A 71,805-nucleotide genomic window follows, 5' to 3' on the forward strand; every position below is an offset into this window, starting at 1 on the left:
GAAGAACATCAGAGGGAGACACACATACACTTTGCTATAAGCAAACACTTCTGTTGCTTTGAGCACAAAAAGTGTCTGGTTTATAGTGTTTTGAGTGAACCATTTTAGAAATACCATGGTGGATTTACAAGATGAGTTGACAGTGTTATTGTTAATCTTACTCATCAATGTAAGTGTTTTCCCAGGGATTTCCCCATTGGGAACCAAGTCCAAGAGGCCCTTGAATCAGAAGATTTTCTTATTTGATGATTTCTTTATAGACCTAGTCCTGCTTCCACTTCTGCAACAGGCCAGGTTAGCTAAAGGCACTGCAGGCATGTGCTCTAAAGAGAAATCTTGAAAACAGTTTGTAACTAGAGGAAACAGTGGATTGATGCTCTTAGTATTTTGTCTCCATTTATTCACCTCTCATGACTATGGCTATACATTGGAAGTATCCTCTTTTAATCAGAGAATTAAATATTGTTCAAGCACACTTCAAAGGTTAAGTATGTGTAAGTGCTTTCTCTCCAGAGAAACCTCTCTTTCCATGAATACAGAAAGGCAACTGGCTCAGCCTGGGTACCTGCATAGACGGCTAGAGCTGGCTGCTCTAAGATCCTTCTTGGTGGATAAAGCTGTAAAAGAAGGGTGGACAGTGTCACAGATGTCAAACTCCATCAGCCAGTGTCTTCCTCTCCAGATCTGTCTTATGGCAGATAAACTTCATTCAAACAAGCACTACACTCTCTTGGGGGAATTCTGGTGCTCGTGCTCTGAAAGTTATAGCACGCTTCTTCAGGGGTTGTCTTCTGCTTACAGGTTTGTCTGATCCTCCCATTTACTTTCTTATCACTAAATGTTAATCCTTAATGTTTAGGAGAAAAGCATTTGTGGATGTACTTCCTGCCTGCTTAGAAACTTTTCCTACATTTTCCTACATTTTTCCTGTTTTATTTGGGCACAGGGTGATGATGTAGAAAGGGGTGGGAGGATTTCTCTGGTGTGGGGTTTTTTATGTGGATGGGAGGTCTATTTCCAGTCCTACTCTCTCCACACTCCATGTCTTCACCTTTGTGAAATTTTTATGGTTCTTCCTGGGGAAGGTTACTCCTTAGAGTGACTAGTAGCATCTCAAAGGGATTTTGTTTTGAATCAGGAAATCTGAAATAACTTGATTTAGGAATAGCAATTATGAGCAGACTGCATACGCAGTCTGGCTTAGTAACTAGACATTAGCCCTTTGGTAGGCAAGAAATCAAACCGACTGGCAAACAAATGTGGAATAATTGAGGTCAAGCCCCTTGCTCCTCCCAGTTCCTCCATTCCCATCCAACCTGTACCGTGACTGTCAGAGCATGGGGTGTGCTTTGGAGGGAGCTCATAGAGCAGCTCATGCTTAGTTGCTGTATGGAATGCACATCACAAAAGAATAGTGGTTGGAATTTTCTGCTCTCACCATCATGAAGTCAAGAGCTATTGAAGGAATGCTACTCATGCAGCCTTGGCAAAGAGGCAGAGATCAGGCAAAACCCAAAGAGATTGATATCTACTGTGCTATTTTGACAACTTCATAAGAAAAGGAGAGGGTAGTACCAGAATTATATAATATTAGTAACTATACATTATCTTTTTTCAGGTTTTAGTTAGAAGCACCTTTGCACATGATATAGAATAGTTCCAGATACAGAGAGCACATACAACATAAAATATTACATGCACTTTTATTAATGATATTGCTTTTTTATTTTGATGTTGACCTCAGTTTCAGGTCATCTTTATAAGTTTCTCTGTTGGGTCCCAGATTTACCCTGCTTGTATATTGTCCAGACTGGGAGGATTTCTTGGCATTCTTTGCTTCCTATTCCTAAACACTGCTAATTCACTAAGCACTTCTACAGTACAACGAGGTTGAGAAACCCTTACCGTACATCAGAAATCGGGTCTGAGATGATGAAAGAACCTTTCTTGTGGTGGGTAAGAAAGACTGATGCTTTTTTAAATGGAAAAGAAACTAGATTTTGAAATACAAACACATATGTATAAAGATTTTTTTTCCTCAACTATGCATGATACAGCTGTATAACTTAATGTTAACAGGTGCTTAGTTTGAGAAGTTTATATTAAATGGCAGGTAGCATATACCTGCTTCATTCTCTTGCCTGATTCTCCTTTCATATATCAGATGTGCAGTGGTATGGTGTTAGTTCAATTGATTCCTCATGATTTGGACCTATGTAGGCAAGAGTGGGATCTCTTTATGCTGAACTGACAAATATTTTGTTAAACTGCTCAGGAAAATATTTTGATGAGAGAAAATGCCTATAATACAGCGTGCAGGATGGTCAGTTGGCGATGCTGTCATTTAAAACAGTGGGCTGAGTTTTGACAACATGAATGTCTCGTATCTTATCCCAGGAAAGTAAAAATCTTTCTTGATTTCAGAAAGAATCTGGCCTATCAAGAAAGTATTGTCATTCCCAGAGGGTTTATGCCATTTTCAGATTTATGGGGTTAAGTCTCTTACAGTTTGATTTAAAATATTGTTATAATGGACCATGTGAAGGTTTCAAATGATTCCTTATTAGAGTAATACTACTTTTTGCAGTAAAATCACCAACTGTTACTTCCATTCCTCCTTCATAAGAGTTATTAGCACCTTCCTGGAATTTGGAAAACAGTGATGATTCACTCTACTTTAAAAGCAGCTTTAAAGCATAATGGGAAAATGTTGTGTGCCACATCTCCTTTCAGCAAAATTGCCGTTGCTGCCTTTTAACATTTAGAGAGAAACTTGCAATTATAGTCTTTCTTCTCACAGAGAAGCATAATCAATGGTCTTAAGAGGGAATAAGACTTAAAAGTCTGGGAAAAATATTATCTTATCATGTTGGTGTTTATGTGTTTAGGATGATAGGAAAATTTTTCTGCTTTGAGACCCGTAGCAGATGGAGCAATGCCATTCTCCTTTTTACATATGATTTCTCTCCTGTAAGAACTGAAGTGTGACAAAAGAAATCAGTAAAGGATTCTTTTTTGTTTGTAATTGTTCTACTTGCATTTAATGCTGAATCCCAAATTCCTGACTGAATGCTGAGCTACATCTTTGCTCAAGAACAAAACAGTTGTGTCAGTGTAGAAGGCTGCAAGCATTGCCTGGGATAAGATGTTTAGGACTTGGTGCATTGTTTTTAAAAGAGAAAAAGACACAGACACTTTTAGATGACAGACCATGGTAATATTTCTGGGGTAAAATCTTTGGGATGAATTTTTTGGTGGCAGCTGGGTGATAGAAGATGTCCCAGCACAGCTGTTTATCCTTACAGTCCCAGCAGCTCCATGCTGTTTGTATCTGACAACAGAGAGGCTCCTATAAAGCCATTCCTTTTTTATAGTCAACAGAGATGGACCACATTAAGTTAATTGGATTAAAGAGGCGACTTTTGCTAACCTGAGCCATTTTGTGAGAAACATATCGGGGAACAATCCTATAAGAAGCTGAGTGGAAAGGACAGAAACCGGTGGAGTTTCCGTGTGGGGATGCGTGCAAGGAACAGAGGAGATTGGAAGCCCTAAAATCCAAGCTGCTATGACACTAACAAACTATGTCATTCAGCAGGTCTTATTAGCCTGGGCACGGTGCCATGCAGCTGAGGGGACAATGTACAGTCAGCAGTGGCTCTGGGATCTCTGTAGAATACCCTGCTGTGCAGTGTAGACATCTACTTTGTGTTTTCTTGAGACAATTCATGCTACAGCTGCTTTTAAAAGGCCAAAAAAGCTTCAGACTTGATGCACAGAGTTAAAGTCCAAAATGAAATTATTAGCTCATCTAATATGGACTCCCATATATATATATCAGGATATTAAATTTCAGCTATTTAATTTTTTGGAGGCTGGAAGTGATCCAAAGTCTACTGCAGCCTCTGGACTTACTCCAGAAAATTCAGTGAGTTGTGATTCAGGCTTTGAATCAAGCCTCAACTTTATACATTTTTGATTATTGAAAGGATTCTAATCCCCTTGTGCCTCCATGTGTGCTGATACAGAGACCTTATTTTAATGCTGGAATTTGTCACTCTGCAGGAAACATGCAACATTTTCACTGAATGCAGTCAACCAGTGTATTTTTCTGACAGATTTTGTGGATATGTTAGTGGAGCCATGTGGCACAGACTCAGGATGCAGTTGACAAATTATTTCTAAAACTCAATGAGCTGTGAACATAGAAACAGAAGTATTGTCCTTCAGCTTCAAAATACAGACCTCTGCCCTCTGAGTTACAGGTGATGTCCCCAGAGGTAAAGGGTGAGCCACATCCATAGAGGTGTACCAGCATCCCTATTCAAACAAGTATTTCTGAAGCTTTGTGAGAAAGATATCTGGCTGATTGCTAGAGTAATGAAAAGCAGGCACATGCCTTACACCACTCACAAAAATAGCAAGTGGAATGCAGAAAGTTTGCTTCAAGAAAAAATACTGTTGTTTCTGGAAGCAGAAAAGAAGAAGGGGAGATGGAGAGATGACAAGAAAACTCAAAAAGTAAGGGTGGCATTTGCCCTATGAGCCTGAACTAGCATAAGGCAGTATTTCTCTCCACCTTGGCGAAATCTTCGTTCTGTGTCTTTGAGCAACTAAGAAGCAACAAGTATATGAAAACGAGAAGAGGCTGGCACAGCATCAGGCCCTAAATGCCATTATTTGAATAAACTTAGATTTGAATCCTGAAGAGAGAGAAACCTCTAAGACCAAGCAATGATGGCTGCTGAGCACAGAATTACTTAGGAAATACCCACAAACTTCATTCCCTTTATCATTTTGAAAAGAAAATAGAACAGAGTGTTGAAAGAAGAGTGCAAGGGTTAATAGTTTTACAGACACAAATAACATGAGGTCCATATCACTCTGCAAATACAGCTTCCAGCTATGCCTGACTTAATAGTGTTCCTTTACTCATGGTGGTGTAATAAGACAATCCAGCACACCGCCAAGGTATTTAGTGATATGCTGTCTTCCCTAGCCAACTTCTGAAGGGCTGTGTGGTGAGAAGGCAGCCTTCACAAACTGGTGCACTAACAACATGCTGAGCTGCTCTCAGAGGAGTGTGCCAGGTCCAAGTGAAGTTAACAGGTTGCAGCTTTGGTTCCATTCCTGGTCTTTTTTCTGCCTCCTACCCCAGCATTTTAATTCAATACTGGAGAGTAACCATAGCTAGCAGCTAGTTACTGCAAGCTTCAGAAAAGTGTAATCTGTCTGATGACCTGCCCAGTAACCTGTTCAGGAAATCCTGAGCAACCACTGAGCTTCTAACAAGCCAAGTAATAACTACCCTTTTATTTAGAACATTTAAAAATAATAATAAAGAGATTTATTCCTTTCTGCACTGCAGTAGTTTGTAGAGTGTCATAATTCAGCACTAATTCTCAGTATGGACAAAGCTCAGCCCCTTCTATGTATCTAAAAGCTCTGGAAAATCAGACTAGAGTTACTGCAGCCACCAACAAGGGATGAATTGGTATGTGTATAGTGGAGGTTACTATAGTAGTGGAGGTGAAGGAGATACCTCCTTCCCGTAATAGGAGGCACTGCTTCATAGCTTGGTTCCCCAACCTGGGGATGGAACAGTTTTGATGCCCACTTGCCTTTGCTGTCCCATCCTTCTGGCAAAACAAATGGTCTTCAGGATTATATAGAGCCTGGCCCTCTGAGACTGGAGCCATGGGGGGTCTTTCACCTCTTAGACTGCTGCAGTGCTCTTGATGACCAGCCCATCATTTTAGAGGACTGTCTCTAAACTCATCACTCTGGTGCTTGGAAACATTTTGTCATCATTGTAAACATGTTCATGATCAACATTTACTTCTTTACTGATACATTATTTACCATTACCTTTTAGCATATTTGTTCTTTTGCTTTTTCTTAAATGAATATTCTCTCTTCTGGTATTTACTCTGCTGATACATTTTGAAGACACTTACTCTTTTTCAGTTTTCAGTTTGACAGACTGACATAGCCAGGCTCCCTATGTGTCCTCTTACCTTACCCTTTTCAAGGCAGCCCTTCTCCTGAACCTAGGATTTCCTTGTCCTGGATATGCTTGAATACAGCTAAACAGGGTAATACCTAGTGCCTTGTAGAATGGCATTTATTCTCTGATGTCTTTGATGTCAGTTCCTATCCTGATACTTTCTGTTATCTGTTTTTCTTTTTCTTTTTCTTTTTCTTTTTTTTTTTTTAATATATTTTATTTTGATCATTAAATGTCTGGGAGCTCAACATTATCCCATCTGTCTACTAGTCTTTCTTATATTCACAGCAAAAACTGTTCATAACTTTTTGGTACATGAACTTGCACTTTCTCACACCAGGTTTCATCTCACTTCTCTCACTTTGGTCCTTAACTTCTTTCTTGACTGCTGTCCTCTTGTTTGCCAGGGATGCTTCCCATCTTGATTCCAATAGACTTTATCGGCAGAACCTTCCTTGCTGTGCTGCTCTGGAGAGGCTTTTGGAGGGCAGCTGCAGCCTTTGCTAGGGACAAGGACTGTCACACTTGCTCTGTCACACTCATGTCACTGCAGACTCTGGGCCTTACATGTATTTATATATATCCATTTATAGCTACATATGTGTATAAAAAGCACCGAACATGGCAGAGTTCTGATCCTAACTGATTACTTTCTGCAAAAAAAAAAAATCAAGTAAATGACTGTTGAAAACAAACCCAAGTGTGAAGGGGAAATGTAGATGAATTAAGAAAACTGCCAGGTAGAAGTATGCTGGCATATATAAGTACATAGAAAAGTATGATAAAAAAGTGCATCTGTATGTAGTTTATTCATACGTTTCCCTATGTTTTATTTTTTCCATTAATTTATTCTAGACAGTAATCAATATGGTTTTGACAGTTCCTGGATTAGTTAGAGGATGAAATAATAGATTATAGTAATCATTTTCTGGAAGAGGTGACTTTTGAAGTTAACTACATTGCTCCAGAAATGGTGCAATGTCATTCTTTTCTGAAAATAACAAATCTGTGCTAAGAGATGAAAACACGGAAGAAGCATTGCACAACTTTGCTGGTTTATGGGACTCTGTCAGATCATGTTAATAAAACAGCATTCTTGAAATCAAAGTTTAAGGTGGCACTGCCAACTTGAAATTATGCCCATGTCTGCAAATTAGGTAACTATCAAAGTGGCAAGCAATATGTAATATACTAAACAAACTTGACGTCTCTTTTTCTCTCATGAGGGAGCTATTCAGTTTGTTTTTTTTTTAATAAAAAGACCCTTGTGAAAATATAAAACTCAAAGATTAGGAAAACAAACTACTAAGAACAAATAATGTGACAAAAATATTTCAAAGGCATTTCAAAAGAAATACTAGAGATAGCATTTCAAAACTGTGCTAGTGGGACTTGATTTTTTTTTAGTTTTTCTCCAGTAAGAATCATAACAACCTGATAGTGATCAAAGTTTGTAATGAAGATAATTTAATGCCATGATATAACTTTTTGATCTGTGTCACCACACTCTTTAGAAAAATGAGTGACCTTTGCACTTCAAAATCCTTATGAGTATAGGAAACAAAAAATCTTTCTAAAATGCTGTTTTCCTCTCAAAGCAGTTGTCAAATAAAGTAAAAATTAGCCTAAATATTGTGTGCAGTCACATTCTTCTAGGTTTTTCTTTCATGAATATTATCTGCATTACTGCAAATGCAACGTATCTCATTTTCTTGAGGCAGCACACCAAACATTTTTAATATTTTCATGAAATTATGCATTTCTTCAAAATTTCCTGTCTTTTGATGTACCATAGGAACACTTAGGACTGCAGCCACACTGTCTGTTCAGCCTGTAGCAGTCACATCAACTATAACAAGATGATGCTGGAGGCAGAAGGAGCTGGAAAGGAACTGTGCGTATTTCTTTGATCCTGTCCCTGTTTTTCACCACTTCCTGTTCTCAGAATTATTTAGAGAAGTCTTGCATCTCCAGATTGACCAAATCCATCACAATTTCCTTCCCTCTCAGGTATCTTCTGACTGAGTCCATAACTGCAGCAAGCATCCACTTTACTTGTGCCACCAGCACAGTTTAGAGTCTTGCCACTGGTTTTGCCACAAAGGGGCAAACAACCTGTCTTTTTCTTGTCCCAGTTTCTGTCTGTCCCCAGTTCAGCAAATGGGAATGTGCTACAATCTGAAGACAGACAGATGGAGGAAGAGTCTCAGTATGTGACTGTTGCAATAGCTTGAAAATGAGCCAGCACAACTTCATCAATGTGCAAAGGAGTAAACAAGCCCAACCGGAGTATGAAGTTGAGATAACCCGAGTGTTCCCTGTCAGCTTTCAAGCTGGGGAGGGTCACCATGCAGCAGAGATCTTTCCCATTCTCCTCTTATTTTTTTTCTATATGCTTAAGGAAAAAAAAAAAAGAAAAAGGAAAAATGAAACTCATAAAGATGTGGAAGATGAGAACTTGACAGTGTTTTGAATAGTTTTTGTTCTAGGATACAATTTGAGACTTCTTAATTTTGTCAAAAAAGAAGAGATTTCTCAAAGAAAAATTAAAAAATTTCCACAAGAGTCTGTTAAAAATTTCCAGAAAAGTAGTGGTCTGTTTTGGCTTGTTGAAGCTTTTTGCTTTGTGTTAATGACTGCCAGAAGCCCATTTGGATCAGTGATTTGCCATAGAGGGATTTGAGATGGAAGACGTCCTACTGAGCTACATTCAATGTTTTGAGTTTCTTCCTTAGTGATGCTGAAAGAGAACCTTTGACATGAGGAGATATACATATGGGTATAGCTTGTTGAAGTTTATTAATCATTTCATAGTGAGTTTTAGGAACACTGATCTCAACCCAGGCCTCAGGTAGTATGACCAAACGCTTATGGAGTCCCTTATTAATTCTTATGTAGTTATTATAAAGATAATTTTTTTTATGTTTGGGAAAGAGCAATGCTTGACAAAATATTCTATTGTGTCTAATTACTTATTTTTTGAGATGAAAAGCAACTGTACTACCACTGAGTAATGTTGCTCGCTACTTAAATCCCTCAGCAACCTCAGAAAATACTTAGCAAAATATTTAGTATGCTACAGCTTTTTTTTTGTGACTTTTTTTTTAATTAACTTACACCAGTGTAAGGAGATAGAGGAAATCAGGAGAAAACCCACTTCAGCATACTTAACTATTTATTCTGCTGCACCAGTACTGTGCTTCTGGGATACCACTGTCAGCAGAATTGGTGAGAGGAGGGGGAAGTGGGAGGGTGGTGTTTTACCAGCCTACAGCAGGCATAGGCATCCCAACAAATATAAGATTTTTATTGACACAGTTGTCCTTCAGGATCAGGACCTCTAAATTTTAGTAGCTGCCTGGTGATTGCAAAAGCCTCTTTATCTGCATCCTTCCTCTACATGATAGCAGCAAATCCAGTGACTCCATCAGACACAGTGCACAACTTCCTTGAAGAGTGTCAGATGTTGCTAGCACAATGCACTCCTCACTCAGAACATCAGGCCAGTTGCTCTGTAGGGAGTGAGGGACTCGCTCGGTAATATCTGCCAGTTCAGAATCCAGGACCAGAGGATTTCGTCACATTTTTGGAAGTGTGTGCGCAAGACAAGTAGGATGCTTGCTGCCTGCGCACAGCAAGTACAATAATGGGAGACGCTATAGAGAGGAAGGAAAGAAGAAAAATCTGAAAGTAGTCCCTACAGGGCTATGGAAGGATTTCATGAAGCTCTGAATATACATTATGAAATCTACTCCCCTGCAGGATCATGGGCTGGTGTTTTAGCCTGGCTTCAGGTAGGAAAGGATCTTGTGGCCCCATCACTCCATGAATTGCTATCAAGGGGCCTCTAGGCAGCCTGCGCGACCTATCAGCTCTGTCCCAGTAGCTCTGCACACACTGGAATCCATAGTGTTTCTTCCAGAGGTGCCTCTAAATCTCTAGGGGCAGGAGTCAGTTTTGGACTGACTCATGCAAGAGCACTTGAAATGCCTATGTAGAGCTTGCTGCTCTGCTGTGAGAGGTTGAGGAATCTAAGCGAACGGTCAGCTTCTTGAGATTTAGGAAACAGTGTGGTATTTAGGCTAGAGTAAAAACAAATGTTGCCTGTAAGAGCAGATGAGGATGCTGCGTCTCACTTCCTGGAATTTAGGGCTGGCAGAGGCAGAATCCTTTTAATTCATATCATATCAAGGTCTTCTGCACATTCCTTCTGAATGGGAGATGCTGGAAGTGGAAAGCTGGCTCTGGTTTTCATATGTTTCCAAAACAAAATCCTTTTGGTGATATTCTTAACAAAAACACTAGAAACTTTTCTTAGAACCCCACCTTTAGGATACTGATTTTTCTGAGATACATCTAACAGACCTGTACCCTGTAGGTACAGCTTGTTACATATAGTGTTGTCCTTACAGATTTTCTGATTCACCGTTTTGGTTTTCCAAAAGCGAAAAACATCATGAATGATCACTGTAACATTGCTCACTGTAACTTCTCTCACTGTAACTTCATGGATTTCAACAGTTATCCCTGATTCACACTGGTGAAGTTGCTGTAACTATGAAGTGACCTGTAAAACTAGTGCTAAATGCAAGCTGATCCATTTAATTTACTTGGTCAAACCCAGTCTTCTAGACTGTAACTCCAAAGGGAGAGTTACATGTGTTGGTACATGTGGACCTAAAGTTTTCCAAGCTAATATGAACAGAAATGATAAGCAATCTAAACTTTCACCTTTGTAACCGTATAGCTGCTTCAGTGAATGCTAAGTGAATAATTAATTTAAATCCCAGCAAGAGGACACAAGCCTGTGCCTATGCTTTCTCCACAGGCTTAGCCGTCCTGTCTACCCTAGGTTTTTCTAGCCCCAGATAAACTCATGTGGTCCTAATCACCGTGTTGGCACTAATCATCAGCAAAAACACTTCCTATCTGAATGGAGGATTTAAAGGCTGGCATCAATGCATTTCAATATGCCTGGACACCTGTCATCACCACTTTAAAGACTAGGACTTACTCTGCCTGTACCCTCTGCATGTAGCATTTCTTACACTGTGGTCCTGTTCTGCTTCCAGGTCTCAGCATAATTCCTGGACTCAGTAGCCCACAGACTGTGTCCAGATCTTTCCCAATAGAAAGCCTGTCATCCAGCATGTTACTCTCCTGTCCCTCTGGCTTCCTCTGCAGGCTCATTGTGTGGTGGGACTGATGCTTGGGTCTCTCCAGCAAATGGTAGAGACACTAGTCCACATGGGTTAGTCATTGCATTGCCATACCAATGTACATTCAAAAATATGGCATCATATTTTTCAGCACTGACTTCTTACTAAAGAAAGCCACAGTGCTGAGGTATTTTGGATTCACCACCTGCTCTCAGAATAATTTTTTGACCCAAACAGGTTCAAATCTGCTGCTCCTGGCACATTTTAACCTCTGTAGAGATCTGAAAGATTTTCTCCCTGAAAGACACCTCACCGCAGACTACTCTGTTTTTTAGTTTTGTGGTGTCTCCTCTCTGTTGTGGCTTCTGTAGATGCTGTAGGAGTTGCAGAGCTGGCAGAGCTGTGGAGCTGGGTGGGGGGAGCCTGTGGTGCCTGTGTTTACAGCCAACGCTTGTTTTATTTTTGCTTCTGGGTGGGAAGCCAGCAGTTGGTTTTAATCCCAATTTGAATGTGTCTCTCTCAGAGTCTGGCTCTCTTCTTGTATAACACTGTGACTCTGAGATATTCTGGGACACTTTTACTAACCATGGCAGAAATGCATTCCTGGAGACTGGAGCTGGGGTGTTTTTTAGTGCAGGGCCACATGTTTGAATGATTCCAGCTGGGAAAGCCACTCTCTCTGGTGGTCTGATGGAGCCGAGGTTTATTGACCTTCATAAAACCGTGCAACCCACTGCAGTAAGACTGCCTACTCCCCCGTCGCACACATCCCTCTTCACACTGCATACCCCTGTGACCTGGGACTTCACCCTGGCTTCTCATGGGTTTCAGGAGGCAGAGCAGTTTAGAGGCAATGATGGCAGCAAGGAGAAAGAAGGAAATAAAGCTACCCAAGAATGACAGCAGGTTTCACTCAGGCTCCAATGGACTCTTTGAGAGATCCAACATGGTTTTTTGAGAGTCAATTTGTTACACCCTTAATTCCAAATAATCCCCACTGCTGAAATGGGATGCAAACATCCTCCACTGTGATCTGCTTCTCTCCTACTCTTCAATGTAATTGAGAAGCGATATTTACACAAGGTGACAGCCCATCCTAGCTCCTCTTGTCCCCTTTATCTTCATTCAGATGCTAATGATGGTTTAAACCAATATTTGTGATTCACAGGCCTAAAGCAAAGCTAGGCAGAAGGTCTGTGGACAGTACTGAAGCCTGCTATTTTTAACTCTCCTTCTTTCCTAAACCAATATTGGGATAGGCAGCAATGAAAAAGGCCAACATACGGAGAAGGAATTTGAAGCCCAGAGAGCTTCAGAAGCTGTCAGAACAAGCAGCTCTACAGGGCAAAGGGCAGTAGAGAGGCACTGGCAGGTGCTAAGTGGGCTACGGGACCATTTGTCTCCCAGCAAGAAAAAAAAGCACTAGGTTCCTCAGATATTTGCAACGGCTTCTGTCCACTTGAACTGTCTAACTACCTATATATTTTAACCTCCCCTAAGCAGAGCTGTGTGCCTCCAACATCCCTGTTAGCAGCAGAGGCTACAGTTTTACTTCTGAGCACTGTTTTGATCTGCCCCCAGCTCTTCAGCTGCTGATGTTTCTGGAGTAAAGCATTTCCTCAAGGCCTTCATCTTGTCAAGTTGACTAAATCCTACAATGTTTTGGAAAAGGATAATTGGAGCAGCCTTCATAAATTGATTCAGACCATCAGAGACTCTTCTTGCAGCTTGCTTAGCAATAAATTCCCAACAAAGTTTCATAGAGGCATAGATTTCAATAATACCTTCTTCTTATAGTAGTATAAAGCACATTGGGATAAAAATAACTAAAAATAGAAAAATGTAAGTTTGCAAGGAATTGCAAGAATTTATTTGGATTTACTTTGGCTTTACAAATGTTTTCTTCCATCACAAAGAGAGATGGAAAGGAAATTCTGTACTTTCTTGAGAATAAGGAGAGCACACTTCTATTCCCTTTGACTATAAAATAAAAAATAGGAATGAAGTGAGCTGTTCTTATTCTTTCTTTGTGGTGTCCTTGACTGATCAAAAAAAAAAGCATTGTTCTGAATTGGGCAATTTTTTTGCACACTTACTGCTATTCCTTCAGCATTCAGCCTGTTAATGTGGGACAAAGGAAGCAAAACATGGATAGAAATAGGGACCAGGAAGGTGAAGGATTACTCCACAATTCTCTTTCTTTGAAAAAAACACTAAAATGTGTAAAATCAGAATCATCCCCAACCTGGCTCTTGTAGCACAGGTTCTTTCAGAGATGCGAGACGCAGTCTGGGCTCTCCTCCCACATTTACTACCTGCTTTCCTCTGAGGCACCCATGCAGGGTGAGGAAGGATGGTGGATAATCTCATTGCAGCAGGACTTTGGGTATGATGTGTGTCTGACTGCTCCCTAATTCTACAAACCTACGCAATAAAGAGATTAAAAGATTGCTCTGTGAAAGAGTCATCTTTGATGTCTTTTTTCACTGATTCAGCAAGGATCCTCTACCAAAAAAGAAGGCTGACAAGGCTTGTTATTCCTGTATTTTGAAATAACAAACAAGATTTGACTCCTTTCACATGCCAACCCCATTTAAAAACAGCAAAACATGTTTTCTAAATCGATATTCTTCATATATCACAAAGAATCAAAGATAAATGATTCTTTCCCCTTCCCCCCTCCTTTTTCTACATACCCTAAAGAAAGATCTGATTAACCCATGGTGAAAATCTGGGACCACTCAAGAGAATGACAGATGTCCTTGTGATTTCACTGGGGATAAAAGCCAGACCTGGCAAGAATTGGCCAGCATCTTCTCACCAATTGCAATCAAATTATGGTGAAATATTTTCTGTTAGGGGCATGGGCCTAACAAATAAAGTGATATTGGACACAGAAACTGTTAGATGACATCTTGTTGTCTTATAGAAAAACGTGTAGTAATGTACAGTTTTTCAGTGTTCCTTTAGGAACTCCTTTCAGTTTACTTCCCAGGGATAAAAAAGCAACAACCGTTTGACAATTACTCCTCAGTCTGTTGAGTTTAGCAGTCAGATAACAAGATTTGCACCATGTAAAAAAACATGTTGACAAATAAGGTATAAACTCAGATTGATTTCAATGCCAATGTTGTGGCTAGGACAGGGAAATTCATGACTTCACCAGCAAGTGGAAGCTTGCTACTGCCACAGCAGTAATCATATCATTTTAATGGAGTTTGTTTGTTATTTGAACAATGTCCTGCAAAATTATAGGTTTCTGTACATAACGTATTTTAAACATAGTTGGTTGTCAAGGGTTAACTTGGTTAGTGGAACCAAAGTGAAAGTTTTAAAATACTGCTGTCATGGAGAACAAATGCACTCTAAGAGCCTATAGCATATGTTATTTGAAAGAGCACAAAGTCCTGGTTTTAATTATTTTTCTTCTCAGTACTTCTCTAACTTTAGTGCCAAAGAAAAGTCTTCCAGAGCCAAATTATAGTCTTAATTATACCAGATTCAATCTGGAATATTTCCCTTGAAGTTAGATTTACACCAGCTTTACACAAAGCAGAATCTGTCCCAGCTTCCACACTAGTCTCTTTCTCAAAAGGTAGTTCAAATTAAAAAACAGAATATCTGACTAGAAGAGCAAGCAATCTAAGAACCAAAATGTAACTACATGCTGCTGTACATCCCCTGTTCTCAAGCCACATTAGAGCTTACATGACTAAGCTAAGTCTGAACTGTAGCTTTACATCCGTGGCTACAGGGACCTATAGCTGCATTTTCCTCTCATCTCACTTTGTCATTTCTCTCTCTGCAACCACCTTGCTCAAGAGGAGTGTATATAACTGAGTACTCTCCAGGATTGTCAGCAACAGACAGGCAAACAATCATGTAACTGAGGCAGAAGATGCTCTCTGCAGAATTAGATAGGATACAGACTGAAAATTACAATTTAGAAACCTTGGCCATAGCTCCAGATATTCTACAGCAAGTCATGCCAAAGGCATGTGTTAATCACTAAGCATCAGAAGAAAACCTACTGTGGCATGAAACAGAAAAATTATATCCCATGTTCGGAGCATGAGCAATTCAGGGTGGTCAGTAAACAGACGTGTTGTGTCTCTCCTGAGTTTGGCACTTGGTAATGCTCACCCTATTTTGTTTCTTCTGTGCACGTGAGGGGAACGTGGCGGAGTGGTCAGCCCAGGGGACTGATATCGACACAGAGTTGGCCCATGCCCACCGTGTCAAGGATGACCATGACCACGACGCCCGGGGAGGCCTCCACACCAGCCAGTTCCAACATGCAGAGCTCAGGGCTGGGTTCCCAAGCACAGTAGCCCAAGGGGGCAAAGCTGGTACTAATAGTAAACAGTTGCAGAACGAAAGCAGCCTTGTCTGACTGTGGTTTTGTACTGCTGTAATACATTAATTGCGACAGCTAGAAAGAACAAAGGCAGAGATAATGGTCTCGGGAGTTATGAACCGAAGTGAAACCTGGGCTGACATCAGCAGAAGAGATGCTTTGATTTCAGAGAGAAAATCTTTCATTTGTGTCACGGGAGGAAGTTATCTCTCTGCTTTGCTTACAACATGCCACATACTCCCAGCTGCTGAGCCCGGTTCGGGGCCGGGCTGGACCTGCGGGGCTGGACCTACAGGGCTGGAGCCCTTGGACTGCCGGGAGTGACAGAACGGCCTCCCTTCAACGTTCTCTCCAAAGCCGGTCGATCGCTCAATGAACCGCAGAGGCAACAGCGGCCGGCGGGGTGCAGTGCCCCTGCCAGGCCCGGCTGGGCTGGCTGCTCCCGCGGGCTCCGGTGCCCTCTAGTGTCGCGGGCGGTGGCACCGACCCCTTCGACCGGCTGCGAACGCACCCCGCAGGCGCCCGCAGCCTCGACTCTGCCTCGGCTCTGCCTTCCCGCCCGTCGGAGCAGCGCCGGCGCTTGGGGCTCCCCACCTGGGGGTTGGTTGGGGGACCGGAGTGGAGAGGAGCGTGGAACCAGGCGCCGGCGAAAGGCTAAGAGGGGTAACGCCTTGCTTTACCTCACCCCTAAACTTGGTTCAGGCTGCTTCTGGACCAAAGCGGGCTATCTATTCTGCCGCAGTGAAAAAAAGTCAGGGCGGGAGCAAAAGGAAAAACAAAGCCTGCTTTTCAAAGAATAAGGCTTCCACGGCTGTTCTGGCATCTTTTAACGTCAAGAGCCAAATGCAACAATAAGAGGAAAACAGCTCGACGTTGTTGCAGCAGCGGCCTCAGTGGGAAAACGACGGGCACGGGGAACTGCCATAACCAACCATGTGGGGAATAAAAATAAAGGCTAGAGAGGGCAGGCTGGGCAAAGTTATTTCTTTTGTCTGGCTCCCTGTCTTCCCGGTGACACGGGACCCCCGCTATTCAGAGCCAGATTCTGTTGAACAAACAAAATGAGGGAATCCGTATTTGTGGAAATACGAAAAGAAACAAAAACCTGGTAGGACTGCAAATGTACACAGGGCCCTCCCGCCAGCAGAGCACATCTCTCGGAGGGGCTCGGGGCCTTGGCGGTCGCCTGACTAGGTCCCCGTCTCCTTCAGGAAGCCCTCGCCGCTGAGTTCGCCTGCCCCTGCGACAGATGTGAGCACAGATTTATAGCGACAAGCTATGATAGGTCGCTCTGTTTTCTCTCTGTCTCAGGGGTTTGAGGGCTCTCTGCTCCACGCTGTAGCTGCTCTTCACCAGCTCTTCACCAGCTGCTCTGAAAGGTAAAAAGGGTGACTCCTGTTCCGTGCGTCGCTGAACGTGGGTAACGATAATCAAACCCAGACATGTTTTCCCATCCAGTCAAAAGGCTGCGGCCCCACGGCGGGCCTTCCCGCGGGGCCCTCTCGCCTGCACCATCCCGCCGGTGGCCGCTCGGACCCCACATGAGCCACCCATTGCATTGTCCAATAGGCTCAGCCAGCCAACCGCTTCATGGTTCACCCTTGGGAGAGAGCCGCAGGAAAGAGTTTATTACTTGCAACAAATTGGGATTTCCCCAGGGGGGAGAATGCTGAGCACCGCGGCTCGAAAGTTACCAGCCCTTCTGGAAGCCTCCGAGAGCCGAGTGAGCCGCCCTGCAACAACCCGCCCCGTCAGTGCCCCCGATGCCCGGCTTCTGCCGGCGCCGCGGGCCCGGGAGCGGGACATACACCCATCCATCCAGGCCAGGGGGTAGGCTGGGAGCATAAACAGGCGAGAGCGGCTCTAGCTCGGGCACCGCAGTTTTGTTAAAGACGTGTGCAGCTTCCATCTGTTGCCACATAAACATAGGTTAGCGGGATACTTTATGCTCCAGCCCTTCAGGAAAGGGGAGGGCAGGAGGAGAGGGGAGAGGAGAGAGGGCCGCAATGGTAAAAAGTTCCCCCACCCCCAGCTTGTCCTCTCGCTAACCCCACGTCCCCCGCGCCTCTCTGGACGGGACCCCCCTGCACCACACAGGGCGGGGGGCAGAGCTCAGCAGACGTCCCGGAGGGTTTATTTTAACTACCACCTCCTCTGCGCGGAACCAATCCATGGACACCACCGATACTGAGGAGGGGGATCGGCCCAACGACGAGAATCGGCAGAGCCCACCTCCCTCGGGCTCAGTCCTTCTCGGGGCGGTGGGCTTGGGGACGGCGCAGCCGGGCTCTTAGCGTAGGGAAGGGAAAAGTATCACCGCTCCCCAGAAGGGGATCTGGGAGACGGGACATCGTCGTCCCTGTCCCCGCAAAGCCGTCGGGCCCCCGCCTGCAGCGTCAGCCTGGCCTGGCAGGCAGCTTTGCCAGTCCCTCAGTTTGCAATTTTTATTTTTCGTTGGGTCTTGTGAGATCCCACGTGGAAGCCGTTAACGACCTCTCGATAATGATCATGACAAAGGCATTATTCAAATGAACCAGGTAATTGCAACCAGAAGGCGCCTCCTTCCCTTTCATTTTGCTCCTTTCTTTTCGCAAGAGTAACTCTCGCATTACATCCCATCCTGATGATACTTCGCCAGGAATCACCACCTCTGCCCCGCACGTTAAACCAGACACGCTCACGCCGATACATCAAGGACCGAATCCTGCAAGATCGCCTCGGGGCGCACAGACAGTTGACGCTCATCTTCGCGGGGCTTATATTTGCGAGACCTCACAGCTCTGATCCAAGTCATGATAGAACATTTCCCTGTACAAATTAAGGGGTTCAGGCTACTAGGTCCGCTCGCCCTCCCAGATGCAGAGTTCCAGGGTGCAGTGTGAGTTTTTCCCCCCCGTGTTGTTTTTTGGTTGTTTAGTTTTGGATTTTGGTTTATTTTGTTTTGGTTTTGGAGGGATTTTTTTTTTCCATACTTTTGACTCACTGGGAGCCTGTTGTTTATTCACAAGCATTACGGTATCCTGTTAGCATTCCGACCAGGGGCTGCTCACAGTTCTGACTCCGATGATTTCCTGGAGGAACATGTGGAAGCAATAGCGGGGTTGTGCACTCACCCGAGCCGTGGATGCACTAGTGGAGGGCGTGCAAAGGGCCGGTAGCGCCACTGGGGACCCTGCGAGCCCAGCCAGGGGTACCCCAGCCTGAGCGCGGTTCCATGGGAGTCGGTTCTCGTTTCTGTACCCGTTCCCTCCGGGGCATCTTCGCTTCAGAGGCTTAATTCTGCTTCACTTAGTAAAGAGAAAAAACACTGGATCCTGGCTCTTGACTTTGAGAACAAACTTTTCTTTTGTTTAATATTAAAAGGGAAAAAGAGATGCGGGTGGTGGTGATGCCAGACTGGGGAAGGGAGGAAGCAGGAGAAGCCCCGGGGCGCAGATCTGGGGCCGGTACCCTCCCCAGGAGGCAGGCGGCGCGCAGGGACCCGCTCCGCTCCGTTCCTGGGGCTGCACTGCCCCCTTTCCCGCGGCCGCCGCATCGCCTCGTCTCGCCGGCCGCGCTCGCCTCGCTCCGCACGGAGCCTACAGCAGGAGGGCGGCAAGGGCAGCTCCCCGACAGCTCCCTCGGCCACCCCTTATCACCAGCAGATAGCGACGGCCAACAAAGCAGAGATACCCAGCGCTGATTCCCCGGCGGGGATCAAAGCTCCGTCTGGAGCGTGTTCAAACAGGACGGGCTCGGACGTGCGCTGCCCGCGCCTCCGCCGGCACCTCTGGCCCTTGCCGTGCCCCTGATTTGGTTATTACTAGGGTCTGTTTGCGCTGGGAAAAGCGAAGGCAGAGACGAAGAGAAGAGCGTTCTCGGTCCCGTCGGAGCTGCGGGGTTTGGGGGGGCTGGCTCCTGCTGAAGGTTACCTTTCGTTGTGTCTTTCATTCATAAATGTTAGTAATTCGTCTCTCCCCCTCTCTCTCAGTGCTTCCTGCTCCTGGCTGGCTCACGGCCGTCCATCCATCTCTCTAGCCCAAACCCGAGCTCAGCGGTGTACAAAGGACAGGAGGAAGCCGCGAATTCGTTTCCAGATCAAACTCCCCGTCCATAAACTCGCACTGTGACCGTGGACATCGAGCACGGCATCAGACCCACCGTCCTGGCGGGTCTGAGGCTCATTCATGAAACTGGGAGCTCTCTGAGTTTTCATAAAAGTTTTTTGGGTTGGTTCTTTTTTTTTTTTTTTTTTTATTTTCTCCCCCTGCAGCGCAAAAACTCCCCGCTTCCCCCTTTCCTCCCCCTCGCCCCTGCCATATGGCTAACCTCCCCCTCCCCTGCGAGCCTGGTGAAATCTGGAGGCAGAGACTGGCCCCCCTGCCTGCGTAAGAGCCTCCCGCCGGCGCGCCCGCCTCCGGCCGCGGGGCTGGGGGCGCCGGGCGAGCCAGGACAGCTCTTATTCTGAAGGGGCCTGAGGGGGGCTTCATTTCCTGACAGCTATTTACTTAAAGCAAATGATTAGTTTTGGAAGGATGGACTATAACATTGAATCAATTACGGAACGCGGTTTGTGAGACCATTACAGTCAGATCGGGAGGGAGGGCAAGCGGGAGGGAAAGAGCGCGGCTGAGCGGGGAAAGTCACAAAAGACGTGGACATATTTTGGATGTTTTACAATCTGCAGGATTGGGGCTGCGGATTGTAAAGGAGAAGGTAAGAGGTGAGGGGCAGTTTCTCCACCTTTTTCTTTTTTACACCTTTACTCTCACGTTTTTTTCCTGATTTATCTTGTTATTTTTTCTTTATTTATTTGTCAGGGGGGTATCTTTTTTTTCTTTTTCTTTTTTTTCCTTTTTTTTTTTTTTCCTTTTTTTTCCCCCTCGATGCTCTGAGATAGGCGTGGGGCTTCTTCCCGCAGGGCGCAGTCGGCGGGCGCTGGTGGCCCCACGGAGGGGAGCGGGGAGCCGGCGCTGCGCCGGCCGTCGGGGTGCGGCGGCGAGGAGCGCGGGCAGCGCTAATGACAAACACATTGGGACGGCGGGGGCCACCGCGCCGCATTCCTGCCGCGGGGGTGGGAGCGACCTGCCGGGGCTCCGTGGGCAGCGGCGGTGTTCGCCTCGTGGGGGGGAAAGTGGGAAAGCGCACCGACAAAGTAAGCGGCTCCCTCTCTTCTCGCATCCCTCGCTTCCTTCACCCCGCTGCTCACCCGTCCCTTCCCCCACCCTTTGTTTTTCACTACCTTCCCCTCTTCAGATCCCCTTTCTCACCTCATTCCCCCTGACCCAGTAGCCTAAAATTCCCCGAGATCTCGAGCACGTACACAACACCCCCAAGGCGACCCGACCTCCATCCCTGCGAGCCCCGTCTTTTTTTCATATGTCTCAGCGGCAGGGAAGATGCTGAATTTAGGCAGGGCTGGTACCTGGAGATTTTCCAGCTTACAGTCCCTCTCGCAACGGGAGCGCCAGCCCTGCCTCATGTCCCACCGGATTGCTGGACCGCACTGCCTCCTACCCCGGGGGAGGGCAAAGTCTTCGCGGCCAACTTTTGGATTCTGTTAAGCGCGGAGTTGCGAACTTGCCAGCCTCTGCCAGGCTGGAGTCCCCTGGAAAAGTCCTAGGAGCAAGTAGGAAATGGCTTTTTGGCTGTCCGCGGTATTGCTCAACATTTTTGGACGCGGATCCCGCAGCTCAGGAGCCGTTCCAGGCAACAGGATTTGGACAGCTTTTTCTGGAGCCAGCAGCGACAGATCTAGGGAGGCAACAGCAGTCCCAGGGCGCAGCCGCCAGCCCCCGGGGCTCGCCCGCACCCCGTCGGAGAGGAGGCTGCGATGCAGAGGCGGGGGCGATGCCCTGGCCCCCACCCGCGCCGGGAGCATGTTTCCAGCGCCCCATCGACGGCATTTTCGGCGCATCTCTTGCAAACCTCCGGTTTCCTAGCGCTCCTCCGGGGCCCAAGGCTGCATACCCGGGGAGGGCTGGGCATCGCCTCGGCCCTTACGGGGACCGACGGACCCGTTCCCGGGGCTGCAGACACATCGCTCTCTCTTGGTCCCACAGCTCCCAGGTGTGGCACCACGTCTGTCCCACTCCTCACCCTCTCCAGACCCCGCACCCTCGGGGTTCGTGCTTCACCTGAGGGAGAGGGCTGGAGAAGAAGCGACGGGTCGTAGCTCCGTAGGGAGACACGTCTTTGCTCTGCTCCTCTCCGTCTCCCCTACTTTTCTTTTCCTGGCTACCTCGCATTAGAAAAAAAAAAAAAAGAAGTCTCTCCAACTTGGCAAAGACTTTCCTATTGTTTCCCAGACAAACAGCGAAGTGGCTGGGAGCTTCCATCTCTGCTAGGTTTGCTCGGTGTCTTGGGCAGCCTTTGATCTGCAGCGGCTCCAGCCGTCGGGCCCGCCGAGGGGCGGCGAACCGAACAGGAGTTGCGGCAGCGCTGTTTCCCCGCTCCCTGGGGGCTGCTGCCTGGGTTCCCCGCGGACAGACAGAGTCTGTCAAGCGCCTGCAGCCTGATGGAGGCTTGAGTGTGTGCGTAAGCCCCCCCCCACCATCCACACCCCAGTCCTGACTGGCTGTAGAAGGCCGCTGTCTCCCCGACGGGACGCACGGGGAAGCGGAGTGGCTTGTTATGTTCTTGGCATCTCCCAGGGCCGATGCAGAGCCCAGCTGGGTTCCCAGCTCAGCTGACTAAACTCTGTGTCCTTGGATGGGGCAAGAGACAGGATCAAAACAAGGAGATAGGCATCAAAGATTCCTCTGTCATCGGCTGATCAAAATCTGAACTGTGGAGATCCGACTTTTAACTCTGGGTCTAGAAATGATCTAGAAAGATCTCCCAGCAAGGGACTTTGGGTTTAGCTTCTAGTTAACAATAAGCATTTTAGAATGGCCTCAGCTAAACAGCGGTTCAGCCAACCTCAAAGCTTGGAAAAAAAAGTTTGAAGAAAAATGAGACCTCACAAAACACTGGGATTTAGGAGTCCACAAGTAAACCAACTCTGTCAGTCTGCAGGCACTCTCTTGCTGCTTCTAAAAGAGATCCCTTGTTCTGGTACTCTTCTCCAGGCACTGAAGAGCAGGAGGTGTGCCAGTCCAGTTGCCATTGGGCATTGGGGCTATCTTTACTGTTGCTAGATTGTTAATGTATGGGAAATCTTCATGTGGCTCTGAGGGTAATATATAAGTATTAGGTTTCAAGAAAGCAGGAAGTAATAAATATTTTAATAAAATACCTCTCTTCTGTACTGCAGCATCGAGCTAGGATTCAAGCACAATGAATATAGACAGAAGAAGTCTTGCATAGCCCAGACCTTGCTGGTTATTACCAGCTATACCAGTTGGTCTAAAGAATGAGGCTCAAATGTATAACTTGATATAATCCTTGCCTTGCTTGCGTTCTTAGTTCATCATGACCAAAGTGGCACTTTCTCACGTGAACACTAATATTTTTAATAGAAGATGTTTTCTTTGCTTCTTTTAAAGACCTAAAGACACAAGAATGACTTCTGAGAGGTGATTTTTCTTGGTGGTAGGCAAGAATTGCTGATAATTTAAAAAAACTCCCTTAGCCACAAAATGCAAGCTGTCCTTTCTCTCCCTCTTGCCTTGCTCTCCTGCTTGACTCATTTCTTTCAAGCTAATAAAGCTTTACATGGGCACCCAAGGGAATAGTTTGCAACAGCTAGGCTTCCTAGCTCCTGTGGTCAACAGATATGGATAGTTTTTTCCACACAATGCTTCTTAACATGAGTTGGGATCTGACATGTTCTTTGATTCTGAGAACACAAGTGAGGTGTACTCCTTGGAAGTGACAGTTTTGGTGTTGGTGGGTTTGTTTGTTTGTTTTGTTCTGGTTTGTTTATTAGTTTGTTTGTTTTCTTTTCTGTTTGCTGAGACAGTCTGGAAAATCCTCTTTAGATCAAGTGGGAAAATTTAGACTTTGCAATTTCCCCTCCCACTTTTAGCTTCTAGACTGAGGGACTCTTTTCTTGAGGGTTAGGCTGAAGAATTGGGGCTGACTAGAAGGCAACCATCGCCATATGTAGGAGCCCAGCACTGGACAATTCTCGATGCATAGTTATTTCTTAGGCATTTCTTGATGCATAGTTTTTCCTGTGTACAGGCTATACTGGATTCAAATACTTGTAAAGGGATGAGGAACAAACCTCATTTTTGGAGAATGTTTATACCAGTCTTTTTCACTGAAGGCTTTTTCTTTCGTTGTTTAAACCTTTTGCCAGTGAAACCTTCAGAGCCCCATGTTACTGCTGCAGGGCAGCATTGCTCTTGCAGACAATTGAGTTTGCAATCTGGGAATTGAGAACCAAGAAACGTTTCAGGAGGTCCTCCCTGAATATTTACATTCAGATGCTGACAAATACCGCAAGATGGAAATATTTCTTTTCTTGGGCTTCCCTTAACTCTTCCTGGAAAAGATCATTTTTCCCAGAAGGACAGACTGCCACTCTGACAAAATCACCACTGAAATTACCCAGCCCTCTCATAGCAAGGGTAATCATATCATTACATGCCAAGATCTGCAACCCAACTGTTCTATCCCTTATGTAAATATAGAGCAAATGGGACCAGTTTGCTTTTATTTTATTTCTTTTAAATCACATGAAATTAAAATGCAAGAATTTTGAATTTTAAGTTGATCTAGGAGACCTAGATTTTTAGATTCTATCTACTACGTTGGAGACTAGCGTTGCATTCTATTGGACAAGAAATTTGTCTCGTTATTGTGGATCAACATTGCCATCATGTGGCCAAGAGGATGAACTGTAGTGACTGGGTAGCTGGCAGGAAATCAGCCCAGTAGTTTGCAGTGTTCTGGAAGATGGACTAGTTTTCTCTCTTGAAAGAGGTCTTCCGTTAATTTACAGCAGTACGAAAAAAATGTATACCACTGGCTCTTCTGGTTCCTCTTCCTCTCTTTCTCTTTAGGTCATGTAGAGCAATCACATAGGAATATAATAATTTTTTAAACACATATTTCCATTGGCTTTCTGGACATTGATTTTACCTTTTCTTCTGTGGTACAGTCAAGGAAACCTTACTTGGTAGTAAACCAGCACTTGACAGTTAGTGTTTGGAAAACTGACTCCTCGCTGATAAGTTCTTCAGATGTTATTTTTCTGGGGGTTTTTTTGGTTTGTGTTTGGTTGGTTGGTTGCTGGTTGGTTTTTGGGGTTTTTTTTATCACTAAAGAGCACAACAAATATACCAGGATTTCAGTCAGATCCTTTGAAAACTTATACAAATCCAATGACTGTTTTACCCCGGGCAATCCCCTGCAAAGAATTTGGCAAAGCTTTCATGGCATCACTTAGCTTTTACTCTACGTGTCCATGTTTATGTATTAGCTAGCAAAGTCCAAGATATGCAGGGAGTTAAGGCTGGCTCAAACTTACATTGTATATGTTCTGTTAATGCTGGATTTCAGCTTGCATAAAGCTACTGGCTTCAGTGAGGCTACACCAAGTTATGGATTGATGGACCAGTGTTAGGAACTGAACCTGATGTGCTTATCCAGGGCTGAGATTTGGATAGCTGAAGACAAAGATAGTTGGTCTGCCATAAGGAAGGTAAAAAACTAAATAAGTGCACACAAAAATGTATGCAATTGTAAATAAACAAAACCAGGATAACTGATCCTGCTTGGTGTTGTGGGCATGAGCAAACTCTCTCACTCCCTAAAGTGTGAAATTGCACCTATGTTAAACCTTGAGTCTGACAATAATGTGTGAGGATATGCTGGTGATGGGACTTCATCATGCTTAAGTCAGATTCATGATGTAACTAAATTCAGTTAAAACAGATTTTGAATACAGATGATGGTGAATCCTCAGTACATTATTCTGTCTTTCACAGTGAGGAAGCGTTGCTCTGGTGTTGATGACATTAACGGGTCATGAGAAAAGATCAAAGCTCTGGGTTTGAAAGAATAGCCAGATGGAGAAAGCAAATTTAGTTAAGTCACTGTGTTTTTAAACTAGGTTGAGACACTCCTTGATTTCAGCAACAGCCTAACCAAGACAGCAAGTTCAAAACAGCACTTTGGAAATGCCATCACGGGTACTTACTTACACCAGTAAGTCATGGGGCTTCAGTCCTCGCTTACACACACAGCTCTGCAACAATGCTAGTCCACTTCAGCAGAGCTTCTGGTATGCAAAAGATAAGCTAGCTTTGTTTTTTCTCCTCCTGTGCTGCATCACTTGCACTGAACAGTCTGGTAAAACAACACAAAAGGGGGAGAATGCTGTGTTTTCAGAGAGAAAAGGGAGGGAACTTGGCAGACAGTGAGGTAACATCATCTTATGGGTCTTGGAAGGCTAGGAGTTAGATCAATTAAGCAGACCATGGTAAGTCTTTAAAGAGTTACAGTGAGTTACTTTATCAGAAAAAATTACAAGATATGAATGTGATAAAAATGAGTAAGGAAGCTGAAACTGAGGGAATTCTTTGATATCCAAGAGTCTGTTATCAATGAGACACAGATACATAAACACATGGCAATTATTGTCAATTGAAGAATCAGGCAAAAGGCCTTGTCTCTGCTGAAATATTTTTAGCTGAATTTCAGAAATTGTTTGTACATGTTTTTGAGGCTTGTAGTTTGTAAGTCTTGTAATCCTGCTTCTGAGACCTTTATGTTTGATTTGAGTATCAAATACTTTTTCTTTGCAATGAGTGCTGTCTGCTCCACACATTGACGGAGGAAAGCAGGACTAATTCAGAAACACTCCTCCTCGGCATGTTGTAAGCATTTAACTCCCACACGGCAACTTGTTGATACAACAAGAGTTGTATCAACTAGTTGCACCTATATGTTTTCCTGTCTCAGCATCAGGAACTGAATACTAGAGGATGAATAGAAACTCTCCAGAACCTTTGAAAAGCAGCCTCTGTCTCGGTACATCATCCTTTATTTAATTCCTTGGTCTGTGTTTCAGGTTAGGGGCTCTTCCATGCAGTGTTTTTTAATTTATATTGTCTTTTGGCCAAATCCAGTTGCTACTAAAGTTACCAACAGAACATCTGTTGATTTCAATGGGAGTAGGGATTGTAGGAACTTCTCCTTTAGAAATTACCTAGCAGGATGCTTGAGGGTTTTATGTACAAATGTCGTTAGATGGCACAAAAATTACATAAATGCTTACTGCTGTTGTTTCTTCTACAAGACAGATGCCTAAGGATTATGTGTTTGAAAGCTGAAATAATTGCATATGATCTATGACTCTCCACACTGTCGGGGAGAAGAGATTCTATATGAGTAGCAGTGCTGGCCTACAGTGTGTTGTGGATTTATTTCATTAGAAAATTTCAGCGTATGTTTTAAATAGCTTGTTGCTTGATCAAGGGAATTCCTGCTAAATAGGCAATAAGCACCATTGTATTCTGTAAGCTAAATATATACATATGTACAATGGCAAAACAGAAATATCACTCGGGATTGTACTATTTGTAATAAGAGTAGCTTTCAAATGTACTTTTTCTCCCATAAAAAACACTTGCAACTGAAAGGTCAGAACTTGCTGCCTGAAGCTGTTGCATCCTCATTGATGCCTGCAAGAGAGCTACCTCTATGCAGGGGTGTTTCTGTAGGCTGTCTTGGAGGCTGTAGCGGGCAGCAGAGCTGCTTGCAGGTCATTTGAAAGGGGATATATTGGGACCTGGTTCCTTACACTGGAACTTGTCTCCTTACACTGCCAGTTGAAAGAAGGGGTTATGGTGCCTTAGCTGCCTGTAGTCTGTCTGTGGCCACATGTATCTCATGGGCAGTGGTGTGAGTCTCAATGGGCTGTGGCTGTGAGCTGGGGTCCCTGGGTCGTTTCTCTTTGTGGCACCATGAGGAGTGGTGGGAAGCTTTACTTGGGCATTGCAGAAGAGGGGTCCTGCTAAGTCTTATGCAGTTATCAGTCCATTAACTGGCTCTCTTTCCTTCTCCTTTCTGTTTCAGTTGTTGGTAGCTATGGGTACTTCCCCACGGATGTTCCTGATCCTGGGATGTTTTCTTACAGGTAATGTTTCTCAGTCCTCTAAGCCTCTCCACCCCTAATTCTTAATAAATTTATATTTAAACTTGCTTTTATTCTGCCCATAATAACAAATACCAAATGGTTGCCAGCTGGCTACAGATATGGGTTTTTTTCCTTTTCCTTGGGTAAGCTAAGACAAGACCTACTAAGAAGGCAGTACTTTTGCTGGCCCACGTTGGCCACTTCGGCACTCCTATGCTGCTATAACCTCCTCCCACCCAATTCTTCTGACTGCGCAGGGAAAGTGAGCCTGCCTACCTCCAGCTGTCCCAAGTGCCCTGCTGGGGTTTCTGCAGCAGCACGGTGCAGGTGGGGCTGCCTGTGTGGGCTCCCCGCATCCTCCCACTCTGCACCACTGAACCGCACTCGCCTGCCCAGCTCCCAACATCTGCCGAGTGAATGGTGATAGAAGGGGAGGGCAGGCTTTGCCACAGGGTGCCAAATATAGAAAGGGTCTGTAGACTGAGGTAACTTTGTGCAGGAGTGGAAAATGGTTTCAAAGACAGTCTGGAGTCCTGATGCTGATTTATTGCTGAGTGACAATTTCACACTGTGAGCCTAGGTGCTTGCTTATCATGGACTACCCTATCTGTTTTGTGCAGATCATTTGGTAGACTGAAACACCAAATGTATTTGCTTGGTGAATTCCCCATTCTTTTAGGATGTAGATCCTGTAATTTTCTTTTTGGATTTGGATCTGTTATGAGCCCACCTACAAATCACCTAGACTTGCAAACCTGAGCCTGTAATTGGAGATTGCATCTGAAAACCAGTGCCATCTACAACATCTAGTTCAGTGGATTGCAGTTTTATCTGGCTGTAAAACTGTACATTTTGGCTAGAGGTAGACCTGATGCACAATTTTTCATTCTAAGCCCCTGCTCTGGCCCTCTGCACAAATAGAAATCAGATGTAAAGTGCAGGTGTTAGTCTTGGGAAGTGGTGTTTAACTTTCAGCTGTGAGCTTACTCGAAGGCTAACAGGACTGCTGCCTTCCTGATCACGTCTGTAAGAAGCTGTGAGATACCTGTAACCCAGCAGCCAGGGTGTGGGATTCACTGGTCTGCAACAAAGCCTGCCCACCTTTGGGGCTGGAAAGCTAATGTGTGAATTGGGAGCTATCTCTAACTTAGCCTCTGTCTTTCACCTCTTGATTTGACAAACAGAAGTCAGCAAGCAAACACTTAACATTTCAAAGGAAAGCCATTTGCCATCCCTTGGGCAAAGCTCTGCCTTTTGACAAGGGCAAATTTCCTGGGACATCAGCAGATCTGAAATAGTCAGAAAAATAGCTGCTCTGGATCCTGTCTGCTTCCTTTCACGTCCCCATGGTGAGGCTGTTCTGTGTGTTCATATGATATTTATTTGTGTCTTTTTGCAGGACCATTCTTAACATTTTGCCAGCTTCCTCTGCCGACTATTGTTCCCAATAGGAATGAAATGGTGGTACAGCTGAATTCCAATTTCACACTCAAATGCTCTGGAGACAGTGAAGTGAGCTGGCAGTACCCAGTGACTGAGGGAAGTCACAGGATAGACATCAGACATGAAGAAAACAACAGTGGCTTCTTCGTGACAGTGCTTGAAGTAGTAAATGCCTCAGCTGCTCATACAGGCTTGTATGTTTGCTATTATAACCACACACAAGTGGAGGATGGGGAAGTGGATGGGAAGGACATCTACATCTATGTACCTGGTAAGTCCAGGATGCCAGGGCTGTACTTGGAGGTTTGGATGGGAGAGGTGAGCTGTGGATGTTCAGAAGAGGTGTATTGCTGGTGGCAATTTTCATCTCAGAGGAAGAGAAATTGACCCCAAGGCCGCTGCCTAACATACAAATCAAGACCAGCCCCTGTGAATCTATGGATATGTTCCTCTGTGTTTTTATGGGTTTTCACTTTTTTGGTGAGAGTTTTAGTTCTCAAGAAGAATGATGAACTCACAAGTTCAGACCTGAGGTCTTCTGACCACCAGGGGCTGGATAGTAGACCTTGGTGACCGGGTCAGCCCAGCTGTACATGTATGTCCAGCCTTCAGGTTTGTCTGGCTCCCAGGTGGGGATTAACATAAATGCCAGTCCTTTCAGGGAGGACTTGGGTGGGTATTTTGGGATGTGTAGTGACTGAATCAGTGCCATGTATGATTCTAAAGCAGTTGCCAGATGAGGAAGGCCATATCTTGTTCTTAACCTGAATTAGGCTTGAACTGAGATCTAGAAAAAGCTGAGGTGTCCACAGGGCCTGGGAAGAGTAAAGCAACAGAGATGTCTCGGGGGTGACTGTCAGAAGGGTGGGAAAGAAGTGTGCTTGCTGGCCGGTCTGATGCAAGATTAAAAGCATGGTGCTACCACGCAGTGCCCTGTAATTTTCAAAGCAAACACAGCCTTCCCAGGCCCTGTGCTACATTTCTCTTTAGTGATGGAAAACCTGTTGCATTCGGAAGAAACGGCATCCCCTCTTTTTGGGAGTGCCTACTCCCAGCACTGCTCTTCCACCCCCTTGTTCAGACTGGAAATCTGCTTAAATGTTTTTCACACTCTCCACTCAATGAAAATTGTTATTGTCATAGCTGAGATAGGCACCAGAGGCTGAGCCATGACTGATGGCCTTTCTGGATGTTTCCTCGGCATTGGCTGGGGTTCAGGGGGAGAGGGGCAATACTGTAGGGCCAGAAAAGATCAAGCCACTTGATTTGCAGCAAATATTCATAATAGGAAACAAAAGAGAGAAGAAGAGATTGCAAATCATCCTGCAAAACTGCAGTTTTTTCTGAAGAAGATGATGTCTATAATGGCAAAGGAGACTCTGGAAGGGAAAAAAGTGTGGAAGCAGTAACAGGACCTGTTTTAAAGGCTGTTTTGCAGTGGCATTAAGTTGTGTGATTCAAGGACAGTGATTCTTCCAAGACTTTTTCTCCATTTCTTACAACAAATGTAAAATGTTTGCATTTGTTCTTGAAGCAAGATGTTTCAGCAAAGGCAGCCGGCTTTAGCATGTGTATCTTGATTTCCAAACACCTCTAACCAAATCACCAGAAGAAGTTTTTTTATGTTAAGTAGTCTTGTAACTCACACAGTGAAGGAATATAAAGGCAAGAGATTGAAGATTTCTTCAGGAGGGCTTTTTAGTTTGGTTTTCAAAAGCCTCTAGACATCAGCCTACCAGAATTGCCAGGCAGAGACACCCTGTAATTTTTTCCACTCTCTAACCATCAAGATGTCGTAAATGCAAAAACATATCCTTTTCTCCAAATTATAGAGGATGTCTCTGTTTCCACTCTAAACTTTGTCTTTACAATTGTTTTTTCTGCAATGAATTAGGAGGGCAATGGGTGGTAGCAACCCACTTTAGCCAGGGAGGATTACGTTAAGACTTCACACAATATCCTATTTTCACTAACAGCACACAGAGAACCAAACTAGGTGAATCCTGTTTCTGTTTTAAATTACAGTGAGAAAATGAATACATGGAGTTGGCAGTGTCTTTGGAATGGAGCGCTGTGTTTGGAATATTGCTACAAAGAGCCTGCCAGTGCAGCAGAAAGTCTATTGTTGGAGGGATTTGGATTGCTATTTATTAAATTTTATTATAAAGCTTTGCACAGAAGCTTCAGGCTAGCAGGGATTATTTGTTTATTCTGAATGGCCAAATGGAGGGCTATGCTTTTTATGCATAATGTTATGCAATTATGTTTTAAACTCAGACTTTGGATTGGCTGGGTAGGAAAGTTGGCATGCTTTTTATTGACTTTGAAAGAAATAAAACTACCAGGTGTTTGTTTGCTTTTTTCCTAGTTGAATACCATATTTTGAAAACCACATACTGTGACCATAATTAACTATGTCTCATAACTGTAATGTTGGACATGTTAGAAATACATGAAGATAAGTACCTCGAACTATTTTTGATGAAATGTGGCTTTAGTGGCGTTCAACATAAACAACATGAAACTGACTTCTACTTTATTTGACTTGGAAAGTGGTTGGATTTTTATTTTACTTTTATTTTTTTTTTTTCACTGCTTATATATTGGTTAGGAGACAGCTACCAGTACCATAGGAAAAAAAAATTAACTTAAAATGAGTGAGTTGTGATTAATAACACTTAGCATTTTGGGGGGAGGATCTTTTGTCTTTTTCATCCTGCACCCTGAATTGTCACAAAGGAGCCCAAGTCCTTTCTTGTTTTGTGCTTAGAAGAAATGTCTCACTACATGTCACATCAAATAGCTAAAACGAGATACTGCATTCAGTTAGCAAGCCTTACCTGCAATCTCTGAAAAACTGGGATAATGAACTTTACAAATTTCAGTTATGACCTATAAGTGGCCACTGACGTCCAATTCTTGTATGTGGGCTTGCTACAAACAAGACAGTGTAATACTACATCTCGTTTTTTACAGACCCAGACATCCCTTTTGTTCCTTCTATACCAGAAGACCAATTCATCCTAGTAGAAGAAGGTGATCCCACAGTTATCCCCTGTCGGACAAGTGACCCAGGTGCTCAAGTGACTTTAACTGACAGCTTAGACAAGGCTGTGAATGCTTTATATGACACCAAACAAGGCTTCATAGGGAATTTTCCTGCGGGCTCATACACATGCAAAACAGTGGCTAAAGGCGTGGAGTTCAAGTCTGATGAGTTTCTCGTCTATATTATAAGAGGTATCTATTTCTGTTCATTTAAAATAAAAAAAGTAGTTGTGTTCTTTCTTCGCACTGTAAGAGCCATATTAGCACCAGCAACACACGGTTATATCACGTTTCCCCAATAATGAGCTCCTTGCTCCTCTGTCAGTATTGCCAGCTGCTTAGTTGTGAGTTTACCTACAATTCATTTTAATTTTGATAAGAATAAAGTGTCCCTGACTTTATCTCCTCTCCCATCTCCTCTCTCTCTCCCAAATGGTTGCAAGAAAAGACTTCTGTAGTCTATGTATTTTCATCTTATTTGCTGAAACATAACTTAAAAGGCTGGCATTTCTTGGTGGCTTTGAATTGTAGAACCTTGTGTGGCCTGAAAAACATCATGATTCAATTACTTTGAAAACTTTTCTCCTGGCCAGCAAGGGACTCTTAAAGACAGCCACTGATCAGCAAAATGGGAGATTTCTTTTACACTGAATGACTTTTCACAGGGGCATTTGAGATAGGAACTTCTAATTGAAACTTTATGAGTGGATCATTTCTTTGTGGGATTGAACTTAATGCCTGTACACTTCATCCTTTAAATATGTATTGTTTATATCAGTATAGATCAACAGTAATTTTACTGAATTTTTCAGATAATTCCTCAGTAGAAGAAGTGAAATGGAATCTCCCTCTGAAATTGTACCATGTGAAAAGAGCATTCTTTTTAAAGCTAAATGAGGTTTCTCTCTCTCTTCTCTTAGCTACTTCACAGCTTCCAGTTGAAATTGAAGCTCTTAAAACTGTCTACAAAACAGGCGAGACCATCGTAGTAACTTGTGTGGTCTTTGACAATGAGGTGGTTAATTTACAGTGGAATTATCCCGGGAAAGTGGTAAATCTCTTTTTCTTTTTTTTTTTTTTCCCCTCAGTATTTCTAGTTACTTAATGGGGAAGAGGGTGGAGTTGTAATATATTCTTCTCTTATCTGAATGAGGACAGCTGAGGAGGGAAAACAAAGTAAGTTATTTGAATTTTAAGTTATCATAAAGGAAAGTCAATCCCAAAAGTTAGAGTTTGCTGTTAGTAAGTATGCAAAGCATGAGAGGAAAGTGAGGTATGGCTAGCAGTCCGTCCTCTGAGGATCTGTCTTTCAGGTCTTGTGCTGCTTCAAAAAAAGAAATGTGAAAATGGAAAGATCTAGGTGTGTTGGACATCTCAGTAGAGCTCTGCTGCTGAAGGTCTGAACCTCTAAAATGGTTCTCTTAAACTCTGGTTCTCAGGCATAATAAAGGACAATGAAGAATCATATATTCTTAAGTGTTCTTCATTATGCAGGTATAAACTGAAACGACTCTTAGAGTCACTGTAATTATTCACTAATGAGAAACATCTAGTAAGAAAATCTTAAAACTTTTGGAGAACCTTGAAAATTTTCAAGCTGGTGTGACATATTTTTGCAGTGAAAAATTTTATTCAGTGAAACTTGGTTAGAGCCCGTCCCAGGCAATTTCAGAGTATCCCATGTAAAAAGTCTGGTCACTGAAGAAACGGAGTAATTGAAGTGTACCTGGTTGTGAACACAAATCCCATGTTTTCTTTAAGTAAGTTATGAGTCCAAGAGGAAAAATTATTTGAGAAAGTTTTGTTCCGTTTTCCATCTTACACGTCATAGTCCCTGGTATATGCCACCTTTCAAAACTAGCCCAGGAATATTTTTTGTTCCAGCCTCTCGTGATAACGTGGTCTGCCATTCTCACCATCCTTTTACTCACAGGAGTCTTCTCCTTTTCAATAAATTATTCTTGTTTTGAGAGGAGGCAGAATGTAACATCTGGTTAGATTATGATGTGTTTTTAGCTCAATTACTTAAGCAAGGTTTTTTTTTCTTTCTCCAAACCACAGAAAGAAAAAGGTCTGATAAAACTTGATGATATCAAAGTCCCATCGCAGAAGCTGGTTTACACCCTGACCATTCCTGAAGCATCAGTGAAAGACACAGGGGATTATGAATGTACTGCTCGGCATGCAACCAAGGAGGTTAAGGAAAATAAGAAAGTAGTCATTACAGTTCATGGTATAGTTTGATTTTAGTGTCCCAAATTACTAACGCATTGGAAAACACCATTCTTGAAAAATGTCGCACGGTGTTGTTTACGCAAGGCTTTTTCCTTTACAGACAAAGGTTTTGTTCACCTGGAGCCTCAGTTTAGCCCTCTGGAAGCTGTCAACCTGCATGAAGTCAAAAACTTTGTTGTTGATGTGCAGGCTTACCCAGCACCAAAAATGTACTGGTTGAAGGATAATGTGACTCTGATTGAAAATCTTACTGAGATTGTTACTAGTTCTAACAGAGTCCAGGAAACAAGGTAAAAACCTTCTGACACTTGAGTTCCTCCCTAAAAACCTGGTACTGCTCCTGCTCTCTTTCCACCTCAGTTAGTTGCTTCTTCTTTAGTGGCATTTAAAAATAATTTATTTTCTTTCTACTCTAAAGGGCAATGTGTAATCTGCCTCTTCTTATTCTCTTCATAATACGAACCCCTTCAAGGTCTCTGAGCACTAAACCTATTCATTCCCTTCAACATGTCTGCATACCAATAATCTCTAGCTGCTTCCAGTAAAATCAGGGCTTTGTCAGGTCCCTGCAGAAAATAACTAATCCCACTTCTTTCTCAGTTTTATGTTGGTAGTTATTTACCACTTTAGTAATGACTTCATGTAAAGGCATGCTAGAAATGCTAAATGCCACTATGTTATAATCTCAACATACCCAGATTATATGTTTCACCAAAGAGATTTTTTTATGCCTGCTTTAAAAGTACAAACAAAACTTGCATTTCTGCAGGTTTCAGAGTGTATTAAAATTGATAAGGGCCAAGGAAGAAGACAGTGGATACTATACTTTGGTTGCTGAAAATGAAGATGAGATTAAAAGATACACCTTCTCCTTGCTAATACAAGGTAAGGATTCCCACAGCCTTTCCCACCATAACTGATGCCACACAGCAAAGACTTGATGCACTTACACACTGGATTGCCTGGAGTATAGATATAAAAAAGGCATGAACCAGGGTCTGCGGAGGAGTGTGTGTGCGCTGGGTCCCCTAGAGCTCTTTTACCCTGATCCTGGCTTTCACTTCTGCACTGGCCTTGAGCCAAAAAGAAACTTTATTCTCTCAGCTAAGTTATTCCAGCTGACAGCAGGGCGATAGCTCATTCAGTATGACTTGAGGACGTGGCAAAACCGCAGCACTTCTTTTTCATGGCTCTAGCCTAAGATCCAAGCTGTCCTATGGGAGATAAGCACTTCCTGGATGAGTCTGGGTCTCTAGCTATTGCTAAGCTGTTGGCCAAACAATACCTGTCCTGCTTTGAATTTCAAGTTATTTTTTTTGTAAACACTGACAAATATTTTAACAAACTCCTGGCTCCTTTGCAGTTCCAGCTCTGATCTCAGCCCTTGTGGATGATCACCATGGCACTACAGGTGGGCAGACAGTGAGATGCTTGGCAGAGGGGACCCCACTTCCTGATGTGGAATGGCTGGTTTGCAAGGACATTAAAAAGTAAGAGGAGTGGGCGCTGTCTTACCTAAAATATTACATGTATCCTCAATTAGCTTAATGTAATTAGTTACAGTACCATGTTTTCCTTATCAAGAGCCAGTAAGTTTTTGATAATTTTTATTTCTTTTTAGAGGCATGTTGCTTATATTCCAAGAGAGGTTGCCAGTGTCCTTCCTATTACATCTTATAGGAGAAGAAACAATACATCAATTCAACAGGTTTCTCTCACAAAAACTTTATGTTCAATAAGCCAAGTTTGTGGATTTCACAGTCCTGGTTTGAGTAAGGACCTTGAGAAGTAGCTGTCCCTCCACCCAGGGAGCTTTTTTAGTTTCCCAGATAGTTCAGTCTGCCTCATTAACACTGTTGTGTGCTCCCAAGTTTTCACTTGTGATTATTCCCCCCTAGTTATAATTTTCATCGTCGAAGTATTTTAAAAACATGGAGTAATTACTTCCATTTTTGCCAGTTCCAGGTTGACTCTTTCTGTGTCTACTGCAAAGCTGCTTTCTCCCGGTGGTATTATCCAACAGGGAGGGGGAGACCATGCATGGAAGAAGGCTAGGAGGCCTTGGCACTTCCAAGCTGTGTTCAGCTCTCATTTTACTAAAACCTCTTAGTACCTGATGGGATGATTGTCTTCCTAGCCCTGTCCCCAGGAGCCTTGTACAGCACTAAGGATTCTGGGAAAAATAGGGATCCATCCAGTACCATAACTCCATGGGATACACAGTGACACTGTCTATCTCTGTCAAACCCGCTGGGCTGCATTGTTGGGCCCTCCAGTCAGCAGCAGTAATGAGAATCAGAAGGATAATTATTATGAGGGAACAAAGGTGCAGGCTTTCCATAGAGGCAGTCTTAACAATTTCTGTCTTTTAAAAGGATTACTGTTAGCAGAAATTTGCAGGGAAAGGTAATTCTTGTTCTGTTCACTCTTATTTATCTGTACCTACAGCCAATACTCATTTCCCCCATTATTCTTCTCTGCAGGTGCAGCAATGACACCTCATGGACCCTTTTGACTAACAATATCTCTGATATACACATGGAAGCCCACCTGGATGAGAAAAATGTGGTGGAAAGCCAGGTGACCTTCCAGAAGGTAGAAGAAACCCTGGCTGTGCGATGTGTAGCAAGGAATGACCTTGGTGCCGTTACTCGAGAACTGAAGCTTGTGGCTCCTAGTGAGTTTGCTTTTTCCTTCTATGAAATTACAGCAGCCAGTTTGACCCCACTCTAGCACACCCCAGTTCAATCATAATGGATAAAAGTATGAATTGTAGACAATTAATTAAAACGGATTTTTTCTTCCACGCTGGGACATCTGAGGATGAGGCATTCTACAGGTCTTTATGGTGCATCTGTTTTTTGCTTATTATGTGGTTCCATGATTCATTTTACCATCTTACTGCCACTGGCTATCGGGCCATTCTTCTAGACAATCTGTATTTGATTTTGAAACAGGAAGGCAGAGCAGCTCTGGGCTTGGAAAGACTTTACAGTCACCAGCCTCAGGAACTGCTCCTACCACTTCCGCAGGACATCGGAACTGCAATGACAGGCGAGGTGGATGTCTTATGTGTGTGTCATGTTCCTCATGGCTCAGGAGGAAAATATTGTCTGTCTTTTTACTCCACAGCCTTACGATCAGAGCTAACGGTGGCTGCTGCAGTCTTAGTGCTGTTAGTGATTGTGATAATTTCACTGATTGTCCTAGTCATCATATGGAAACAGGTAATGTAGAAAAGCAGTTCAGTTTGGATGCTGAGCCCTGCTGGGTTTTGATCTTCTCTGAAGTCAAGCACAAGACTAATTGTTGGGTTTGCATTCAATGTGCTCTGCAGAAGCCGAGGTACGAGATTAGATGGAGAGTCATTGAATCTATCAGCCCTGATGGCCACGAATACATTTATGTGGACCCAATGCAACTGCCCTATGACTCCAGATGGGAGTTTCCTCGAGATGGGTTAGTGCTTGGTAAGTTTTGTCTAAGGGACTAACCTCATTATTCTCTAGCGATAAAGACAATTAAGGACAACTCTGAGGTCTGTGTTACTGGGATTTACAGTGGAAGTTATGGTCACAAAGTCCAGAGTGTCTCTGTGCCTGTCTGTTCTCCTCAGTTCTCCTTCCTCATCCTCTTCTTCTCCTACAGTGGCATCAGCCCTCAAGTTCTTGTGTTAGTGTCTCCTGTGCCTCCATTCCACCTCTCCCTCAATGTGCAGTGCCCACCTCTGCGCAGTTTAGGGGGATGCTATCAGCATTAATTGCCCTCTTCAACACTCATGTTAATACATCCAGAAGAAAGACATCAGTATTTTTTGTTTGCAAGACATTTATATACTTAGGTGCAGAGGCCAAGGGAAATCTGCAAGTAGTTATGTAGTTTTATTAAAAATATTTTTAAAATTATTAATCCATGCCAAGCATATATCAATAACTGCATATTTTTGTGGCTACTGTCCTTCTTCCTTCTCCTTCTTCTTTCTTGCTTTGTTATTCCTCATTGGAATTCATGCAGAATTCAGTCATAATTACTTCTTTGAGCCTGGCTCAACACGTCTTTTATATCAATTGAAAATGTAATGATTGTAGAAAATTTTAACGTTCTATACAGATAGTACTTTAAACATACAAGGCTTCCCTCCCTTGGAGGTATCTCTGCACCAAATTGCATCACAAAATAGAGGAGAAGAAGATGAAATATGTTTTTTCTTTGATATATTTTAAGAAATGTGCTCCCCTGGTGTAGTTCTTCTTCCCCGTTACAGAGAAACAGTTGATGTTAATTCTTGAAAGAAGCAGCACAAAAATTTCTGGTTCAGGAACAATATCCTTTAATTAAATTCGTGTTGCTAATTGAAGACTAGAGGAGGGTGGATATTTAATGGAATTATTTTATTACAACCCAGACTTTAATTATATGCCTAAATAGGATTTGTCAGATCTGAGTTGTTAAAGACCACCACTGTGACTTTGTTTCCCTCTGACTCATGAGCACCAGCCTGCTTCAATGCCTTCTTGTTTACAAGTATATTCAGGATAGTCAGTGCTCTAAAAACCAATGCTACATATCCTTTTAGTAATCTGGATTGCACAAGCTTTCTTCTTGACACAGTTCACATTTATACCTGCTGAGAGTTTTGCCATATTAAATGCTTGCTGATGGGGGGGACCCTCTTTTGTTTCTGTGGCTGATAATCTTGTTTTGTGCGGGTTTTCTCTTATCTGAGTGGGAGACGACAGTAAAGCTATTACACCTTTAGCTCAGGGAGGCTTTGAAGCAGGTTACAAACCCATTTTGCCTCAGCCAGATGAGCATTTCCCATCCTAACTGTGTAAGCCAGCTGGCATTTGTTTGTTTTTTCTAGCCAATAGTGCCTGGAGTGCAGTGCTGTGTTAAATGCCAACTTTGAATGTTGACTGGATGAAGCTTCGATTGATGAATTTGGGTTACGCTGCAAATTTCCCTTTGCAATCACTGCTCCACAGTGTATGTAGTGCACTGCTGCTTGAAGCTTTCAGCAGCCAACGCAAACCTAGGAGATGCATAACAGAAAGAACAATGCAGTAATGCCATGAGCTGCTTGAACACCACTGCCTTCTCCTGGATCTGCTGAGAATGTCAAGGTTCCAGCAGGACCTGTACCTCCTCCTCTGGCTGATACAGCAGAGAGCAGGGCCTTTTGAGGGTCCTAGCACTGTTGCTCAGGAACCTGGGGTGGCTGTACAGAGGTGGCAGAATTGCTCTCATCACTTCCCAGCAAGCCACTCATTTTTCCTCTTGACTTTGTTAAAATGAAATGCTGGTCTGACACAGAATCAGACCTATGCCCATTTGCAGAAGGCAAGTTAAGATTCAAGTCACACAGCACTTAGAGATGTCCTACTTCCTCATGAGTCTAGAAACTGACTTAGATTGTAAAGCTTGGCACTTGTTTGGCTTTTGATATAGGCCAAGAGACTTAACGATTTAATTTGTGGTGGGCTGATCATCCCAGTTCAATTTTAGCCAGAGGCATCCAGTTGAGATGGCTGCATCTGGAACAAATTCACAGACTTCACCTTTGAATTTGTGTCCTCTGAGCAGAAAAGCAGCACTTCTTTTGGCAGTGACAGCAGATAAGCTCTATGAATTGGTAGTGAGGCTGAAATAGCTGCTGTTCCTCCACTAGTTTGAGGGATCTTCAGCTGCTGCTGTGTCTGCACAGTCCCTCTGTGATGGCAAAGCAGATCACAGCTGTGCCTGTATACTGAGAAAAGTAAACACATGCTATAATTTTGGGCTTCACTGAAGTAGTCATCAAGAATGTGATGGCATTACAGATGCTTCCAGTTCTTGAGCTCCCACCAGGTTCCAAATTTCCAATGTAAAAGATATGGGGCTTGGGCTACATCTGCAGAGAGGGTTGAAAAGGGGAAATAGCAATGATGACTCCCTACCACTTAGGAAGTGCTCTCACTGTCTCCACGTGCACTCCGGCCCAGAAGAGGTGATGAAGAGGGAGATATGTGCCTTGTGCTCAGCTAACAATATGGTTTGGGGAGGAATTGGCTTGTGAAGACAAGAAGATCAAGGAGCATCAACAAATACCATCACATTCTGAAGGGCTGCATCCTGCCATATGGCTCCCAGACCTTCAGTCTGAAAAGTTTCAGGGGCCAGATTTCAGACTCAGGTGTTTTGAATTAGTCTGAAATTTAGTGGGAAGCTTTCTCACATCCTGATTTGGAAGGATAACCTTTGTAGCACAGGAATCTTGAAATCACATAGTTTCTGTGGGCATGACAAACTACACTGTCATAATCTTGGAGAGGTTTGTCTGTGTTAACTCAGCTAAGCATTCTTAAACCATTTTTTATGCTTGTTAATGATGCAAATATCTTTTGGCTGGAAATTCTCTTTTAAAAGTGTGTATACAATAAAAGTGGGGGCTGTAGCTAGAGGATAACAGAAACATGGCATTGCGTGCCAGATAACGCTCTTCAGAAGTGTAGAAGATGACAAGTTCAAACCGCAAATGAATATCAAAGACAAAATGCTGTACATCTCTGAAGTAGAAGTCACTACTTATTCTTTCTGTGCTGAAAGTTAAAAAGTAACATAAAATTAAAAAGAGAGTTTGTTAGGCATATGATAATATCCTGGTATCTGTACCTCATATACAGGTTTGTTCACTAAGTGTTGCCTTGACAAACTTGGTCTTCAATGTAGAAGCTATGAAATATAGTGTTTTACAGTACGTTTATTTCTCTAAAATCTCAATCAACCTGTACACAATTCTTCTGCAGTCTGTATCTGTATTAGAAGACAGAATATGATAATCTAAAATTTTTGTCTAAATTGATTTGTGAGAAGAGTAAAGGGTGTATAAACATTAGCTGTTTCCTTACAACACTTGGAAATTTGCAATACAATTTATTCCAGCAGATGAAACACAATCGTACATTAAATTTCAGGGAAGTTTCCCCTCATATGTGTTCAACATGCATTTCAGCTTCTTGCAGATCTGAAATGGTCCTACTTGTCTGTTTCTGAATGTGCTGTTGACGTGCTTTAGTCTGTCTTACTGTTTAGATGCATCCAGCATTATATAATGGACTGAAACTACAGCTGAGGGATCCAATTCAGATTTTTAAGTTAGGAACATGGCTGTATTGTATTCAGGTGTTGACTGAGGCAAAGAGGTCAACTTAAGTCTAGGACAATTAGAGAGGATAAAGTGAAGATGACAGGGCACAGGAACAGATGAATTTGAATGAGTTGAGCTTCCAGGTGCAGGTGTGCTACTGATATTTGCTTGCTTGTTCTTAAGAATTGTACTTAATGACAGCATTTTAGATCTGCTTTTCCTGCTTAACAACAACATCAATAACAATAATACCAGTGATCTGGCTGTGGGAATCTGTTCTTTCCACACAAGAATCAACTCATAGAGGAATGACAGAAGGAAATGAGCTGAATTGCTGTTCCTTTCTGAAATAAATAATGCTCTCCCCTGTATTCAGGTCGAATCCTTGGTTCTGGTGCATTTGGAAAAGTGGTTGAAGGGACTGCATATGGATTGAGTCGTTCGCAACCAGTGATGAAAGTAGCTGTGAAAATGCTGAAACGTAAGTTGTTGGAGTTCCGTTTCCCAAGCTAGGGGATGGGCAAGGTAGGGCACATTCCACAGGGTTATTCAAACCTTCCTTGTGTATAAATTAATTCTTCTTATCTGAAATAGAAAATAAGTGGTGGAATGACTGAAATTTAAAATTATACTTTAGGCTGCTTTATGGCATTTCAAGACAGAAAGTACCCAGGCTTCTGAAAACATCCAAAGTTTGGGTTTAGCTGAGCAGCCACAATAACTCAACAAATATTGAAAAAGATAAAATAACCATGAATGTTTGTGAATAAATGAGAGCTACACAACAAAGGAGAAGCAGGCAAGCCTTGTGTAAGAAATCTTAAGTTCACTGAAGATTTTCCAGTTCATGAAAGCTGAGAATCTGATGCAGTGATTCTGGAGGAACCATGGGAAGCTTGCTTGTGTTGAAATGAGCAGCTTGTGGAGTGTCTCTGTGCCACTGTACCACTGGAGAGGGAAAAATAGGCTGGGTCAGCTCTTGAAGGTGCATCAAGTGAGTCCTTTGTTAATTATTTGTGACTCCTCTCCAAATCTTAAGAAAGACACATATCAAGTAAAGGACATAGTCTTCTCTGAGAAACCATGCTAGCAGTGCTCCAATGAGGCAAGCAAGGAGAAATCATTTGTTATTTGAAAAAGGCTATTTCTGTGTTTTTTCAACAGCTACAGCTAGATCCAGTGAAAAACAGGCACTCATGTCTGAACTGAAGATAATGACACATCTTGGCCCCCACCTGAATATTGTGAATCTGCTTGGAGCTTGTACAAAATCAGGTGGGTTTGGCTGACAAAATAAAGGTTTTTACAGAATCAGGTAAGTTTGGCTGACAAAGGTTTGCTGTAGGGTCATCATTCACTCTTTAAGAAGCATACAGATTTCACATAAAGGATTTAGCAATAAATATAAACAAATACAGGTTTCACAAACCTGATTGTTATTTGGTAATAGTTGCAGTCATAACTTAGTAGATAAAATTTATTAACTCGCAATAATTTTTATGTTTTGTAGTCCATTTTCTACTACTTTTGGAGACTTTTTTGTTTGTTTCTGTAGAGTTTTCTGGGTTTGTTTTTCAAAGACCCCACTCATCAATGCATAATTATGCTTTATTTTAACAGGTCCTATTTACATCATTACTGAATACTGCTTTTATGGTGATTTGGTGAACTACCTGCATAAGAACAGGGACAATTTCCTGAACCGACACCCAGAGAAGCCAAAGAAAGATCTGGATATCTTTGGGATGAACCCAGCTGATGAAAGCACAAGAAGGTGTGGAAAAAAAGGGAAAAAAAGCGACTTGTGACTTAAGGAAATGTCGCTACTAACACTCCATTTCTCTCATCCACTGGTTTAAAGTTCTTCCTATTTTTTCTCATTAGACTTTTATTTATCAAGTTTCTTAGGTCTGGAAAGGTTTTAACAATTTTTGTTCAGTCTCCCTGACATGTGTCCTAGTTTCATGTTTCCTGCATGTAGAGATGCCTGCAGTCCAAGGACCACCGTGGGTTCTCCATAAACATTCTGACATCCCAAATAAGACTTTCATTAATAAATCACAGCCCAGTGTTCATTTTTTTTTCTCTCTGTAAAAAAACCTGTCTCTACCCACCCAAGTTTAAAAGTAAAGTGCATCTACCTGTTTCTTTGTTTCCCTTCTTGGGGAATTTCCACTGTTTAAAACTCCTTCCCTTCTACCAGCCTGGCAGAGCTTGTTCTCCAAACTCAAGTACTCTCCTTTATCTACCAATGGCTTAGCCAGTCTCAATAGCTTCCTTATTGTCGCTGTACACCCCACAGCTTTTTCCAGATGATGGTGGAGGAAGCTTGTCATCATTCGTTCAGCAACAATGCAGTGCCATAAAATTAGCCAGGATTTAGAAAGTGGAGAGATATTCATTCCAAAAATCACTCAGACAAATAGATCAACTGACTTGGTAGCTGTGTACAAACAGGACTATGCATCTGGACATGGGTTTGTTCAGCAAGACTGGATTTGATGCAAATTGTCTGGGTGGATAAATGACATTTATAATTTGGAATACCTTGAACTAAAAGCCATAGGTAGTGATACTTGAGCTCAGTGGGATTTTGGGAATTAAGGCAATACATGTTTACATACCTGACTATTGAAAAAACCTTGTGTTTAACTACAGTGATGCACAGTAACATGCACTAATAAGTGATGGTTGTATTACATACATGATACATGGTTATGTTATAATACATGATCTTTATCTATTCCCTATCAAGAAGCCAGTTCTTATATCTCACAGCAATACAATTGTACACCATAAGAGAACTATTAGATATGCAGGAAATACTAGCTGATACACCTATATTTTTTTCCAATTTCAGTTATGTGATATTATCATTTGAAAACACTGGAGAATACATGGACATGAAACAAGCTGATACCACTCAGTATGTGCCTATGCTGGAAAGAAAGGAGGGATCTAAATACTCTGATATTCAGAGATCTGTGTATGATAGACCTGCTTCATATAAGAAAAAATCCATGTCAGGTAATGTAGAACTGTCTCTTCTGCATATATCATTAATATAAATGCATATTGCATAAACACATATCTTATTTTGGCCTTCTAAATAGCAGTAAACTGCTCAGCTCTGTTCAGCAAGTGTGTGAGCATGAGGTATAAGCTAAAAGCTTATGCTTTTATTCTTTCATTATGCTCTGGGGATAGGAGTGCATGTTGCTGGAGCAGAAGAGGTCCAGTTGTGTATTTGCTTCTGTTCTGAATGTTCTGCAACAGGGCTGTAGGCACTCTCTGGAGGCAGTGATTTTGTCAGTCTTGTAGTTTGCAAGATTTTGAGCAATAGCAATGGTCAATAATAATAGTAATTTATATTGCTCTGTTTCCACTTACATTTCACATTAACTGACACTTAAACAAACACAGAACACTCCTAAACACTTTCCTGGATTATGTAATGAATATAATGAATTCATCTCGTTCCCCACCCATGTTCTCAGAAACCAAATGTGCTTTACTTTAAAAATAGGCACTGTTACTTCTGCCTCTAGGCCTCGGAAACTGAATCATATCCAGTCCCAGATTTACACGGCACACTAATGTACCCATGTTGTGCTCTAGGACAGTCAGAGTAAATGAATCACTGAATTTTGACTGGTTTTTTTCTGACATCTTTCATAGAAGAAATAAGAACTGTTGCCATAGAATTCCTGAACTTTTTTGTTGGTATTGGATTAGTCCCAGTGAATACTTGCTGGGAAACATAACAGTGTTCAGCAAAAGTAAATGGATAATAATGTACGTGCATGCACAAAAACCTAATGAAGGCAAGACCTCTAAATGCATGTTTTGTACTACACACCGAGTAAACAACCTGTGTAACATTACAGTGAGCCTTTTTAACTTCACTTTTTCCTACAGCTCCCAGGGAAAAAATTACAGACATGAGAAAACTCAAACCCTTTATTTTATACTCCATGTTTTTAAGAATGCAGCATGTGCTAGCGACTGATGAAGACATTAAAAGTGATTAGTTATTACGAAAAGACTGTTTTGGTCATGGTACTCTGCTAAAATCATCAGCTCAGAATCATGATAGGTAGGGGAAGATGGATGATATTTTCACACTCCACAGCACAAACATGTTTTTCTCTTCTTTTCAATAGAATCAGAAGTCAAAAACCTTCTTTCGGATGATGGCTCAGAGGGACTCAGCCTACTGGATTTGCTGAGCTTCACCTACCAAGTTGCACGGGGAATGGAATTCTTGGCTTCTAAAAATGTAAGTAAGTAAAACAGTAAGTAAAATGGAAGAAAGTGTAAAAATGTCTTTTTCTCTGGGTTTCAATTTATGTTTTGAAGACTTGACACAATATAATATTCTTTTTGGAGGTGTAGACAGATTTCTCATTTACCTGGAAACAGAGATCATCATGGTGGGAAAAATCAAAGCAGCAATCAGTCTTCCTGCTGCAGCCTGTGACATTGGTGGAGTCAGTGTGTCAGAGATGGTGGAGAATCAAGGGTCTGGGTGAAGGGTCTGTACAGCCACAGACCAGCATGGTCAGAAGCATAGACATATCATTAGTACATGATGGGTAGAATGGGAAAGGATGGCATCACTTTGGTCTCCTCCCCACTACAGTCTATCTGCATAAGACCTCACTAGTTCTGTGGGCCAGTGCCTCCCTGTCCCTATTCTCAAGGAATACAGGCACTTGTTCAGTAGAAGGTCTTATTAAGACTGTGCCCAGAAGATCAACCCCTTCTCAGGGATCTTTGTAAGGGAAATGGTCCTCATGGAATTAGCATGTCCTTGAACAACTTTATTTCTCTCCATACAGTGTGTGCACCGTGACTTGGCAGCTCGTAATGTCCTCCTGGCTCAAGGAAAAATTGTGAAGATCTGTGACTTTGGGCTGGCTAGAGACATCATGCATGATTCCAATTATGTCTCCAAGGGCAGCGTATGTACTTAATCAGTAAAGCTCTGCTTTAACTGAAATGAGAAGTGTCAGTTTTAAATGCTGTTTCATGTTCTTGCCATTCAGGGTTGCTTACACTAATTGACCATTGGGATGAATGCTCCTCAGAACAATTTTTCTTCAGGTCATTAATTCCTGTAAATTTTCTAACTCCATTTTAAAGCCAAAAAGTACTTGGCCACATTCAGTACTTCACAGTACTTTTTTAAACTGGCAAGTTTTGTGACTGCATAAATTATTAAGGAACTGACAGTATGATATGGAAAGAGTAGTGACATATCAAACAATGACATATCAGATCTAGTTCAGCAGTGCTGGATTTTGTGTCATTCCTTTAATCAGCTTGGTCATTTGCTAGTGATAAAATGAATACAGTTATGTCTTAATTAGTTTTTGTGGGGAGCAGCTAGTAGCATTGCTTATAATCCTGGTATCTCTGTGTTAAATGACATGAAAAATAAACACTAGTCAGGTTAACACAACTTTTCTTATAGAGAAAGGTTATTCCTGGCTATCAAATAACAGTTGGAATGGTAAGCATTTCTTTAATGACTAATCTGTGTGGTTTGGGGTTTCTTTCTTTTTGTTATAGACTTTCCTCCCAGTAAAATGGATGGCACCTGAAAGCATTTTTGACAACCTATACACAACATTAAGTGATGTCTGGTCTTATGGCATTCTGCTGTGGGAAATATTTTCTCTTGGTATGCACAGTGAATTTTTTCCTATGTTTAGTGATTAAGATTTTTCAGTTCAAACTGTCCTACATGAAGTATTTAAAATTCCACAGTAAAAATGCACGTGTGAAATCCACCGTTAGCTGTTCTTCTGTATGGGGTTTCAGATTCCAGTGTGAAGTGAAATGTCCATACTCTCCCAAAGTTCTATTTGGTTTTTTTTGTTTGTTTGTTTGGGGTTTGTTTTTTTTTTTTTTTTTTTTTCCAGATCCTTTTTTATTTACTTTTTCTAGAAAATTGAAAAACTGATTGAAAATCTTTTGTGCAAAAGTATTGATGTGATGTACCAGGACTGATTTTCTAACTAATATGAGAAGCAACATGTTTTTCCCTTGCTGTGGGGTGCCTGGGCTGCAGCCCAGCTTAGTGGCTGGTTTGAAACAGTCTCTTTATATATGTTTCACAAGAGCATGTCTTAGTCTCATTATGGAATGAAAATAAATATCAATCTTCTGGGACACTGATTTCTCATTTCCAGGTCAGCACTGTTCACATGGTTGGTTTATGGCAGTGTAAAGTGGTTATGACAATATACAGCAGTTACAGACAACGTGCAGTTCCCATCTGGGAACAGCCTGGCTCTTTCCTCAGCCTCATTAGTTAGCCCCATGGACAGGTGACTGGCCTGCTTCAGCAAGTGTGCGTTGCCCAGATTTACTGTCAGCAGAATTAATTGTGCCTGTATGGTTACTACTGCTGCCTCGTGGCAACCTCAAGCCTAATGTTATTTTCTAGAATAAGTTGTCGCATAACTGCTTCTCAGAAAACAACAGTTGCACCACTTTTTATGATATCGATGACTGTAATCTCTGGGCATCATAGGATCCCGTTAATATCCATTCTCTGGAATACCTGTGAGGCACGTGAGTGCCATTGCTCAGGAATTGAAGCACACCTATACTTCACTGCCCTGTAAAGAAGGTTCTGAAGCCCAGTTTTAGGTGAAAATCCTTCTTTTGAAAGGGCTGAGGTTTCTGGGGTAATACTATAGCATGGCTCCTCTGTCTGAGAAAGTTTTCTTTCTTGGAAAGTAAAATATATCCTCAGCAGTGTTTGTTAACAAGGTCAATTTTGACATCTTGCTACCATGCTGACTTCTGCTTGAACGACCCTTTTTTCACTTCAGCATCAACTGAGCATGAGTGCAATGATTCCTGTGTGCTGCAGCCCCAAATTATCAGTTAACTGTGTCAGCTCAGGGGCCAAGTCCAAACTTTTGAACAATCCATGCACCTGACATGTTAGCTGTTGTTCTAAAGCCAGCTGCCCAGGTGGGACCACTTGGGTATAGAGGGGACTTACTCACACTGAGGCTTCACCCTCAAAACCAGGATGGGGTGTGTAACTCAGGCCACGTCACTCTCAGCTGTCGTACAGGTGCCAAAGGCAGTCATACCAAACAGAGCAAGTGTACTGGCTAAGATCTCACAGAAATTCAGTGGCAAGGCAGAGTCATGGCCTCAGATATGACAAATGATGGCTGATGACAGGGATCATCTGATCTCAGTAGCCAATACATTCTATAAACACTTCAAAGGTATTTTTTTCTAAGTAGTACCTACTTCAATCTTTCCCAGCCAATGTTTCACCTTGGGACTTAATGTCATCAAGACAGTAGTTCTGAAGTGAAACACTGACTGAGAAAGAAGCATTTCAATGCCATGTCAATTTATGGCGTTAGCACTTTTTGACATGAACAGCAAGACAGTATTTGGAAACTTTGCATGGATAGTCAAGTACAGAGTAGTACTTTTAATTCTCTTTTATCTGTAGGTGGCACACCATATCCTGGCATGATGGTCGATTCTACTTTCTACAATAAGATCAAGAGCGGATACCGAATGGCCAAACCTGACCATGCTACCAATGAAGTGTATGTGTGCACTTGGCTTTTCCGCACCTGGCCAGCCTCCAGATTTGGCTTTAGTTTCTGTTTGGTTACTCATGTTCCTTTACCAGTTGGATAAATTGGTTTCCATCTAATCTGCAGGTATGAGATCATGGTGAAGTGCTGGAACAGTGAACCAGAGAAAAGACCTTCTTTCTACCATTTGAGTGAAATTGTGGAGAACTTGTTGCCTGGAGAGTACAAAAAGGTTTGTTCTCTGTAATTTTCTCTGTGTTTTCTCTATACTGTTCCAGAGGGAATTATAAGTGTTGTTCCAGTGACAAGAGCCATTAGCACCGAACTGGCACATCCTAACCTACCTGAATTACGTGATTAGGATGAGGACACTGCATGTTTGGTTTCTTCATTCGAGCTTACTGAGAGAAGCAGTTCTGCAGTACTGACTGGGAAGCAGAACTCTCCATTCTTAATGAAATCCTACCAACTCAATTTTTCTACTGGAGAATTAGTTTTATATATTTTCATGGGATTTTCTAGGCAGTAAAATAATTCTAAAAAAGGGACTACTTGGCCCATGTGTATAAGCTCCCTGTCTCTGTTTTTGTACCCTTACACCATCAAGTTTTCCCCCATACTTCTGATAGCTCTGGGCACGCTCTTCCTGCCCCATCATTCAGTGTTTCATTTTCCCACCTACCTTCACTCCCTTCTCCCCCTCCCTACCCTTCTTTCACATTTACTAGTCTGCTTTGTGCTACCACATTTGCTCTCACATCATCCGAAACTTATGTGTCACTTCTCCCTTCAAAGTAATTGAAGATGCTGGGCTTCTCCATCCAGTGTCAATGGCTCATAGGGCAGAATATTTGCTGGGCTAACAAATCACAGGTGCCCATCTGAAGAAAGGCAGCCTCAGTGAATAGCTACTAATGAGGGGTTTGAAATGAATATTTTCAGAGCTATGAGAAGATTCACTTGGACTTCCTGAAAAGTGATCACCCAGCTGTCACACGCATGAGAGGGGACTGTGACAATGCTTACATTGGTGTCACCTACAAGAATGAAGACAAGCTAAAGGACAGGGAGAGTGGTTTTGATGAGCAGAGGCTGAGTGCTGACAGTGGATACATCATCCCCCTGCCTGACATTGACCCCGTTTCTGAAGATGAGCTTGGCAAAAGAAACAGACACAGGTAGGTGCGGTTTACAGATCCTATAGCCCATAGTCACCATTTGGGGTCATGTTTGGCAATCTCCATTAACATTCTTCAGCATCCTACTCTGCAAATTGTTTTCTTAGCTCTGTTGAAAACACCTTTTGGGGGAGTCCCATGTAAATATGGTAGTATGACTGGTCACAGTGTTTTCAATGGGAAAAATGTAATTTTCCTCTGGCAACATGATTGCCAGGGGAAGGGGACTGCTAGTAGGGTGCTCCTGTGTGTCTCTGGGACTCCCTTACTAGCTTGGCCAAGCCACAGTGGCTGTCTAGTCGCTCTGTGGGTATATTTTGCAACACATCTTGCCTCCGCAGCTCAGCATCTTGGAGCTTCATATGAGCTCTCAAAGGAGTGATTTGTTCTGCATGAGACCAGTTCAAAATTTTTGGAGAAGTTTTGAATATCTTCTATAGTATAGTTTTCTATGACAGCAGGGTATCTAGGACTTTTTACTTCTCTCTTGTCAGTTTGCATGACCAATTCCACTACAACACAACACTGTGTGATCCTAACTGTGAATGGCCAAGGTTTAATTCAGCACTTAATTCATAGTTTATAGAATTACCAACCTAGAAGCTTTTTTTTTTAATATATTTTTGTGCAATATTCAAGAGGGGGAATAATAAAGTCTCTAAGAAGAACTATCCAGATTAGGATCTATTACATCTCTCTGTTATTGCTATCTTATTTTCACCTGATCTCCCTAGATTTACCTAAGTGACCTATTGTCACAGCACTATCATAAAATTGTTTCTCTAACAAGTCTCTCCCTGAAAGTGTTTGGAGGAACATATGAACAACTGCTCCTTTGAATTCCAAGGTGTTTCACTAATGATATACAAGATATGTCATGACCTAAGAAACTGGTGGTCGTAGTCACTTAAGATTGCACCATGGGTCAGAAAGCATCTGGGAGGTAGTGTTCAGTTCTGCCACATTTGCTACATATCTTATCTCTGAGATATTTGTCTCTTGCAGTTCACAGACATCTGAAGAAAGTGCCATTGAAACCGGTTCCAGTAGCTCTACCTTCATCAAGAGAGAGGATGAGACCATTGAGGACATTGACATGATGGATGACATTGGAATTGACTCCTCGGACCTGGTGGAGGACAGTTTCCTGTAACCCCATGGACGTCTTCCAGCTGTGCATAGGGGGAAGCTTGCCTTGTCATCTACAGACTTCTGCTCCACAGAGAAAACCACTTTATTGAAACATTAAGGATGTAAAGAGGAGGTGGATTTGTACAGAGGAACTCCCAGTAATGAGCAGAGGAATCAGCCTGAGTATGAATGAAAGGGACATGCTGAAGACGGATTTTTTTAGTGTTGCTTCTTGCAGTACTTCAGTGGCATCTCAGTTTTGTTTGCCATTCGAACTGGTAGGGGGACGAAGGGAAAGGCCACAAACAGACCAGTTTTGTGTTTCAAGGGCATTCATATGACTTTGATGGATCAAATTTCCACTGCAGCAATATTTCACCAGTGTAATTATGTAAATAACTGTCTACTCAAGGATCTTTTGGGGTGCACATTGAACATATGTCATGGATTTTAGAAGAGATCACTCATGAATTCTGTGTACTTCCTCTCTCAATTTCAATGTCAGCTGCTGTTGAACTACCATGTGAATTAAAGAACATGCGAAAACCACTTTTGGGCCAAAAAGGTCTAAAACCATGAGGGACTGACTGGTACTACAAAACATGTTACTTTTAACCGTTAATGCAAGTAAAGGGGAATAACAATCATAATAATAATAATGATAATAATAATAATAATTAAAAGTCAGTCTATAATAGGTGTTAGAAACCTAGTAAGTCTTTATTAACTCTAGAAGGTAGCTGTTTTCAAGATAATACTACTACTGTTTTCAGTAACACTAAATGTATATTTTACTATTCATTGTCCTTCAGTAAAAGCACAGTTTCAAAAAGCTTTTTGAAGTGCAGGGGAGAAAATTATCACCTAAAAATTTTTATGAGACAATTTTTTTTTTTTAATCTATACAGTATGGTAATTGTTCTGGTTAGCTAAAACTACTATAACATGGAGAAAAAAGTTAAGATTTTGTTTTCTTTCATAAGCTGAGTAGCTTTTCTAATCACATGTACTAGAAGTATTTTATTATCATCTGATTGAAGTTCTAAAAATTTAAATTGAAAAAACATTATATCAGCTTTTCAAGATTCTGGAGAATAGAAGATTATGATAAACCACCAGCAATATCCCATTATTAATGTTTCATGGGTACTCAAAAGAAATCTTATCCTGGGGTTAACTGTGAAGAATTTATTTGATATTTGAACTAAGATATCTCTCCCAGCCTGGAACTCAAGTTAAATAAGCAGAAATAATTCTGCAGCAAATATTCTTTTCTTAGTTTTCAGGTTTAAACAGGAACAGAAAGCAGACTGTAACTACAAAAGGTAATTACTTCCAGGAGTATATTTTGGAGGAATGTGTATGAAAACAAGCCTGTTCTCAGCCTGCAGTTGTTGTTTTTTGACACCACTTATATGAACAAAGTATTATGATTACTGCTATCACTGTACAATGTGTTATTGAGTTATGATGCCTTGGAAGACTTACATGTGAAAAAAGGTACCTCACTGCAAAAGGCCCCATCCTTTCAAACTTCGCCTTAATTCAGTGTGAGGAGCACCTCCTAGGACGTGCCCAGCCTCTGTCATGACATAAGCAATGCAAATGTGGTGTAAACTCATTCCTGTCTTGCAGTATTTTCCTAGGAAGTGTGAAAGACGGACCAGCAGCGACTGACAGAGCACGCTGCATGTTAAACTACAGTTTAACTTCAAATGGCCCTGTGAAAAGCTCCACAAGGTCCCTTGGTTTCACTTGTTGTGGACAGTTGTGGGTTAAATGAAAGCAAATGTAATATTGCCAATGTTACAGGGTGGAATGCCACACGGGCAAATAATTCTGAGTATGGGTTTCAAACTGTCGCCAGGCTGAGGCCATGTACAAACTACAGCAGATGTGAAAACAGGACCTGAAGCGAGCCCCCCATTTTCAATCCTGATGGAAACTGACAATCAGAAAGAACTGTGAATGATGGTGCATTCTCTATTTCTTGTATTCAACAGATCAAGACCAAGTGTCCTCCTGGGAGCCATGCTTTAGGCAAACATGTCACTGAGCTCTGTATGGGGACAACTGTGAAACATAAGACTCTTGATATAGCCAGGACTGGTGAGATGATGTAAGGTCTCCCTCCAGTTATGAACTACAAATTGAGGAAACACAAATTGTCTATGGACATCCCAGGTATCTGAATGACCAACTGAGACCACATGTGCCTTAATTTGCATGTGTAGTCATTATATCTGCACATTCAAATTAGGCAAGCAATTTCACCTGCATTTTTGCACATGGCCTAGTGTTCTTTGGGGTTTGAAAATCAGCCCTAGCACATTTTATTATATCAGTTACTGGAATCTAAGGACATTTTCATGCAGTCTTGCCTTTTCCCCACTGGTTTCATTCTGTATCTCACAGCGCATCCCAGGCTAGACTCAGATGGTGGATGTGAACCAGAGCTGGCTCACTTTCTGGTCCATGGTAATGTTAGTTCTCCATCTTGTCATGGGTATTGTGAAGATGAACTGCATCTGTGGCAGGGGTCTAGTCAAAGCCAGCTCACTGTAGGCTTGGAATCAGACGAGCTGGCCTGGAAACTGGAATGAGAAGCAGAGGAAGAGAGGGAATTTACTAGAGAGAAAGAAGTGTGAGAGGATGAATTGTTTGATTTTACAATATTATGAGTATTATAGACTTTTTTTTTTATGGCTTAATTTTTGAGAAGCCGCTGGAGAGGTATTCCCAAAACTTCTTCTACAGTAATTGTATAACGACAATCAGTGTTAGCCTATGAAATGCAGCTTTTCATTTGGAATGGCCAACCAATTCCTTTATGGCGTGGTCTGAAACTTGTACAAAATGGTCCTATTACATGATGAAGGACGTGAGATATGGTGATGTTATACATCAATATGTATATAAGTATTTTTATATAGACTTCTAGAATACTGCCAAAACATTTATGACAGCTATATCACTGCCTTTGTTTATATTTTTTTTACTGTGATATATTCCACAGGCACGTTAACTGTTGCACTTTGAATGTCCAAAAGTTATATTTTAGAATAATAAAAAAGGAAGTGTTTCCAAAATGATGGCTGTTGTGAAATGTTTGAAGAAGGTAAACTGGCCTGAGTGATGGTAGGCACAAAATGTATTTCAAAAATGCCCCTGTTGATATTTTGTCTTTGAAAAACTCTTGTAAATTAAGATCTCTATATTTCAATAAATGATATATAATTTAAGGATATGTGAGGGGTCTATATACACTTATTGAAAAATGGTTATAAAGAATCAGTCTTGCTCAGAGTTTTTTCCTTTAAGAGGTTTTTGGTTAATTGAGTTCTCTGCAAAGCCATCAGGCAGCAATGACAAGCAGGTCTTTGAGCCCTTCCAGAGGGCATAGTGGGGTAGTGCTGGCAGCAAATGACCTGGGTAGCAAGTGACATCTATAGGAAGTCATGTTTTCTCCCAAATCACAGCAGGTGTGATGCTCCAGTGACTGCTGCCTAGAGCAGAACATGTGCTCTGAGATGGGCACTGGGTTCCCCACACAAGATGAAATCCTTTTTGGCCTCGACACCAGGTGTGCTGAAGGGTTTGATGCCTACTGGTCTGCACACACTCAGGAAACGCCTCTGGCTGCAGGGTTTTTTAAACCTATGCTGAACTCACTTCCTTATGAATCAAACCAGATTTGTCCTATGGTTCTGTGCTGCCACAGTAATAAATTTTACACAGTGGATGTAACTGAATGTAAATTTGAGAAGATTTGTAAGATTTCAACCTGAAATCAGAGTTAAACTTGACAGCTGCACTTCCTGCACTGGCTACACTTCCTGCATGGTTTGCTGGTGGGAGCCAGGCAAGGCTGGCTGTGGGAAAGCCCTGTGAATAGACCAGTTATCAACTTTCTGTCCATCGGGTGGTCACTGTTCTTAAAACATGCTGGGAAATGAACGCTCCATCTAACCTCTTCCCCTCCTTCACCACTTCCTCACAAAGGAAAACCCCTCCTCATTCAAATGGGGTGCAGCATCCTTGGCCCTTGTCTTAGGTGAGGGTTAGAGTAGGTTGTCTCTCCTTTGTGTCTTGCCTTTATCTTGTAACACTTCATGGTCACACAACACTTCCTGCCACCCCAGGGGGTTGGGAAAGAGTCATGGCAGTGCTTGTGACCTTACATCCTGCTCAGCTGTGCACCTGCTCTTCCTGAAGTTCAGCAGCTGTGTGAAACATGAGGACTGATGTATTCATTTTTCCTGCTATGTGGGGTAAAGGGTGGGGGTACTGAAATCTCTCCCTGTGCAAGAGAGTATAGAGGTACTCTCTGCATACAAATCTTAGATTCAGTTCTCCATCCCCTTCTTCCCCTTTATGGAGTTGGGTGCATTCTCCCATGTGTAGGATATGGTTGTGTATGTGCCTGTGAATATGTCTGTCCATGCTGGGGAGCATGGATAGTGAGTTTCTCGCTCTCTTACTGAAGTAGATTAGTTTTGCACAAAAGCTTAGCCCTTGCTCCACTGATAACCCCAGACTGGCTGTCTGACAGGAGTCCCACTCATCATTTTGACTCCTGTCTCAAGGCCTCTGCAGGTATTTGGCTGGAAATATGTCAAGGAAGTGCACTGGCACATGGCAGAGGCAGTCTGCATGGGAGAGTGGAGCTGGGTAAGAGCAGCACTGTGTCTGGAGTAGCAGAGAAGGGTGAGCTTCTGGCTAGAATGTGAAGGGAAAAGTAAGGAATGGCTTTCCACATGGGCCATGTGCAGGAGACCTTAGTTTATGCAGGTAAAAAGATCTTTGGCTAAGCTTCTGGATTGCTATGAATGGTGCAAAAGGGAAGCAGCAGGTTGACCAGCCAGAGACAAGTCATCCAGCCACCTTGAGATGCTCCCAGTAGCTCTGGAAACCTGAGGCACAGTGCCTTTGCAACTGTCTCAACAAAATGGTTGTAATCCATCAGCTTATCCCCATTGTTAGAGGTTTTGTGGTATGAGAGCTATTTTCTGGCATAATCCCCAGGAAAGATGAGAGGGAAACAAAGGAAAGCCTTCATAGGCTCAAAAACAAAGAAGAGAGAAAGTCACCCCACAGACCTGGGCTAGCTCATCAAGCCAGCAACTGAAGCAGAGTCCATACTCCATAGGAGTCACATCACTGATGCCTACAGCAAGATAAAGGGTTGGGTTAGGGTTAGGGGGTTAGGGCTTGTCCATCTGACCCTGTCTCTGTCCTGCACCCCTCGGCACAGCCAGCTTGTGTGAGACTAAAACATAGTGGGTGGCAGAGGAAGCACCATCCCCTTTCTCTGCTAGCATTGATGTTCAATGCTTTTCAAAAGGAAAACTCATCTAATTTCCAACCCCAATTCATTCCCATCCACACAACTGGAGGTAACAATTAAGGACACTTTTAAAGTTCCAAAGTTTCCTTTCATTTGTTAATAATACGTTTACTGAAATAAAGAGCCAAATTTTTCTTTTCTGACTTGGCCACAAGATGGAAGCATCAGACAAAAATATGTGAAGTCATTCTTTTCCTCCTCCTTTTTCTGTTTTTGGTTCCACAGCAGCACATGTGTACTGCCACTGTGGAGGCAGAACAGCTGGAGCTCTTAAAGCAATAGGAAGTACATACGGCGTCCATAAGCTCCAACTGTTTTATTTGGAAGAACTATGAACCTATTGTGATAACCATAGTTTTCCATAGGATGACTGGCAACTGCCTTGCAATCCCTGATGACACTGAACGACTTTCTGCATTTTGCCTCAAAAAACTTAATTCTTGTAGAGAGAGAGGTAGGGATTTAGGATAAAAGATGACTTTAAATATGGTGAGGAGTGAGACCTTAGATATCACAAACTCAGCTGAGACTGTCTGTCTCTCTGCATTTATTCTTTTGTTGCTTTAGTATTGTGCTGGTGTTAGATGAGGAGCCAGAAGCAATCCTGAGCTTAGGGTTGGATTCATGTACCTTCATGACATTAAATAAAAATAGTTGGAACCAGTGTAATCTAGGTACCAAGGCCCCCAAACTCTAACTACAAGGAGGCATGTGGGTTTGAGGGTTAGCTTGAGTTTTTAAGTTATTTTAAGTCCTGTAGCAATCTGATAGATCATACATTGCCATATCCATGCTGCCATTAGCTCTGCTGTGCTCTGCCAGCAGGAGCATCGCCTGCTTCATCATTTCTCCACAGAAGTGATGCAAGACTTGTAAGAAAGGGGATATAATTAGACCACCTGATAAATTTGAAAAAAAAAACCCAAAAAGCAACTCAGGTCAGGTCTTGAGGTAGGGCTTTGTAACTAAAAAGTGGGTTGTGTTTTCCAGCTCTAATAATTGGCCTCATAAAATCCATCTCTGCATATTATTTCTGTGTGGTTGAGACAACAGCCCTTGTGTTGCCAGCAGAACCATGTGCCAGCTGATATCTGAGTCTTGAAAAAGCCTATTAGAGGTAGTTCTAAACTTTGAAGTTGGAGCCACCTTGTCAGAGGTAAGGCAAGCACACGTATGTTCCCAGAGACAGCTCTGCAAAAAAGTGGGTCCCACCAGCAAGTGTATTTGGGTGTAATAGTATTTAAACCAAGTGTATTTGTGATCTTGTTGCTTGAGTGCTTTTAGAGGTAGAGTTTTGCTTTGCTCATGATCTATTTGACATGCAAAATGATGGGTGATTTGGTAGGTAAAAATACTCCTATACTGATGTGGGAAAGATGTCAATGCTCTAAAGCTAATCTTCAATTATAAAAAAAAAGATAATCTACTGTCGTCATTTAACCTGGCATGCTGTATGACATAAACAGAGGGTTTTCCCAAATCAATTCCTATTTGAATCAGAGCCTGTCATTTAAAAAAAAAAAAAAAAAAAGGCAGTCTTTTCTCATCTTTGTGAATCCTTGTGTAAATATCAGGTTTTGCAGCTGCTCACATATGAGGCAAGTGTTATTAGTTCAACACTCTGAGCATGCACCAAACCAAGACTTATATCTTCACACTGTTTGCTCAGAGCAGCTCAGAAACCCAGTTAGATATCATTTCTAGTCTAATGGGCTGGATGAGCAGGAGAGTGAGATTACATCAGCATGTTTTAAACACTTTCAGTGTAGTTCCTGGTGTCTGCCTGTGGCAGTTCTGGTTATGTGCATGCAATACTCTGGTGCTCTGCATATGAAATGGGAATTCCTCTGGCTGGAAGTTAGTGGAGGTGGACTGGCCTGAAGAAGGAAAGATGCCTGTAGGCAAAAAGAAATGCTATAACTTTTCCACCCAGTAAGAAAATATATATGAATTTAGTCAAATGTGTTTTCCCACTCTGTTTCAAGATTTCCTGTGCTTCTCTGATCTGTCCCCCCACTGGATGATCCAGGGAGATTGCTCTGAGCAGAGCAGGATGTGTGCCACTGCCAACCCCTCCAGGGCTTCAGTCAGGGCTACTTGCACTTGGCTTTTATGTATGAAAAATCAGGAAAGTATAGAGGACCATTCATTCCATTTCCGACTACAAAGTACTGTAGCAACATGGAGGTTTGGGACACTGCCTTTGGCTGCAAGCAGAGGGAACTCTCCATGCTCTGTTACAGCTGTGGGCTGGGCAGGAGATGCTATCTCTGACTGTAAGGCTTGGCACAAGTAGTGAGACACTGCTGGGACATGAGATATTCTGCTTTTTCTGCTGTCTTGCTAAGACTTGCATTTGACTCGACCCTTTTTCCTCACACCCACACTTTTCATCTTCCCCCCTGCAGAAGTGGGCTGAGAGCTCTGCTGCATCTCCATGTCAGAACAGGACACCACCAACCACTGCCAAGGGCCAGGGTCAAAGGGATCCAGTGCTGCTCCCAGCTGCTCTTGAGAGCCTGCATAGCTAATGTATTTCCACAGCTCCTCTCTGGATCCTCGGCTGCTCCCCTGGCAGTGATAAACCCTGAGATCTAAATACCGTGAAAAAGCGTTGTTGAAAATGCTGAAGAGAAACTGTATTTTGAGAGAAAATGCATTTGAAAATGTCAGCATAATGTAAAAGAAGATGGAAAAAAAATGGTGAGAATATATGTTACTTTACTGTCAAAAACTGAGCAGCCCAAACCTGTCCTGAGCTGCCAAAAATTAAAAATTTTTTTTGGCTCAAATATTTTGGTATTCAAATTTTCTCCTGAAAATGCAATTTTTGCTATGGAGTAAAAAGCAAGCTCTTGGGTTTTTTTGATCCTGTTGAAATCTGCTTTTACCTTCTTGCTGAAAAGGACTCACCCTTTCCATCCCGTGTGCTGAGGCTGAGACTGAGAGGATACAGGGACCTTTCATAGGAAGATCTGTTAGAAGTTCCCTTGCAACTCCAACATAGTATTTATCGGGATTCCTTATCCTGGTAGGTTCCAAATGGATGCTGGGAGAGGGTAGGGGCATGAGAGCTGCCCTTGCCGGATGTCGCTCAGGCTGCGGGTAAGGGATGCCCAGGCAAGAAAGATGTATTTTGTTCCCTTGCTCTGCCCTGTGGCAGTTGGCTCTGGGATCCCGTGAGGGCCCTTTTTCCTGAGAGTGTTCCTGAGGCAAGGGCTCACATGTGGGAGTGAGAACACAGCAATGGTTCTGTGAGGGCACAGGTCTGCCTACCTGCTGGCCTGCTGCCTGCCCATGGGACGTCACCTTTGTGTCCCAGGAGCAACATTAAGGAGGAGTCTGAGTTCCACCATGGCTTTGCAACTTCACACTGATCAGAGATGCTGCCAGTGTGGCCTGGGTTTTGCCAGCCGCAAGGACAGGACTCATAAAAGATACCACCAATGCGACCCACACTAATCCTGAGACTATCTCAGCCAGGGGAGCTCTGCTGTGCCAGTGCTGAATTTTGTCACAACACTGCTCAGGTTATCTTCTGCAACAATGAGTGAGCAGGAGGCTTGTGAGAATACTAAGTCATCAGAAAAGAGGAATTTTCTTACGTGGCTACTGAGCAGTGGTGATGTAGTTCATGGCAAACCTGCCTTCCCATCTTCACCTCCCTTCAGCACCATATATCTGGCCCCAACAGCTTGTCCATCATGCTGTCCCCAGGCTCCTGCTGAGATCCCTCAGTCACACACATACTGCTGGCCCTTCTGCTGAGACCTGTCTGACTTGTGCTGTGGGGGGAACAGTAGCTGTGTCCCAGGAGACCTCTCCAATAACAGGATGTGGCACTGGATCTGCTACTGGTGGGGGAGGTAGAAAGACCTCTGTTTGATTGTATGTTGTGGGAGAGGGAACAGGACCATATAAGCACTAGGACAGGGTAAATGTCCTCATATAACACACTCTACAGTCCTAGCAGGGATCAAACCCTGTCACCATGCCCAGGACAAAGTACCTCTGTTCTCATTCACAGAGGAATATCGAGAAAGAATCTGGTCAAGACCAGTAAGTCCAAAAGTGTGACACTCTGGGATCACCAGGAGAGACAATTAAGGATTTAGCCTTGAGAAAATCACCAGGAGACCATCACAAAACCATAAAAACAGCCACTGCATTGAAGGAGGCTCTTTTAAGGCTCAGAGGATGTTGTGATTCTGCTTAAAGCTTCTCACTTCTATGTGTTCTTACCATCACTCAAGATACCCTCACTGAGTTTTGTGCACTGGCACCTCTCTTCTAGGGAGTGGTCTGAGAACTTTTTTGGCCTATCTAGAAACCAGAGAGATGGGTAACCTAAAAAGGTGGTAGTAGTCCACTGTTTCATTTTACTTCAGGCAAACAGCTGCTGGAAGGTAATAGCAGAGGTGGTTCCATTACTATCACTATTGCTGTTGGCAACCTGGGCTAGATCTAAACACCTGACAACTGGTCCTTCTGTCAACTCCCCAAACCACCCATTCTTCTTTATACCTAGAGTTTTGCATCAAGTAGCCATGCAGCATCTAAAATACTGTCAAATTATTATTTTTATATTATTATATTGTTCAACCTGATCTGATGTCATGAGATTGAATTGTCTATATTTATATATATGCATAACCATACCTTCTTCTCTATTTGAATGGTCAAGCACTCCAAATGTCAGTCACCTGGTGCATTGAAATATATCCTTTGCATTTTTCATGAAATAGAAATACATGTTTTGCTTTTTTTTTTTAAATTTCATAAGATACCTACAAGAAAGTTTTGGGAATCTTTGCACGTTTTCCATTTTTTTTTAATGAATGGAAAAAACAAGATTAAAAGCGGTTTAAATTAGCAAAAAAGAAAAATTAAAAATTATATCATGAGTTTTAAAAATAACAATGGAAAATCAATGATTATCACCTTATGTGACCCACAGCCTAGGCTGAGATCAAATCTTTTTAGTAGAGCAGGCACATCTTGAAGACATAACATTCTTGCTAATGATCTTAATTCTTCTGGTTTTAGGAGCTCTGTGATTGGAAGTGCTCAAAGTCTACACATAAGTACTAATAATTCAAAGCAAAAGTGAATATTTGTTTGTTGTAGAAGTTATACATCTTTCAAACTTTTCATTATATTATCATGACTACATCAAAATGGTTTGCTGAATTTTGTCTCAAATCTAGACATGCAGTTTTAGCTTACTAACCTTTGAAGGTGATCTTAGTTGTCAGTAATTTTATATAATAAATTCTGTTAAATACATCTACTCAAAGAGGCCATGGTTTCTAAGCAGAGAACACTTTGCATGAAAATGAAATTATTGTTTTGCATGGAGTAATGAAAGCAAAGGATGCTTGGTAATGAGAGGGTCCTAGGGGAGCAGGAGGAGCAGGAACTACCTGTGAAATGGCTGGGCTTGCCTGTGCCCTGTCGCCAATGTGTTCTGTTCCAGCATAACTCCCACAGGTTAGGTTTTAGCAAGCTCAGCTCTTTTTGCAACAAAATTGGCAGAAAGGTTCCTTAGCATGCAACAGCCAGAAAGTGGTAACTGATAAATGCTTGCCTTTCCTGCCTCCCTCCCTCTTAGGTCTGCAAACGTATCATTATGGAAGTCACAAACTAGCAACACTATCGTCCTTTCTTGTCCTTTCTCTCCCTTTAGGCCCCATCGCCCCCATGATATGTCAGCGGTCAGTACCTTGGAAAATCAGTTTGACTCCTTCTTCCCTCCCTGCAGGTGCTGTGACTCATTTGCCTGAACCTTGTTCTAGAGGACATGAATGCTTTGCTCAGTGGTCACTGTGGTACTTTGCTCCATGCTGACTGCAATACTTCAAATCACAGATCGGTCTTTGCTTTAAAACCTACAGATTTCAAAGGGCCATACATGTAAGTAACTGTGCAGGATCTCAGTGAGACTGTCTCTTTAAAAAATATGCACGTTGATGCAAGAGCTGCCAGTTGGAGAAGAGACAGAAAAGCAGAGAAACAGTATTATCAAAACAATAAATGGACAATATGCACCAGTGTCCTAATATGATCTCCAGATCCTCAATTAATGACTCTTCAATCCTTTGTAAGTGAAGGTCCATTTCCATCTCTGCTTCCAAAATATTATCGAAGGGTTATTAAAAATGTTCTCCTGTGCTGTTTCATCCCTATTCATCTTCTTGTACAAGTCTGGAAATATTACTACTGACATAGAAGGATTTTGACTCAGTCTGTCTTGATCACATAGTGGGCAATCTGCTCCTCAGTGGCTGACCTTATTAACCCTAATAGAATCACAGAGTCATAGAATCATAGAATCAACTGGGTTGGAAAAGACCTCTGAGATCATCAAGTTCAAACCTTGACCCAACACCGTGGCACTAAGTGCTACATCCAGTCTCATCTTAAAAACCTCCAGGGACGGTGAATCCAGCACCTCCCTGGGCAGCCCACTCCAATGCCTGATTATTCTGTAAAAAATTTCTTTCTAATATCCAACCTAAACCTCCACTGGTAGAGCTTAAGACCGTAGATGTCTAGGAGGCAAAATGATGATGGTGCTCAAGAAAAAAACCTGAAGCATTGCTGTACCAAATAACAGATTCATAATCTGATCCTCAAAGGCAAGATTTAAAACCAAGACAAAAGACACTGAGTTCTTTCAGCTCCACTTCGTGGACTTTCAAGTTGTACTTGCTTTGCATGATGTTGTTTATCTACAACGATGAGAGCTAGCAATGCACTGTGTACAAATAAAAGTGAAGAAGCTGTGATTCCAGCAGATGGGTTTTCACCATCCATCACGAAGACATGGAAAAGCAATCTGATACAGCACATCACCAGTCCAACTCTCCTTTCTGCCAGCACAGAAGTCCACAGGAGTTCACAGATTGTAGAGTTCCTTCAGAAATTCACTCTCTGGGAAAACCACTAGCAGTCAGCTGATGAGGTGGTATTTTGGGATCAGTTACATGTTTATGCAGGAAAAAACATCCATCATCTTGTCTTTTTCATTTTGCTAATAACTTTTTAAAAATGAGAATCCCAGAATCTGTTGCTAAATAGTTCTCGAGTTTGCCTGTTGAGCTTTAATAATTAGCAGTAATCTGAATAGAACTGAAAGTTCAAGAGCTATACTGAATAGGAGATCCAGGTCAAGTATTCACATCCATAAAGCCGAACTGTAAGAAAGCCATTAATAACCTCTATTTATCTCCCCCATTTCCACAGAGGCAGAGGCTCATGTGCAGTCATTAGCATGTAATAACATAAATACCTATATTCCCTTATCAAGTTGAGTTGTTTATCTGTTTTTCATCTTTGCAGGTTCAGATGGCTGTGTGTACACAGTCACAGGTGTAAGTGCAGGGTCTGGTTTGGATTTGATGCTTCCTCTTTCATCTCATCCATTCTGAGGGAAGCAGTGATGAGCGTTTCATATCTCTGAAGTCCACTTCCTTTAGCTGCTCCTTGTCATTTCCTAGCAGGATTTGTCTGTGTATGTGAAGGCACAGCTGGAGAGGGGTGGTGTTTGTCCTTTTTTTTCCTACAGCTGCTCTCTCTGTGTGCGTGTAAGATGTCAAGGAGGCTGCAGGTCTCTTGGTTGCAGTGGAGGAGTAGTACAAGAGTGTGACCTTGAAGTCTTCTCAGGACATAAATCAGCTCCCTGGTTTAAATTTGGCACTTCCTGTGGTTTTAGATGTATAATTATTTTCACTTTTTGCTTCTTGGAAAGCACAATAATGAGGAATGGGAAACTGAGAAGAAAAAATGTGTGTCTTAGGCTAATACAAAGAGGCAGGAAAAGAGCAGAGACAAGTCCACAGGCAGGGAAGGTGCTAGAGATTAAATGAACCAAAGTTAAACCTGGTTCAAAGTTTGCAGCAGTTTGTAGCTCAAGAAATAGCAATATCAGAGGCAAAATTGGTATTTATAGAGAGGCTGTGAAATCAAGGGCAGATACTAATAGACTTCCTTCAGTCTGTATCACACCATAGCTGTCATTCAACAACAGCATTAAATGGCACTGAAAGCTGAATTTAAAATGTCCTTTTCTAGACTGATTTCACAAAAACTCCCATCCCAGCTGTGATAAAGCTGTCACTCAATTTACCGATGGAATGAGGGCTGGGTCCTCTAAGAAGACCACATCTTACCATGGGAATATCTACCTTTTTTTGTTAAAGGCATGCTGTCAAAATGATACCTGCATATTTCCTAAAATGAGCCTTGAGGATTACACCTGTCTTTGCCAACTTCTGTCATTAAACAATTTCCTGTCTCCGGTTTCGTGCTTTATTTCCTGCTGGTGTCTAAAGGATGCAGTCTGACAGCTGAAGAAAGCGACTGTTGTGAAACACTGGCACTGCCTGTGGGGGCCGTGATCAGCAGCAAGACTGACTGGTGAGCCTGGGTGAGATGTTTTCTTTTGTTTTGATCAATCGTTTAGCGTGAGAAAAATGTGGCTTTTGTGGATCTGGCACTATTTACTAATTGGGCTGAATGTGCAGATTGACTAAAGCACATGCTTATGGTTTGGGTGATCCAAGTTCAACTCTGCCATCTGCTTGAAGCCTCATCTTCCTGCAGCCTTGGTTGAGCAGGCTCTGGGTTGAGCAGAGCTGGCAGATGTAGAGTCTCTCTCGCTGAAGCTGTTACACTTTGCATACAAAGATCAAATATTTATTAGTGATGATGGTCCTGTGTGTCCCAGCTGCCACCTGGGTGCCCTAATCACTGCCCTGTAATGTACCCTCTGGAGCAATTCATGCTCAATATAATGTGCAAAGTAAGACCACAGCAAGGGGAGAGACTGACGAAGCCTTTCGGTCTGCATGACAGTTTGCAAGGATAAGACAGCCTCCTGGGGAAGGGATGCAGTTACGAATCTCCCTGTACAGAGGAAAACAGAGTAGAATTGGGTTTTCCTTCACCCTGTAAATGTGCCAAGCCTGAGACTCTGCGGAGTTCCCCTTTGAGTGTGGAAACTTTGTTTCTGAGCTGTGCAAAGGACCATGAAAATTGCTCAAGAAGCCTGAGCCTGCAGGGGACATTTAAAATCCTTTATACTAGGATTCTCACCTGGCAATTTCAGGGAAATTCAGTAAATCAGAAGAGCTGGAAACAAGTGGAGAGATGCTTGAATAAAGGGCTGCAACACCCTGTAGAAGAAGAAGGACTTTTTTGGCATTTATCAGTTCAGGTGAGATTCATTCAAGTGTTTCTGAGGTCTAAAGATTGGCCCAATCAACACAAAACTGCAGAACTGAGACTTTCCTTTAAAATGTCACAGGCCATAGTGGGTAAATATAGTTCAGACATAAATAAGCTTTTAGATGAAGAGTGTTCTTTTAAATTTTTTTTTCTCTTCTGAGAGTGCCAAGTAGTGCCAGTTTGGAAGTAATTTCTGAAATGTGGACATCTGTCTTCTAGGATCTGTACTGAAAACACCATCTTTTTTCATATGGCTCACCAAATAAGTCATTCATTAGTAACTAGTTTCAATCTGTAATGACTTTGAGTCTGATTCATGGTTATAACTCTTGAACTTTGTTCCACTGTCAATGCGGTTTTCACGAGCATGCATGTGGGTGCAGAACTGAATCTAGTCCTCTTTCTGGTCAGGCTAATTATTTTCATGTGGCACTTAACAGGTCTTCATCGATCCCCAGAACCCTTCTAATGTCTGAGAAAGAAAAAGCTGCAGAATAACAAATACACCGTAAAATTACTCTAAAAATAACAGTTAATCTCCTGGTTGAGATGTTTATAGAAGGAAAGGCTTTGGAATAAACTCCAAATCTTCTAATTAAGTGACTGGGGTTTTTTTTTTTGAGGTGCTTAAGCAACTCTTCTGTCCTTAGCTAAGAAAGTATGTGCTGTGTTGTGTTCTATCCCCGGATCCTTTAGCACTAGCTGAAAGGTATTTCACACCAGTCCACATGTAAGAAAAAGCATTTCATCAATCTGAAGTAAGGTATAAACAACCTCAGGAAGTTTGGAACATGTTATTAAAACTGTCTTTAGTATCCCTGCTACAAGGTGTTTTGGCATCACATCCTTTAATGACTTACTTATTATGTAAGTCACTTGTTGGCTCAACTCTGGTATGTCCCATGATTTCTCATTAGAAAATCACATTGTTTTGTAAATAGGGTATGAAAAGAGAGACACTGTGCTGCTATTCATTTAATGATTCATCTGTCTTGCTTTCAACCTCATGTAACCCGCCTCTGTATCTGAATTTCAATCTGCCTGTGTCTCGGGCATTTCTCCTGGCTTTCTCCATCCCATGCCTTGGGCATATATGCCCTCAAAGATGTCCAGGCTGGCTTTGGTCACATCCCTGAGCATGGTGTCAGGGATGTGCTGGCCCTCAGGCTCTGCTGCAGAGGCCATGGCACCCATGGGGAACAATGCATGCAAAAGCTAGCACTAAAATATTAAGGATACTGAAGAGGACCCCCTTTGCTCCCCTGCTGTAGGGCATGAGCTGAGCCTCCCTAGAAAATGGCCCTCTCTAAGGTCTGCACACTATCTCATTTGCAAGCACGCCGGCACATTCAGGTTTTGCAAAGAGAGGTTGTGGTGCCTAAACTTCTGCAGAAACCAAGAGGTCTTTAAACCTCCTTAAAAAGGGAAATGGGGCACCCAGTTATTTGTGTTTCCAGTTTCCAGTCAGTGTCTCTACCTTCTACCTCACATTTGACATATTAAACTGAAGGATGCTACATACAGATCCTATATCCAAAACTTAGAGGATTTTGAAGATCAACAAAATGTCAGTCTTGGATAATGCTCTGAGGCCCTGTAGCTGCAACAAGTGATGTATTTAATACTGTTGAGGAGGTATAACTATATGTGGTCACAGGAAAATATGAAACTATGGAAACATAAATATGAAATATTTACAGAACTGTACAAGGAAAAGCACTAGGTATTTAATTTTCTTTGGTAGCGTATCTTGAAATGACTAGGTCAGTGTTTTCCTAGGATGATATCTGATACCTCAGAGTCTTCAAAGTCTTCAGACTTTTGTCACAGGGCTATGATAATCTGTCTCTTTAAAAGACCCTTGACACTGACCTTTTATCAGTCATGCTGCTCGCGCTGAATACAACACAGATCGTAAATCACCCTGCAGATCAAGTAACGGTGCTGAAAACAGCTGGGCGATGGGGACCGCAGAGCATTGCCACCACCACAGCAAAAATCAGTTTGAACTTGTGGTGAGGTTATCTGAAGCACCCAGAAGCCCCAGAATCAGTATGAACTCAGCCTCCCTCTGGGCTTCCTGTACTGGCTATCAGTCCATCAGGTAGCGCTGGTGCTGGGGCCACAGGTGCCAGGACTCACAGGGCACCAGGGGTGGCCACGGGAGGAAGAGGAGGGAGACAGGGGCAAAGCAAACCTTCAGAAATCTTCCTGTGGTTTCTAAGGCATTACCAAAGTTTGCCACTCTCATGCAGGAGTAACTGGAATAAATACATTGGTGGCAATGAGTCCATAAAGAAACCCATGAGGGGGACATTGCCAGTGTTTGCAGATGCTTTTTCTGAAATTGCTTTGGAGGTGGAACAAGCCCTGAATATTTCTTCGCTCTTCTTTGTACAAAGGTATGTTTAACTCATCATTTTGAAAGATATGTCAGGGACTTGATTAACAGAACAGTGAGGTAAGGGATAAGCAGCCGAATCAGAAAAGCCTGAACCCTGCAGTGGCAGGAGTGGTGGAGTGGGGAGGAGAGTGGGTGGCTGCAGAGGCCAGGAGGGAGGGCAGCAGCCTGTATCACTGTAGGAAATGGAGAAAGCCTACAAGAATGTGCTGGCAAGAGGGAGAGAACACACAGCAGCCGTTAATCTAGTCTGTCCTCCTGGCAAGTGGAAGCTCATCAGTAAAAATGGCTATGGTTGTTATACACTATAGTTATGAACTATCTATTGTCCCTCAGGAATTAAAAATGTGTTAATGATATGTTACCTATTAATAAGTACTATACTTTAGGTAAAATGGAATTTTTCTGCTCTTTCTCTGGCTCTACAATTTACTTCCACTGAAAAATGCAGGTCTGGGTCTACTTATTTGCTTATCTGAATTGCTTTTGCAGCTTTTGCTACTACTGCTATAAATTTCCTAGGAAACCACCCTTCAAAGCTTTAGAAAGAATTCAAAATTTCTTCAAGGTCACTCACATCAGAGGTGTTGTTCAAAGCTTTTAAAATAGCTAGTCTAGTGCTGACTCAAATATATTTTTCTTGACTTGGTTTGTATTAAAGGCCTGAGCTACAAACCTTATTCAGGAAAAATTCCCACTTATTTTAACCAGGCCCTTAGCTCCTATCATGTCCTGGCTTTACTTACTTTGGTGGAAATCAACTTGCATGATATCTTGACCTGCACGTATAGTGTGACACTAACCTTCTTTGCCCAAGTTATCCTTGCTCATCCTGTGCAGGCAGTGGTTATCACAACAGATATGGATGTAGCAGTGAGGGAGGGCTTGGACAAACCATCTGGCCACAGCCAGCTCCTGAACCTCAGGCACAGCTGACTAAGGTCATCTTGAAGACTTGTCCATTCTCCTGGGACAGCAGGATGGCTTTCCAGGGTGCAGAGGTTGCCTTGGATTCATGTAGTGATATATCTTTCCCTGGGAGTATGTGAGATTGTCCCAGCTGAAGACAGCACTTCACCAATTCCTTATTATCCTGTTTGGTGCCCAGGCGTTTCAGGGAAAAATTACTGGTTTCCACAGGAAACTAGCCCCATGATCTCTGTCTGCTGCTTGCCAAGAGCAGTCAGACCTCTGCAAAATAGTCCTCCTCAAAGTGGAGTTTGCAATCTGAGAACCATTGTCTTGTTACCTTACCTGAGGTTAACAAATCTCCCAAGGCCCCAATTTTTTCCTCATTAGACCAGAAGGAGACTTATTAGTTTGAAATTTTGTTTCAGAGAGCAGAAGAGCGAGGTGAGGCAGCAGTAACCAAAGCAGAAAATGAAGGTGGCCTGTTCATGCAGCACAGAGGCTCCCATAAGGTCCACTAGCTCCTGGAACTGCTCTAGATGTGGGGCTGGGCTCTGCGACCGCATGGAAAGAGCAGAGGATCTGGCTTGACTCTCAGATTGGTGTTTACAGGGCAGAGGAAAAGTGAGTGTTTTATTTGAAATGTTATGGAAATTGCTGAGAAATAATGCCTGTAGAAGGCAGTTCTCAGAGTCTATTTCTGTTCATGAGGGACATAAAGGCATCACCACAATCAAAAATTCTGCAAATGCATTTCCTTTTATTTTATCACTACAAGGTTCATGAACTAAAAGAGGAGTCTGAGCCATTTGGCTAAGTTTTGAAGTGGAATTATTAGGTTTAACTTTTTTTTTTATATACTCAAACCTATTGTGTTTTTAAGATAAACTGGGATATTTTTCTCTGTACAACAATAGTTAAATCTGATACTCAGTTGCTTGGCTAAGAGACTGATAGGATTAAAACCTAAAAATACAAAAGATAGAAACCAGATTGTGTTATCTAAAATATACATCCTCTCCTGTCATACTGGTAACTTAAGTTCACAGAGTATAAACAGAGAACTAACAAACTCTGGTATTGTCATTTGGGCTTGGGATTTTTTCTTTTAACATAAACTAGCTCCAAGCAGCTCACAGAGATCTCTGAGAGAGCAGGTACATAGGTTTCAATGTGTCTTCAGTCAATGAGTGTTTGATTGATATAGTACAGTACTCCTGTTCATGTAAATATTTGAAGTTTGAAAAACCTTCTGGTTTTAATTCTGTTAAAAATCCCAACAGTTTAAGTTAATTTCCCATGGCAGAACAGGACTTTCACACACACACACACACACACACACACACACACACACACACAATCTGTCTGCAGCTCTGCTTCTCATATGTAGACCCCCCCAAAAATGACAGATTACATGTAGTGACTTAGCCCTTCTTGTTTCTTATGAACCAAGAAGAATGTAGTAGGGGCCTGATCCAAAGTAAGCTGATTTTTCAGATTCCCTATTGAGTTTGGAGGATGCTGGATAAACAGAGTCATAGGACCACTCACTTTCTAGGTTTCACATTTTTCTAAGGAATCCAGTCGTTCTCCTTGCCCCTCATGCAAGCTGCAGTCCCAACACAGCATTTATGGAGGTAACTGCTCCCACACTAAAAGGCTTGGAGACCTCAAGAAATCTGCTAGCCTGGATGTTCAATTAATATGGAAGCCTTTTTGCAGCATTCACTGCTTTCTGAAAACTAATGCTACATTTTTATCTTGTTGATACGAGAAAAATCTTACCAACCAAACAGATCCCTCATAAATGAGTATCTGAGAGAAGGGAAATGGGAACACCTCAGATTCTTGTCATTCTGGGACACAGGCAAAAGCAGTGAGTAAGGAAACCCTGAAGAGAATTGTTAACAAAGAAGGAATTGCAACTGACATTAAAAAACCTCTCTGAGATGCTTCGCTTGACAAATTCAGAGCTGGAAAACATGTCTAAGAAGCCTCAAACAAAGAAAATGAAATCTAAAAGTCAGAAAAATCAAGAGGCTGATTCTGTAATCAGTGAAGGAAAAAGACACTGTAAAGTCGAAGGCACGAGACAAATACAGATCCTATACTCTGGGGTTTATGCGTTCTCAAGTTTTTTTTTTCTTTTAGCCTCTAAGGTTCTCTAATAGGACTTCTCCTGGCCTACACTCTAGCACTGAAAATACCATTCTCCTGGTTACCAGTGTCTATCAATAAGCTCAGTTATCTCAGAAAAGGAGGAGACGTCTGAGGTACTCGAGTTCCAGCCTTGGAAGGACCTTCAATTCGAAACTAATAACCCAAAGCACCAGCAGAAGTCAGAAGCAATTTTTTAGATGCAGCTCATGTGCCAGCAGTAACTGGATGTCTGCAGCAGTCGGTGATGAGTGTGACTCACTGACAGCAATGCTGCTCCCAGCATAATAGGGAAAGGCTTGGAGATGCCACTCTCACGTAATGCACGTCCTCCAGATTCCGCCAACTGCATTGGGAGACACAGTTTGTCTCCCGGTGAGGAAGGACCTTCAAGGCTTTGCCACTTCTCTAACCTAGTTCCTCCATGTGTTGATGTAGCTTTGCCCATAGCTTCTTCAGGGAACTAGAGATTGCATTGCAATGGTG

General features: G+C 42.5%; 1 protein-coding gene across 6 annotated transcripts; it reads left to right on the forward strand.

Annotated features, from left to right (window-relative positions):
• Window positions 1–17,516: 17,516 nt before the first annotated feature.
• PDGFRA (platelet derived growth factor receptor alpha) lies at window positions 17,517–54,524 on the forward strand. 6 transcript variants are annotated; one of them, XM_032686000.1, is made up of 25 exons: window positions 17,517–18,361; window positions 19,494–19,731; window positions 20,190–20,218; window positions 27,473–27,533; window positions 28,933–29,247; window positions 31,953–32,216; window positions 32,945–33,075; window positions 34,086–34,257; window positions 34,360–34,549; window positions 35,029–35,144; window positions 35,623–35,749; window positions 36,743–36,936; window positions 37,392–37,486; window positions 37,597–37,729; window positions 41,762–41,866; window positions 42,550–42,660; window positions 43,006–43,159; window positions 44,246–44,412; window positions 45,549–45,664; window positions 46,227–46,349; window positions 46,960–47,071; window positions 48,878–48,977; window positions 49,095–49,200; window positions 49,911–50,146; window positions 51,152–54,524. In XM_032686000.1, the coding sequence occupies exons 4-25, from the start codon at window positions 27,485–27,487 to the stop codon at window positions 51,297–51,299; spliced, it is 3,264 nt and encodes a 1,087-aa protein (XP_032541891.1). In that variant the 5' UTR covers window positions 17,517–18,361; window positions 19,494–19,731; window positions 20,190–20,218; window positions 27,473–27,484; the 3' UTR covers window positions 51,300–54,524. The 6 variants fall into 6 exon arrangements, with proteins under 6 accessions (XP_032541891.1, XP_032541890.1, XP_032541892.1 ...); XM_032685999.1 differs by having other exon boundaries at window positions 17,517–18,060; XM_032686002.1 differs by lacking the exon at window positions 17,517–18,361 and adding an exon at window positions 19,252–19,330.
• The last annotated feature ends 17,281 nt before the right edge of the window (window positions 54,525–71,805 follow it).

This window comes from Chiroxiphia lanceolata, chromosome 4 (assembly GCF_009829145.1).
Source record: "Chiroxiphia lanceolata isolate bChiLan1 chromosome 4, bChiLan1.pri, whole genome shotgun sequence".
In the NCBI taxonomy this organism is placed as follows: domain Eukaryota; kingdom Metazoa; phylum Chordata; class Aves; order Passeriformes; family Pipridae; genus Chiroxiphia; species Chiroxiphia lanceolata.

What these genes read in the sequence shown, in the direction of transcription:
- PDGFRA (XM_032686000.1), top strand. Translation starts at nt 27,485, where the DNA reads ATGGGTACTTCCCCACGGATGTTCCTGATCCTGGGATGTTTTCTTACA. An exon ending in AGTAGTCATTACAGTTCATG is followed by an intron (nt 34,258 to 34,359) that starts GTATAGTTTGAT and finishes TTTCCTTTACAG; the next exon opens with ACAAAGGTTTTGTTCACCTG. An exon ending in CTTCTCCTTGCTAATACAAG is followed by an intron (nt 35,145 to 35,622) that starts GTAAGGATTCCC and finishes GCTCCTTTGCAG; the next exon opens with TTCCAGCTCTGATCTCAGCC.